The 71,615-nt window shown below is 37.5% G+C and overlaps 6 protein-coding genes across 7 annotated transcripts; 3 read left to right on the plus strand and 3 right to left on the minus strand.

Annotated features, from left to right (window-relative positions):
• Positions 1–3,096: 3,096 nt before the first annotated feature.
• LOC126603340 (uncharacterized) lies at positions 3,097–5,340 on the plus strand. Its single transcript, XM_050270149.1, has one exon. The coding sequence runs from the start codon at positions 3,690–3,692 to the stop codon at positions 4,926–4,928; it is 1,239 nt and encodes a 412-aa protein (XP_050126106.1). The 5' UTR covers positions 3,097–3,689; the 3' UTR covers positions 4,929–5,340.
• A 1,280-nt stretch (positions 5,341–6,620) lies between these two features.
• LOC126603339 (aspartyl protease AED3) lies at positions 6,621–8,171 on the minus strand. The gene has a single exon (XM_050270148.1). It carries the CDS (start codon positions 8,089–8,091, stop codon positions 6,763–6,765), a length of 1,329 nt encoding a protein of 442 aa, XP_050126105.1. The 5' UTR covers positions 8,092–8,171; the 3' UTR covers positions 6,621–6,762.
• An 11,902-nt stretch (positions 8,172–20,073) lies between these two features.
• Positions 20,074–24,260, minus strand: LOC126603341 (universal stress protein PHOS34). The gene is made up of 5 exons (XM_050270150.1): positions 23,801–24,260; positions 23,554–23,657; positions 23,304–23,422; positions 21,959–22,052; positions 20,074–20,452 (listed from the first exon to the last, which is right to left on the minus strand). The coding sequence occupies exons 1-4, from the start codon at positions 24,009–24,011 to the stop codon at positions 21,968–21,970; spliced, it is 519 nt and encodes a 172-aa protein (XP_050126107.1). The 5' UTR covers positions 24,012–24,260; the 3' UTR covers positions 20,074–20,452; positions 21,959–21,967.
• Positions 24,261–28,897: 4,637 nt separating this feature from the next.
• Positions 28,898–33,674, minus strand: LOC126603471 (eukaryotic translation initiation factor 3 subunit C-like). 2 transcript variants are annotated; one of them, XM_050270322.1, is made up of 4 exons: positions 33,517–33,674; positions 33,014–33,085; positions 31,101–32,885; positions 28,898–30,092 (listed from the first exon to the last, which is right to left on the minus strand). In XM_050270322.1, the coding sequence occupies exons 2-4, from the start codon at positions 33,035–33,037 to the stop codon at positions 29,118–29,120; spliced, it is 2,784 nt and encodes a 927-aa protein (XP_050126279.1). In that variant the 5' UTR covers positions 33,038–33,085; positions 33,517–33,674; the 3' UTR covers positions 28,898–29,117. The 2 variants fall into 2 exon arrangements, with proteins under 2 accessions (XP_050126279.1, XP_050126280.1); XM_050270323.1 differs by having other exon boundaries at positions 33,513–33,645.
• Positions 33,675–46,912: 13,238 nt separating this feature from the next.
• On the plus strand, positions 46,913–48,319 carry LOC126601770 (uncharacterized). Its single transcript, XM_050268527.1, has 2 exons — positions 46,913–47,117; positions 47,233–48,319. The coding sequence occupies exon 2, from the start codon at positions 47,602–47,604 to the stop codon at positions 48,022–48,024; it is 423 nt and encodes a 140-aa protein (XP_050124484.1). The 5' UTR covers positions 46,913–47,117; positions 47,233–47,601; the 3' UTR covers positions 48,025–48,319.
• Positions 48,320–58,080: 9,761 nt separating this feature from the next.
• LOC126601764 (ubiquitin carboxyl-terminal hydrolase 17-like) lies at positions 58,081–64,752 on the plus strand. The gene is made up of 11 exons (XM_050268522.1): positions 58,081–58,706; positions 59,557–61,039; positions 61,130–61,221; positions 61,631–61,716; positions 61,827–61,989; positions 62,102–62,222; positions 62,335–62,492; positions 63,097–63,181; positions 63,270–63,482; positions 63,875–63,936; positions 64,043–64,752. The coding sequence occupies exons 1-11, from the start codon at positions 58,417–58,419 to the stop codon at positions 64,470–64,472; spliced, it is 3,183 nt and encodes a 1,060-aa protein (XP_050124479.1). The 5' UTR covers positions 58,081–58,416; the 3' UTR covers positions 64,473–64,752.
• Positions 64,753–71,615: the final 6,863 nt, after the last annotated feature.

Raw genomic sequence — 71,615 nt, forward strand, 5'->3', positions numbered from 1 at the left:
ATTATACCATTTGGAAGCTCAATGGTTGCCAGAGAGGGTCGGAAATTAGCCTCAAAGTTGACTGGTCCGAGGAAAAACTGGAAAACTCGCCGGAAACTGGGTAAACTTTAAACGTTCATAACTTCTTCAATACTCAACAAAATCAAGTGATTCAAAAAAAAATCATACTTATCAACGAGACAAATAGAATGGTATATTTTTCAATGGCTAACTCGTCGTGGTTTGGTCAAAAAACGCCTCGAAAGTGGTTGTCTTGGTCTCGAGTTAGTAACTTTCGAGCCATTTTTCAGCGAAATAACGGCGATTTAGCCATCAAAAAAGGTACCATGATCTTCATCTCATCAAGAAGTATGATTTTCGTTTTTGAATCACTTGAGTTCGTTGAATATTGAAGAAGTTATGAACGTTTAAAGTTTACCCAGTTTCCAGCGAGTTTTCCAGTTTTCCTCGGACCAGTCAACTTTGAGGCTATTTTCCGGCTATCTCTGGCAACCATTAGGCTTCCAAATAGGTATAATCTTCTTCTACACTTTCCTATCTTCATTTTGATATATTATGGGTCGAATTTGGTTAAGAAACGATTGAGTTACGAAGCTTTGAAATTACCCAAACTTCCGGCCAAGAGCTCCAGGACACTTAACGGAGTTTTTAATGGAATGACCAAAATGATGGATGGTGGACAATCTCAGAGACCACTTCTATTGATTTGAAATCTCAGGGACCAAAGTGATGTGTTATGCAAATCTCATGGACCATTTTGGCTAAAAAGCCCGATTTTGATTTACTTTAAAACCACCAAACCAATCACTTCAACTCCTAAAATCTATTAATCAAAACGCAAAATTAAGCAAATTGTTGTAAATAGTGGGTATGTATGCCCACATGCATATAGTAAGCCTTTCACTATGTTGCTTGTGATTTGCTTCTATAAAAGCAAGTCTTATGGAACACAAAAAAAAAAAAAAGGAGATGAATGTGAGGGACTCACGGGAGAGAGAGGAAGGAAAAGAAAGAAAGAAAAGAGAGGAAGGAAGAGGAAGAGAGAAAAGAGAGGGAGAGGAGAAGAGATAAATAGAGAGAGTTATCTTTGTACTCTTATTATTTCAGATTATAATGAAAGCACCACTGCTGCCCTGAGGACGTACTCCAGTCACACTGACTATAGAGGAACCTCGTAAATTTTGTGTCTTGTTTATCTATTCCACTGCACACACCGTTGATTTGATAACACAAATCCATTTCACATTACATTGCATGCAAAAATCCTTCTTTCCAATACTAAAATGAACAGGTCCAATTAATATTAAAAACAAAACAAAACAACACATTCTTTGCTTGTTCACTAATTCAAAAATCAACCTAGAAGATCCAAGAGGATTTTCTCTATCTCTCTGACTCCGATGGCTTCCCCATTTAAATCCCACCCATCCTTTCCCTTCCTTCACCCATCATTTGTATGGGAGGGTAATTTGATAATTTTAAGTTTTAGAAAAATTTTATTTATGTCATATTGTTGTGCATGTCATGTGCATATTATGTACATATCTCAAAATTCTATTTTGATCTCAAGATTAAGAAAATTTGGTCATTTTGTCTATTTCCCAAGAAAAGATCAAGTTATTTTAAAAAATTGTAAAAGAATCTCTGATGAAATTGAATAGAAAATTTGGTCATTTTGTCTATTTCCCAAGAAAAGATCAAGTTATTTTAAAAAACTGTAAAAGAATCTCTGATGAAATTGAATACTAAATCATAACAACTAGAGATTTTATAATTAATTGGTACGACACATATAATGGGAAATCGTGTAGTTTTGTATTAAAAATAATAGTAGGGATTAAATTTTTGAACTAAATTTTGTAAACTAAATAATATGGTTGTTAATTATTTTCTATTAATGACACTTATAAAAAATCTAGTTTAAAAATTTGTTTTACCTAGCATTACCCTAAAAAATGACGACTTAGAGCATCTCCAAAGGAGATGTCAAATTCAAAACATCAAATTTCAATTTGATGGCTGACTTGACAATTTGACACACGGTTAATATTTTCCTTCCACTCAATATGCCAAAATTTATTGCTTCATTTATGTTTTTTTTTAAATAATAAAAGTTGGGTTGTTATTAGTTTAAAATTAATAAAATAATACTTAAATAATAAATATGCTAGCATTTAAGGTAAAGCAAGTGAAATGCCTTTAGAAATAGCAAAATTCATATTTGAAGGCAGCTTCAAATTTGATATACCTTTGTCCATGTCAACTTAGCCTTCTTTTCTATGTTAGCTTTGACAACTCGATTGGAGAAAATAGTATGTCATTTGTTACTGTTATATATCTATGTGGCATTTTTGACATCTCATTTGGAGATGGTCTTATAATACATTTGACATCTGAATTGTATAACAATATTGAATAAAAATTCTATAAGTTGTAGCTGTTGAGCTAACTGATATGAGTGTGAGCACCTAAATTGAAAGCTCCCTATATCTAGTGTGTATATGTATATATGGGAAAGGGATCCTCTTCGAATCCCTTCCTTCTAATCCACCAAATCAGGGGATCCGTGCCGTTGAAATTTGATCCAACACCTACAAACAGGGATCCACTTTAAAAGTTATAATAACTTCAACCGTCGGATCAAATTTCAACGGCACAAATCCCCTAATTTGGTGGATTAGGAGGAAGGGATCCGGAGAGGATCCCTTTCCATATATATGCACCTACGTAGGTAATATAGTAAATGATTAATGATCAGTTAAGATGGTTCTGGTAATTATTGGTAGACACTCCCATAGTACATTCGTTGGACGGGATTCACGACCCACACAACAAACTATTAGCAAAATGGAATATATATCTAAGATTCTAAGTGAAGCAATGCATATATGCCATCCCAAAGTCGCTGTGTATGTTACAACCAATTACGCTTAATTATAGCCGTTTGATAGGGAAAATCACACCCCATGCATATATGCAAGAAGGACGAAGCAATGGCCAAGCTAAATTCTCGTTGCACCGACCATTTCTTTCTCACAGCAAAATTTAGCTCCATCCATTTTTTAAGACCTCTCCCTTCTCTCTCTCTCCTTCAAAACCTATCTGTAAAGTATCCCATATATTCTTCCCCTCTCCCATCCCCACAGACCCCCATCTCCCAGTTGTAAATATCATTTCCCTCTAGACCAAGTTAAAAAAAAAAAAAATACAACGCCTCTCTTTCTGCAGCCTCTCTCCATGAATCTCTAATCGGTGTATGATGTGGTTTTCACGCACAATGTCCCGCTAATTTACATATGCATCATACAAATTATGATGATGATGATCACGAGCAAGTAAAAATTATTAATTGGCGGAGAATCACATTAAACACACCGATCTGGGTTGAAAAATCAAGAGAAATGGAGGTGCAGAGGATGAGGCAGTTGATGTTATTATGGTCTAGAATGCAAAGCACCCGTGTGGCCCTCGTGGGTGGGAATCACACCGCCGCCCGGTTTTGCACTCGCTAAATTCTTTTGGCTCTTCGCGCTAAATCTCCCTCTCTCTCTGTCCCAAAACAATCATTCATCTGCTCTCTTTTTTTCTCACAATTAAATCTTTTACCTGTCTTCACCAACTGGAATATTAGTCTAGAAGTTCTCAAATTTTGCTCACAGCATTAATACTCAATATTTTTTTTCGCGACTATGGCGATCAATTTGGTCCAAGGTTTCCGTACCAAACGCCACCCGAAGTATGCTGCTCCAATCGGATTGTATCCAGATGCCAAGTACTTGGTTATTCGAATTCCGGATTCTAGAGCCTTGATCCTCGTCGCTCGTTCTTTAATCTTGGCTTTGTGCATCGTCTTGCTCCCGTGGTTGAACTCACTCCTTCACACAGCAACCACTTCTTTGCCTGAAATAGTTAGCTCATCCGACGTCGTTAATCTGAAGCTCCTTCCTTTGATCTTCCGTGACTTGGCCAACGAAGGCCTATACAAGAAAGACACACATAAAGCTATTTTCGTAAGCAGCGGAGACAAAGAAGCTGTCAAAGCATCTCAGTTCCTCAATAACGAATATATTAATGAGATCGAGCTTATCAACTCCGACATGCAAAGCTCAGTCCCTAAAAACTCAATCGACTTTGCATTCGTCTCTGCCTTCCCTGCCGCCTCAAAGTTCATTGAAAGGACTCTTAAAATTGGTGGGATTGTCGTGCTTCAGCTCAGCAATGACGCTTCCAACATCTTCAAGAAGCCTGACAACTATAAGATGGTATACCTGAGGCGATTTGACAAAACCATTTTTGCAATGAGGAAGACCAGCACCCGTGCAAGCAAAACTTCGTCCTCTACCACCACCTCTCCCACAAGGAGAAGGCTCTTGGCTAGGGAGGCAAAGAAGGAAGCGCTGAAGAATCTAGAAGATGTGCTTCTAGAACCCCCGAGAGCCTCGTCTGGGAAATCGAGGCGGTACTTGAAGCGAACGAGGTACCTTCCGGACTTGATGGGTGACTCACTCGAGAGCTACCCTAGGAGGGTTTTTATTGATGTAGGGTTGCCGGAGAAGGAAGGCAGAAGTGGGACGAGCTGGTTCATGAAGAACTACCCTACCCGGAACAAGAACTTTGAGATGTACAAGATTGAGACTGTGACAGAGGAGAGTTCCGGGAAGGAGGTGGTTCAAACCGGAATGTCGGAGTGGCTGAACAAGAATGTTAAGGAGGAGGAGTACGTTGTGATGAAGGCTGAGGCCGAGGTGGTGGAGGACATGGTAAAGAGTAAAGCGATTCACTTGGTGGATGAGCTTTTCTTGGAGTGCAAGCCACAGGGACATAATGGAAAAATTAATGTTAGGAGCCGAAGGGCATATTGGCAGTGCTTGGCATTGTACGGACAGCTTCGGGACGAAGGTGTTGCGGTGCATCAATGGTGGGGTTAGACTAAAGAGAGAGCAGAGGGAGTTCGATGAGTTCAGAGAGAGAGAGAGGTAAAAATATAGCAAGCAAAAACTGTCTTTTTTTTTTTTTCTTATTTTCGATTGCGTTTGTTGTGTGGTGTGTACTTGTATGTATGGCCTTGGAGTTCATATAATTCGTCGTCATGAAGAAAAAGAAGAAGCTGTCTGCAAGATCAAGTGACGACGATGAAAAGAAGAAGAAGAAGAAGAAGCGTTTGTGACACGAGGGATGGTTTCAACGGAAAGTTGGAGGGGTGTTCTGTTATTAACAAAAAAAGAAATACAGAGAGGGAGATATATATATATATATATATATAGAGAGAGAGAGAGAGAGAGAGAGAGAGAGAGAGAGAGAGAGAGAGAGAGAGAGAGAGAGAGAGAGAGAGTGTGTGTGTGTGTGCTGTGGCCAATTCCTTCATTGATTTTTGGTACTTGTATCATACAATCATGATTCAGAGCTATAAGCTGCTGAGATGTGTATGAATTGGGATCATGGTTTTACAGGCTAGTGAGAAATTTCAAAATTTGCTCATATATGAGTCGTCTAAATTCAAGTTCTCTAATAATATCATTTATGCATCTTATTAAGTTTATTATGTTTTATCTTGTGCGGATTTGAGTTCTCTAGTTTCACCAACCCTCTTGAGTTAAATATCTTCTATCTTGCAGTTGATAAAGAAAGGTTTTTGGTAGTAAGCCACTTTGGGGTTAGCTCAGTAACGAGGGCCGGCAGAGTTATGGGTCGGTAGAAGTAGGCTAAAGATTCGGAGTTTGAAAACTCCTTAGTAACCAAAAGGTTGTCAAGAATAGCCTATGGGTCATAAGTTACTCATAAGGGACTGCATTTTTGTTGAATTACTCAACTCCTTATTCTTGAGGTTAAAAAATTTAGTTACGTTGAATTGCTTGTTTTGTATACATATTCTAATATACAAGCGGTAATGAGAAACGTCTTAATCAAATATGAAACCTCGACTGCAAAAGTAAATACTCTTAATCACTTGTTGCAAGCATTAGCTATTAAAAACCTCTTTAAATATCTGGCTGCTGCACTAGCTCTTGTGTTTTGGTATATGTGTAAATGCTTTGGCTCACCAAAAGATTGGGACGAAGTTTGTAGTTGAAATCTGGAAGAATTAAGTGTTTGACAATATAAAGGTTGTTCAGAGTGCTTAAGCGAGTGCATGAGGCGCTCAGGCGGCCATCAATGGTTTCAAAGGGTTTTCCAAGTGTTTAAGCGTGTTCACGCAGCACTTAAGCAAGCAATGAGTTTTTATTTATTATTCTTTAAGGATTTAATTTTTCGTACTTCAACTCCGATTGTAACTTAGATTATTAACATAACGGGAATTGCAAGGGAGACGCCAAGAGGATTAGAGAAGATAACAAAAGAAACACCTTGAATTTGTAAGGGAATTCTTTAGCCAAAATTGCTTCTTTTTACTTATGAAATTTCTCAAGGCGACCACGAAGACGTAAGCAAAAATTACTAAATCTCGTTAAATTCTTGTGTTTTTTAAACCTCAATGGCTACTATTATTGTTATGTGAAGTCCAATATTAGTCCATTTCAAAGCTTACCAAGTAACAATCAGAATCAAAAGCTCCAATAAGTCTCCTTCCAAAAATTACCACATACATAAAAAGTAAATATTAACAGCTTACACGCACCATCTCCAAATTCAACACCCAGCAAGCAGGCTTATCCTGCTTTTTTATTTGTCACAAATCACGACCTATATATATTTCTTTTGCGTTGCGACAATTTAAACACAGCACAAAGAGACAGAACACCAGAAACCATACACAACTACTAGTTAATTACAACTCTCACGAGCAATGCCAACGACAGAGTTGGCAACGTCAAACAAAATTCTAAGGTTCTGCTGCTGCAAGTTGGCTATCACGTTCAACACCGAGTTCACATTATTGGGAGCTGCCGCCATCGCCAAGCAAGCCAGAGAACCCGAGCTGCTGTGAATCAAGCTGTTCTCCATTGGCAGTGTCAACTTCAACCCCGTGAATTGCAACGTGATGGCTGGGGCCACAACTTCATTGGTGGCAGAAAAACAAGTGTCAAAGGCCCCTAATGACGAAAATGTTCCGTTCACTTGTTTTCTAAATTCGTCACGGAGTGCCATGTAGACGGGTTGCACAAATCGGGTTATGACCGTGCCCGAGTCTATGATGGTTCCGGCCCCGGTGTTTGGGTTGAATGCTAGAAGCTCCGGGGCAATGGGTACAAGAATCCGGCCCACACTGATTCCAGTCAGGTTGACATAGTACAGTGAGGGCCGGCGTGGGTTTCTTAGAAGTGGGGTGGTCCGGATAGACTTGGGTTGGCCAGCCGGTCCAAGCTTGAGTGACCCGGAAAAGTAGTAAGATTTGAAGCTTGGTAAACAATACGAAAACACGCTGGAGTAGAGTGACCCAGTTTGTGAGAGTAATGACATGGATCCGCGACCTAGACCCAATAGCCCTTGGGATGGGATGGACCCACCTGAGACGGAATTAATGCAACCAAAAGAGTATTTGGGAATAACATCTTTACCTAGTGTCAAAGCATCTTGTACTAGCGTGGCAGAAAATGATGAATCTCCACCATACGATTGGTTAAAGAAGCAACCGTTGGCCGCAGTAGACCCAGTGGTCGAGCATGAGAGCCCGCGAGCCTGCGCACATTCAGGCACTGAGCAATCTAGTGACCCGTATGTGCTGGATGAGTTGGGTAAGAAAGTGGTAGAGGAGCACCCTGTGCAGCCCGAACATGGGGCCCAAGCAATGTCATTGCTAGTGTCTAGGACCATGTTCATGAGCTGACCCGGGGTACCGAGCTTGAGCCGGACCACGTAGTTGGCAATGTTGAGGACCTGCTGTCCCGAAGCGATCGGAGCGGAGGTGGTCTTTTGGGCAACTAGGCTTGACAAGTAGTTAACCCTAGCTGGATCCTTGGAGGCCATTTTGAGGACTGTGGTGACCAAAGAGTCTGTTTTGGGTGGGGAGAAGGGATAGCATTTGCTGTAGGTGGGAATGATTGAGAGGTCATTTGAGCCGTCAGAGTGGGATGCACAAGAAGGATCAAGGGCTTTGGCAATGGAGATTAACAGGGCAAAGAAGAAAAATGGGGAAATGTTCTTCAAGTCCATGACTTTGGAGTCACGATATGGACCCTAAGCTGAGCAAAGAAAGAAAGCTTGTAGTGCGGGTCGAGGGTTATGAGAGCCAATATGTATATATATATAATTTGTTGGGAGTTAAATTATTGTAGCCAATGCGTCCTTAGAATTATTGGGAATTTAAAATCTATATCCTCTAAAATCATGTGAAAATTATGGGGACCATTGGTGAGAATAAGGACGGATCAAGTTGGAGGATGTGCTGCTTGTGACAACTGATCAGTTGAGGATCCCAAAACAGCCAAGCTCTCTGATTGGTCCAAAAGAAGAATGTCGTTATTTAGTAGAGTTCAAACCCTTAAATTCTGTCAAATGAAATAAGGGTGAATGTCAGATTACTGAGTGAATTTCAAGCATTGCATTGTGTGATCTAGCATGTGTTCTAGTACTGCACAAGAGAGCAATTACATTAATCAAATCAAGCAAGGAAGTTAGACTTTAGCGTTCTTGATGATTTAACCATCTATGTAGCCTAATTTTCTTTTTCGGAAATGAAGAAAACCTAGCCGAGGGTCGAGGTGTTAAGGTAAATTTTGAGTAGATACAATCACATGAAACCATACGTATTAGGTAAATATGAATGTTTTATAATCTGTGAGCATTTGAATCTAGAACGTCTGAGTTTACAGCTCGTCTCATACTTACTTTAAATCGAGTGAGATTTTTGTTAACTTTTCACTAATCAACTCTTGATCTACTTCATCTGGCAATGAAGTCATGATATTTTATGAACCCATTTTGACATCCAGCTCATTAGCGATTCAAGTCGAATGATTTGACCTTTTTAAGTGTGGGGTGGACATAAGAAGACACCATTGGAGGGTTTTGGATCATTGCAGTGAATGACAGCAGTATCTTTTGCTTATTGTCCTTACCTGGGCCCATCTCGGGATGCGGTCGGTCACGGGGTTAAGAAGACTTTTCGCCATGGCCCGGCTCCACTAAGCACAACCATAAACCAGATGGGAATTAGGACTCGAGGACACATACATACATTTTGTAGAGCTCGTTCTGTAATATATTTCAACGTTTCAATCGTTTATCTTTTATATCTTACCTTAAAGATCAGGGAGACTTTGGATGCAGTTCTTAGTTATGAACAGTCTTTGACTGAAACCTTGTTGGTTTTCAATTTTTGATCCAAGTCCCTGAAATTAATTGATAATTTATTTCTATGTACGTTACTATATTTTTTAAATTAAAAATTAAAATTTATAGTTGTTTATAGTAATGAGATTTTAAATAAAAAACCATAATTTGTGGGATTAAAAATATTAAAATATAAATATACTATTGTGTGTGTGTGTAAACATGGGTACATTCATAAAAAATAATCAAAAAAGTATTGTATCAAAACATGGGTACATTCTTCAAAATGGGTACATTTAGCAAAAATAAAAATGGGTACAAATAACTAAAAAAAACAAATAAAACTTTAAAAAATATGGGCACAAAAAGAAATTAATATACGAGTACAAATTAAAACTGAAAGGAAAATTGGTACAAATTAAAAAAGGGTTGCAAATTAAAAATGGGTACAAACTAAAAATAAAAATATATGATAAAAAATTTAGCCATAAATATAAATATACTAATTGTAACATTTTTAATATTAAATGAATATATTTAGAAATAAAAAATATTTTATTATTGAAATAATTAATGATATTATTAATACAAATGACCTTGATCAAAAATTGAAAAGTAATAAGGTTTTAATCAATAGAGTAGTAAAAATAAGGATGAAAACCTAATTACTCCTAAAGATCATGTTTATCAAAAATTATTAAATCCTGAAACCATATAATCGTTGTATTAAATTTAGTGTTTCTTTGCATAACCATATTAGTCTGTTTTCTTCACTACAATTAAATGTCTTAATGGTTTTGGATTTATCTCATTTTTTGAAAAAATGATCAGCAAATGGTGTATTAAAATATAGATGGTTCGGATCATTAAAATACATTAAAAAAGTGAGCCCTACAAAATAAGTGTCAAAATATGTATCAAAAGCGTACGTCCTGAATCCTAACCCCTAGATATATAGATAATGAATTGTGCCAGCATCAATCGCAAGTTGGCACGTGATGCTAATCATGCTATCACAATCGTTGATCAATGCTCATTTGTGGCTCACAAACATCAATAGTTATATGTTAAGGATCGTGCACTCACAATTGACATTTTTTCAATATCGAGTATGAATAAAGGAAAACAATCATAATTGTCAAAAATACACCAACAATGTTCCTATCTCACCCCTCATTAATCAGTCGCATGAAAAATGAGAAAGAAATATTGAAGACATACCCCGATTACATGGAAGTTATACTTAATTGATTGTGAATTCCATAAAGAATTTCACAATAATCACAAGGGCTACAAACGAAATAAACAAAGGCTGTTGCACAATAGCCCACCATGCTCACGAGATTACATTGTTCAGCTCAATTGCTTGCATGTCACAACGATTGTTTGCTTTAGAAGCCGAAACCAAAACAAAAACAGAAGATAAAATTGCGAACAGCCTCCAAAACCACAACATTCCACTTATATTATGGTGGTGGACCAAAATTGCAACTGAGATGCTACAAATACTATCCAAATAATAACAAATGCATTCATGTGGATATTTTTTAGAAGATGCTCGAGTCAATCATTAGTTTCGTAAGTGCTCGCTCACTTGACCCTAGTGTATTACTTATCGGATCAAGCTTGTCTACCCTCCTACTTTCCATTCTCTTCCATCCCCTCTTACTTTTCTAACAATTGATTTCATGTTAAATTAATTTAATGTTCCAGATTTTTCCATTTCACCGACTCCTCCAAAGCATCTTTAAAACCCAATTTTTCAGACTTTTTCTCCTGCCTTTTCCGTCCCACTCTCTCCACTCTCTCTCCTCCTCTGAGACCCATAAACCAAAACAATGTATGAACTTTGAAACCCCAGAAATCCACATCCCCACCCAATTCACCAAAAACACCATCTGGGTTTCCACCAAAATGCATTCCCCAAGCCAAAGGCTTTCCCTTTCCATCTTCTCCCTGTTGGTTTTGTTCCCTCTTGCAAAACCAGATCTGGCTTTTGACCGCGCCACTTTGCTAGCCCTGCACTCCTCCGTCGGTGGCCGAACTCCGCTTTGGAGCAGAAAAAATCTGGAAAATTAGGCTTTAAAGAGGAGTTGGTGAGGTGGCAAAATTTGGAGTATTAAATTAACTTAACATGAAATCAATTGTTAAAAAAGTAGGAGAAAATGGAAGGGGATGGAAAGTAAGATGGCAGACAATCTTGATCCTTACTTATCTACAAACAGCCACAGAAGGCAGCCAAGGTTGCATGCAGGCTGCCAGTGTGGCACTTTCTGCTGTACGATTGGCATTTGCCAGTGTGATGGTACATTATAATTAACACATGAAAATAAACTGCCAAAATACTTTTTGTTGTGGAATCGTTCCAATACCTTTTTCTTTCCTTTTTCTGTTATTGCTTTTCTATTTTGTATGATTGATTCTTGGTTGTTCATATTGGAGTATAAATGTATTTACTGTGGTAGTTTCATTATAACAAAGTGTAGGATCTAATGTAAACCTTTGGATCATATTCCAATTGGTATTTAGATTAGATTAGATTAGAATGAGTCATAGCTCATGACATGTGCAAGCATCTTACATGATGACTTAGAAATGAATGGTTGTGATGGATTTGTAATGTTGTGAGAGAGTAAAGTTGTTTCTTACTCCTCCAACGTTAAATCATGCTTGTTGAGCTCTTTGCTTAGTGAACAAGTTGAATACACTGAAATCTTGAAGAAAGCTCTGCTCTCTGTGTGTGTGCATTTTACTGTTCCATTGAATCTACCAGAAAATCAAACACTAATATGGCCTCAGAGCCAGGTTGGATCTCAATCTGGGCGTGAATCTGTGACAAGGGTTGCAGCTAAGGAACTCGACAGAGAATCGAGTTTGCTGCGATTGAAGAACAATCTGAAAATCACTGGGTAACTCGATAACAAGTCTAATATGGCTGGATCGAGTGGTGCTGATCTTCGAGCACCGATTTTCAATGGGGAAAACTTTGATTTCTGGCAGATAAAGATGAAGACTATTTTCAGATCTCACGATCTGTGGGATATGGTTGAAACGGGGTATAATCCTCCAGTGAAGAAAGAAGACGAAGAACTCACTGCTGTTGAGCTAAAGCAGCTGAAGGAGAACATGATCAAGGATGCTAAGGCTCTCGGGATTATTCAAGGTTCTGTGTCCGATGAAATTTTTCCACGAATCGCTATTCTGGAAACAGCAAAAGAAGCCTGGGATATACTGAAGCAAGAGTTTATTGGAGATAAACAGGTGAGATCTGTGAAACTCCAAAGCTTAAGACGTGATTTTGAATATACTCGAATGGGTGAACATGAATTATTTTATGTGTATCTTGTGCGTTTGTTTGATCTCATTACGCAAATGAAAAGTTATGGTGAGAGTATTGGAAATCAAAGAATAGTGCAGAAATTATTGATTAGTCTTCCTAGATCCTATGATAGTATTGTAGCTGTGATTGAGAATACACGGGATTTGGAGACAGTTGATGTGCAGGATGTAGTTGCCACTCTAAAAGGGTTTGAGCAAAGAATTGAGAGACACTCTGAAAATAGTACGGAAAAAGCCTTTGCTAGTTTAAGTAAGAAGAACAATTACAATGGCAATCAAAGTTTTAAACCCACAAAGAACTGGCAGACAAAGAGTAAGAAATGGGATAACAAATCTGTGCATCATCAAGGAAAATTTACTGGACCTTCTGATAATGTCAAGAATGCTTGTAAGTACTGTGATAAACTTCATTTTGGAGAGTGTTGGTTCAAGGGAAAACCAAGGTGCCATAACTATGATAAGCCAGGGCATTTTGTTAAGGATTGTAGGTCAAAGAAGGTTACTCAACAGGCCAATTATGTCAAACAAGTGGAGAACAATCCAACCATGTTCTATGTGTGTATGGCTGCAGCAGTGAAGAAGGGAGAAGATGTTTGGTATGTTGATAGTGGCTGCAGTAATCACATGACAGGAAGAGAAGATTTACTGGAGAACATTGATAGAAGTGTTACTGCCAAAGTTGAGATGGGCACAAGGGAGTTGGTTAATGTAGTTGGAAAAGGAGAGTTAATGGTTGCAACTAAGCAAGGCAAACGGTACATCAAGGAGATCATGTTAGTACCTGGTTTAAAGGAGAATCTATTGAGCGTGGGACAAATGATAGAGCATGGATATTATCTTGTGTTTGGGGGAATTGAAGTCAGAATTTATGAAGACTTTACATGCTCTAATCTGGTTGTTAAAATTCCTATGAAGGGAAATCGAAGCTTTCCTTTGAAGTTGCAACCAGGAATACAAATGGCTATGAGGGCAAGTGTTAAACAAGCAGCTGAGATATGGCATAGAAGACTCGGGCATCTAAATATGAAAGCTCTCATGCAACTTCAAGAGCAGGACATGGTGACTGGTTTACCTGAGCTCAGAATGAATTCCACAGTATGTGAGGGATGTGTTATTGGAAAGCATTCTAGAGATGCTTTTCCTAAAGAAACAAATTGGAGAGCTGCATTACCATTGGAGTTAATACATACTGATATATGTGGACCAATGCAAACACTTACCAAAGCTGGAAACAAGTATTTCATCACTTTCACAGACGATTGTACCAGAATGGGATGGGTCTATTTTCTGAGAAACAAGTCTGAAGCATTTGGCATATTTAAAAGGTTCAAGGCAACTGTTGAATTACAAAGTGGATTCAAAGTGAAGAAATTAAGGAGTGACAGGGGAGGGGAGTATACTTCTCTGGAATTCTCTCAGTATTGTGAAGATCTTGGCCTAGAAAGACAACTCACAGTGGCCTATTCTCCTCAACAGAATGGTGTTGCTGAGAGAAGAAATAGGACCATTGTAGAAATGGCTAAATGCATGATGTTGGAGAAAGGGATTCCATTTGAATTTTGGGCAGAAGCAGTTAACACTGCAGTCTACATTCTCAATAGATGTCCTACCAAGGTGTTGCATAAGAAGACTCAATTTGAAGCTTACAGTGGAAGAAAGCCTGGAGTAAAACACTTAAAAGTGTTTGGATCCTTATGTTATGCACAGGTTCCATCACAGATAAGGCAGAAACTGGATGCAACAAGTGTAATGTGCATATTCCTTGGCTATGGAACGTGTGAAAAGGGTTACAGGTTGTTCAATCCTAAAACTAACAAGGTTGTTATTTCTAGAGATGTAATCTTTGATGAGAACTCTTGTTGGGATTGGAAATCTGGTAATAAGAAGACTATGTCCATCTCAGTTCCAAGTGATGTTGATGGAAGCAAAGAGAATGAGGCTTAAGCTGTTGAAGATGATGCAGTATTTGAATGCACAGAATTACTACAGGAACAACATGAGCAAGTTATTGCTTCTTCTTCAAGACAAGAAGAGCAAATGGATCATACCAGTTCACAAATGTATGATCATACTCCATTAAGGTTCAGAAGTTTAAATGAAGTTTATGAAAGGTGCAATTTCTGTGTGATAGAACCTGAATGTTTTGAAGAAGCATCAGGAGATGAGGCTTGGAGAAAAGCTATGTCCACAGAGATTGAGATGATCGAAAAGAATGACACATGGGAGTTGGTCAAAAGGCCATTTGATAAACCTGTAATTGGTGTAAAATGGGTTTACAAAACAAAACTTAATCTGGATGGTTCAGTGCAGAAGAACAAGGCACGGCTAGTGGCTAAGGGTTATTCTCAAAAGCCCAGAGTGGACTTCAACGAGACCTTTGCACCTGTGGCAAGGCTTGACACCATTAGAACTCTAATTGCATTGGCAGCTCAAAAGGAATGGAAGTTGTTTCAATTGGATGTTAAGTCTGCATTCCTAAATGGTACACTGCATGAGGAAGTATATGTGGATCAACCACAGGGATTTGAAGTTCAAGGACAAGAAGATAAGGTCTACAAGTTGAAAAAGGCTTTATACGGTCTGAAACAAGCTCCCAGAGCTTGGTATGATGAGATAGACAATTATTTCAATCGATCTGGTTTTGAGAAAAGTCAAAGTGAAGCTACTTTGTATACAAAGTTCAGTGATGCAGGTGTGCTTATTGTATCTCTGTATGTAGATGACATTATCTACACAGGGAATTCTGATGAAATGATTCAAGAATTTAAGAAGGATATGATGAAGTAATATGAGATGTCAGATCTGGGATTGTTACATCACTTCCTTGGTCTGGGCATAATTCAAACAGATAAGAGTATATTTATTCAACAACAACAACAACAACAACAACAACAAAGCCTTTTCCCACTAAGTAGGGTCGGCTATATGAATCCTAGAACGCCATTGCGCTCGGTTTTGTGTCATGTCCTCCGTTAGATCCAAGTACTCTAAGTCTTTTCTTAGAGTCTCTTCCAAAGTTTTCCTAGGTCTTCCTCTACCCCTTCGGCCCTGAACCTCTGTCCCGTAGTCACATCTTCGAACCGGAGCGTCATTCGGCCTTCTTTGCACATGTCCAAATCACCGGAGCCGATTTTCTCTCATCTTTCCTACAATTTCGGCTACTCCTACTTTACCTCGGATATCCTCATTCCCAATCTTATCCTTTCTCGTGTGCCCACACATCCCACGAAGCATCCTCATCTCCGCTACACCCATTTTGTGTACGTGTTGATGCTTCACCGCCCAACATTCTGTGCCATACAACATCGCTGGCCTTATTGCCGTCCTATAAAATTTTCCCTTGAGCTTTAGTGGCCTACGACGGTCACACAACACGCCGGATGCATTCTTACACTTCATCCATCCAGCTCGTATTCTATGGTTGAGATCTCCATCTAATTCTCCGTTCTCTTGCAAGATAGATCCTAGGTAGCAAAAACGGTCGCTTTTTGTGATTTTCGCTAGATTGCTCCGGTCATTAGTGTGGATAAGTATATAAATGGATAGAGATAGGAAAGCAAACACAAGATGTACGTGGTTCACCCATATTGGCTACGTCCACGAAATAGAAGAGTTCTCATTAATTGTGAAGGGTTTACACAAGTACATAGGTTCAAGCTCTCCTTTAGTGAGTACAAGTGAATGATTTAGTACAAATGACATTAGGAAATATTGTGGGAGAATGATCTCGTAATCACGAAACTTCTAAGTATCGGAGTGTGGAGTCGTCTTGACTTGCCTTATCTGTCTCATAGGTAGATGTGGCATCTTCTCTGGAAGTACTCTTCCTCCATCCAGGGGTGGTATCTTTAACTGGTGGAAATGCACAAGGTAATGTATCAATTTCACTTGAAGCTTACTTGTAGTTTCAGGCTTGGTCAAGCGCGATACAAACCATGTAGTAGGAGTCCCCCAAGTCGCCGAGCTAGGGGGTCTGCTGAAAGAGGTGACAGACAAGGTAAGCAATCAGAGCTCCGACTGATTGTTCACCTTCTCCCCATCTTGCAGCAGCATGAAGGATAAAGAGAAGAAAAATGAGAAGAGATGATATGAGATACTTTTGCTTTTGAAGAAGTAACTTTCCACATGCTTATTCTTGAACTGAGCTGGAGGGTTTTCTGGTTTCCTCCAGAGTATAAGGCCGACTGAAGAATTTGAGGGTCAAAACAAGTCCATCAAATCTAGAGTATGTTCCACCCTGCTGATATGGGATACTTTTGCTTTTGACAGAGTAATGGATGTATCGGCACGTGTGCTGTTACGCTTGTCTCCATATGCTTCCTTGTATCCTTCGCACTTGCCCTATCTGTTCCTCAAGCAAATGCGGAATCTTCCCTGGAAACATAAGATGTTGAAGATGAGTACTCGAGAGCAATGCCAGGTAAGTAATCAGGTAAGGGGTTTCAGGCAGTCAGTTCCTGGCTGGAAGCTTGATTCCAAGTGCTGACTGATTGCTCTCTTTCTCCTTGTCTTGCAGGTAAAAACAAGGCCAAAGGAAAAGACAGGGATAAAGCATGATATGGGATACTCTTGCTTTTAACCCTGATGATATGAGATATTCTTGCTCTAGTATAGCTTGTTTGCAGAGGTATTATCGGGGGGAAAGAAAGCTGAATATTTCGAAAGGCTTCGTTGGGAGTGCCCTCTCAGATATGATGAAGGGTTGAGCATTTTTGCAGGTCTGCCTGTCCGTTGGGGATGGAGGTCGACATATATAGGAGTCTCCCTAACAAGTAGTAATGCTATTCCTTTACCCTGCTTGGTCATAGCACGGTAGTGGGAGCTGCCAGTTTCACATGTTTTAACTCTGTCAGAGCACTTTGAAAAAGTGGTCTGTGGTATCTGGCTCTCGAGATTCGGAGAACGATGCCTCTTCGATTTTTGAGAAAGCAATCATGCTGGGGGTCTGGCTCTCGAGATTCGGAGAGCAGTGTCTCTTCGATTTTTTAGGAAGTAATCATGTTGGGAGTCTGGCTCTCGAGATTCGGAGGGCGGTGCCTCTTCGATTTTGGAGCAAGCAATCTTGTTGGGAGTGTTGTCTCGAATGTGAGTAAAGGTTGGGCATGTTTGCTAGTCTACCTTGCCACGAAGCACAAAGGTTGACACACAGGGACTTTCCAATTATCCAGCAATGGTACTGTTCCTTTACCCTCTCTTCGATTTTGAGAAAGTAATCATGTTGGGAGTCTGGCTCTCGAGATTCGGAGGACGGTGCCTTTTCGATTTTGGAGCAAGCAATCTTGAGATAAGAGTATATTTATTCATCAGAAGAAATATGCCAAGTCACTACTTGAGAAATTTGGATTGAAAGAATGTAAAGCAGTAAAAACACCACTTGCAGTTGATGACAAGTTAGCTAAGGAAGATGGAAGTGAGGATGCTGATGAAAGTTTGTACAGGACAGTGGTTGGTAGTCTGTTATACCTGACAGCTACTAGACCTGATCTAATGTATGCATCATGTTTGTTGGCAAGGTTCATGCACAAACCTACTAGGAAACACATGGGGACAGCTAAAAGAGTCTTGAGATATGTGCAAGGCACATTGGATTTTGGAATCGAATATGTGAAAGGAAAAGCTGCTGTGTTGATAGGCTACTGTGATAGTGATTGGGCAGGAAGCTTGGATGACATGAAGAGCACCTCAGGCTATGCATTTAGTTTAGGTTCAGGAGTGTTTTCTTGGGCTTCTGTTAAACAATGCAGTGTGGCTTTATCTACTGCAGAGGCCGAGTATGTAAGTGCTGCAGAAGCTACAACACAAGCAATGTGGTTGAGGTTTGTTTTATCTGATTTTGGAGAAGAGCAAGTGGAGGCTACACCTTTGTTGTGTGACAACACTTCTGCCATAGCCATGTCTAAGAATCCAGTGTTTCATCATAAAACCAGGCATATTAATCGGAGGTATCATTTCATAAGAGATGCCATTCAAGACGGGACAATTGAACTGCATTATTGCAGCACAGAGGAGCAATTGGCAGACATCTTTACCAAGGCTCTTCCTAAGGATCGATTCGAATACTTGAGAACTGCTCTTGGTGTGAAATCAGCAAAACATTTAGAAGGGAGTATTGGAGTATAAATGTATTTGCTGTGGTAGTTTCATTATAACAAAGTGTAGGATCTAATGTAAACCTTTGGATCATATTCCAATTGGTATTTAGATTAGATTAGATTAGAATGAGTCATAGCTCATGACATGTGCAAGCATCTTACATGATGACTTAGAAATGAATGGTTGTGATGGATTTGTAATGTTGTGAGAGAGTAAAGTTGTTTCTTACTCCTCCAACGTTAAATCATGCTTGTTGAGCTCTTTGCTTAGTGAACAAGTTGAATACACTGAAATCTTGAAGAAAGCTCTGCTCTCTGTGTGTGTGCATTTTACTGTTCCATTGAATCTACCAGAAAATCAAACACTAATAGTTCAAATATGCAACTATTGTCTGTAGAAAATTGTTTCTGCATGGGTCATATAGCTTTTAATAGTTACTTGTAATGTGTTATATGTACGTGAGCTAAGAATTGACAATCTCTTCCATGATCAAATTTTCTTCCAACTTTGCCATTGTAAAGTAATAAACCACAGTTGTGCAAGGGCTTGTTTGATGTCTAAAATTGGCTAGGCACATTTCAATTGCCATCCAAATATTTCGAATATTTGGATTCACGTCACATGAACCACACTACTTCAGTTCCCACTTTGTACATCAGCCCACCACTTGGTCCACGTCACGTAATTCCATTGTTTCACTTCAATTGTTTTGACGTTACAACGATTGCTTTGAGATTCAGTCACAAAGCATACTACATGACTAAGGGTGATTTTCAATCGAATTGGATCATAAATAAGTATTCTAATGCCAATCATTATAGTTTCCGAATCAGTTCTAACTTCGAAATTTATCAAAAAATTCAGAATCAATTTTATCTCATAATTTTTGGAAAATATTTCAGATCTTCTACATTTTGCAAGACTAAAGATTTTCAAACTTTTATGTACCCACCATTCAAAATTTTAAAGGATTTTTGGAATATTTGTAGGCCATCACATGAGAGTGACATAAAATCATATTAGACTAAATAAAATTTATGATGATGCTCTTTATTTTAACATATGCATTTTGAACCTTTTTTTTTTTTTTTTTAGAGTACTAAGTTTGCATGACCAAACCATACCAAAAATTTTCCTTCCAAGTCTCTACATTTTCGATTTTGAAAATTTAAAAAAATTTGGATGGCAATTGGAATGCAATTAATCAATCCGAAATTTTGCCCCAAATTTCTCAAACTTAGTATTCTAAAAAAATATGCATGTGCGTGGCATTTTCTTCCTCATGCATGGCATCAACTATAAACTGTGATATGTATGCATCGGTGTATACCATACACTGATGCATACTAAAAAAACTCCGTTACTTAACCTTTGTGAGCAAAATATGTATGTCCAATTTTCTGACCACAATTGAAAGGATGCAGAATCTCGTAATTTTAAAGGAGAGGATTTTCCTTGGTTTTAGGCCATAATAATCAAAATGAAAGATGGTCAGGGACGGTTATGATTTCATCAATACACAATGCAGACATGAGGAAAATAACAGGCAATGAGAGATGGTCAAGGACAGTCGGTAACATAACCGTATCATTACTTCTACCTTATTACTGCTATACACTACTCATTTAACATTCTCCAGCAGAAGAAGACTACACATCTTACTGTAATTTCCCCCAAATATTCACAGGGCTTGAAAAGTGGGATCAAAACAGTCGGTCACACAGCAACGTATTGGTCGAGCATTGCAGAAACATTCCACATTTACAGTTGATCTTGATGAGCTTTCACACGAGGGCAGATGTACTCAAGTCTGAAGATAAAGCACAAGATCGATCAAAGCCATATATAATTTCGAAAATAGGGATGCAAAGTCAACAACTGAGGTATGACATCAAACAGCATAACTACGGTGCTTACTGCATAATGAATGAAAATTTTATGGAATTGCAACAGCTGGTTGCAAGCAAAGCAGCTGGGCACTTTTTCACTATCAACGCGATTTGGTCATCAAAACAAAACAAAACGAAACGAAAATATTGACAATGATACAATGGTCGCATGAAAGAAAGATTAGTATGGGAGAAATGGAGCTACACGTGAGCGAGCCACGGTTCTTCAGTATACCATGAACATATGAATAGAAAAGAAAATGAGCCAGGGTTCTTCAATATATCACCAACATATGAATATAAAAGGAAATATGAAACGAAAATATCAAATTTGGTAGGCAGCCAATACTCAAGCAAACCAACCTCACATCAAACTTCTTTGATTCTTCTACATGAACACTTTTGTTAAGCAATGAAAATCAGAGCAGCATTTAGTTTAGTTTTCCTTTTAATACCTCAGGTTATGAAATAGCATTCATGAACCAATAACTGGCCCATGAGGGATACAAGCATCATCTCATCAGAGAAAATAAACATGTCTATGCATTTAACCATCGCAGCCTCCAAATAAATATAGCTTAAACCATCCAACTTCTATCTCACCTTATTGAATGTCAACATAACCATAGACTAGCACAGAAAGATGAGCAAGAAACATCCACAACAATTTACTATCCTCATCATCATCCATAGATAACTCACTCTAAGATTCATCATTGTCTAAGATTCATTATTGATCTTTTCCAGTGCCACAACTGAGACATCATGAATGATGAAACTGCCATTTATCCTGTAATTACTACTCCAACCATTACGTCAACCTCCTATCGAGAGTAATCATCTTGAACTAAATTAGCTAGATAATCGTCAACCTCCTATCTTGATGCAAAGTGACGTTGAACGCATGATACACAAGTAGCTTAACAGAGCAAAGGTTCTAACATGACTCAGTTTTGTCCAAAATGAAATATGCAGGTAGGATCTATATGAAAATTTAGCTCACAGGTCCCAAACTAGAAAATCTGTCAACCCTTTTAAAACCATCCACTTCAAATGGATTTTCTTCTGTGTGGGATTTTCCAATTAGAATGCTCACAACAAACCTCGGCTAGGTAACTCAACCATGTCCTGAAGTTGAAATGCAAGAATATATCATTTAAATCAGATAACATGCACCATCAGGGTATGTTTGGCGAAACAAATCTAAGTCTGAGTCAGATAGAGTCATTTGATTGATACGAGGAAAGGTTGGTATTACGTTGCACAAAAGCATGGAGAGCTTTGAAGAGAAGTGAATCATAATATAGATCATAAAAATAAATAATACAAAATTGAAGAACAATAAAAGTTAGAAAGAAAATCGCAAGAAAGAAAAATGAGAATGGAAATGCTGCTGTAGATGGGTGATAGATTAATGAGATGCATACCTTTCCTTATCAGGTAACAGTCTTGGCCTTAACAATGATGACTGGGCATTGCACATGGTTCGCACAGAAGTTGCTTACACTTCCCAGAAACATCCTGTATACAGAGTGCACAATGTAAATCTTGTTATGTTTAATCATAGTTCTGGTCTAATTAGTTGAAGTTACTCTTTAAAACAAAAGAAATAACTCAAAGGTAGCCATCCTGTGTTCTATCACCTCGCCCCTACAGGCTACAGCCCTACCCTCACTCCCATCGAGAACCAAAAGATGTAAGACCAAGTACAGATATATAAAGCTAAAACGTGAAGTCAGATCCTCCTCCCACTTTGCTTTTATCAAAATACAACAGGAAACTTCAATTTCTTGCTCCTAACAAATTTTAAAACATTAAGACTAATAATTTTCACAAAGACTTGTCAGTTTTGTGTCTTCACATGGAAAAATCCTAGCATACAACTGTTGTGTACAAACTCCCTCCGATAAAACTATTCACATAACTGGCATGTGAGGCATTGAAACTTGAATGTGAGAGGGCTTTTCAATGGATTATCCCGGACCTACGCGAGGTATTGACGGTGATTCTCAAATATTGCAGAACAGAATGTGATACGATGAGATAGAATACAATAGAAACAAAGACACAGGGAACAGGCTTGCATTCACAGGTTGCATTCAAGAAACATTTACTTCTCCTGGGCTTTAAAATCTCGACAATTTTACACAACCCATTTGAGAAACAGAAACAAACAGATGTAGTAAATGACTATCCCTCAAGTCCATGCCTACTGTGACCACGTCATGCTCCTCCCACACGAAACTAGCAGCTCTAGAAGGAAAATGTGTTGGTAGCACTATAGGGCTATAAACACTAAAGAGACAGTCCATTAGACAGATGACAGAAGCATGGAAACACAAGGTTGCTGACATAGTCAAATGCCATGCATATACATAATACATCTCATAAAGAGGGCTCATCAACTTGCTTCAAGACGGTACTCACAGGCGCATTCTATGACCCTTCCTAAGCTAATCAGCTTGTACCCAATTGACTATGGTTCTCAAAGACCTCAGCGGTATTATTAGCTCGAATAAGTTAACAAACATGTTTAATTACGCAAATGTAAGAACTTCAGATAAGATATTTCCTATTTGGATGCTCAAAACTAAGTACATTCCTCCAATGAAATTAAACCGGTCGCGATGTGTGTCATTGGAGAAAATTTTTCTGTATAACTATCACACTGCCACATGGTGGTACTAATGCACGCATTGAAATCTCAAAAATTTCTCGTGTTGGTTAGTAGTTTTATCAGTCCTATCAACAAATAGAAACGAAAAAAGTCACCTTTTAATTGGGCCAAAAGCCCTGGACCCCATGACAAGCAAATCACCATGCAAATTCTCAACAGCTTCACCAATTTTCTCCTTAGGATCCCCAACAACCACTTGGGTTTTTACATTCACCTATTCCCAGCAAAACCATGAAAATATACTTTCACACAATAAAAACTACGAAAATTAAATCCTCAAATTAAACCAGGTCTTAAAAACTTATCAGTAAAGCAAGCGGCTTTAAACCCTAAATAAACCCAAACCTTCTTTTCGGAGCAAATTTTCAAAGCGTGTTCAATTATGGCCTCCGTAATCCGCCTCTGGTGCGCCTCGATCGCCGCCGTGAACGCCGGCACCTCCAAATCGTCTAAACCAATTTATCCAGATCCAATTCGTCAATATCAGGCCAGAAAATCCCAGAAATGTAACAGAATTATTAATTGGTAATTTGAAATGAATTAACGAATGAAAACGGTGGACGGCGGTGGCGGCGGAGACAAGAGACTTAACTGGGACCACCGAAGGGAATGGCCGGGGGACTGAGGCCGGCTGCGATAGAGGGCGGAGACTGGACGTGGAGGACGACGAAGTGGCCAGCGGAGGTGGTGGAGTCGGGTGCAGAGGATCGGAGCTTGAGGTTGTCGAGGGCCCAGGTCAAGGCGTTCATGCTCTCCTCGCTGCCATCAACGGCCACGATCACGCATCCGAGGTTTCCGGTCATGGTTTTTCAACTTGAATTTCGCCGGCGATTGCCCTAAAAGAAAAGCTCCACTTGCTACTGACTTTTTTGGGTCACTTGCTACCGATTTGTGATCGGACTTTCAGATTACCAAATTTAAATAAATAAAAGAAATCCTTCTCCATTGCCCAAAGAATAAAAAATATTATTTCTCAAAAAGGAAAGGTATTATTATTTATTAAACATTTATGGCTTTGGCCGAAACCGAAAGGACACAATGACTAGGGGTTTTGTTTAGTGAGTCTGGAATTTTGGCTCCTTTCTCGATGTTGGGAGGATGTGCAGCAGTGATTATATTTTTTTCCTTTTTATTTTAAAATTGTAATTTGATGGAATTTTAGTTAACAAACAGAGTTTTATTAATATGTAATTTAAATAATTTCTAAAAACAAGATAGGAGTTTGTTGATTTGATTTCTCCTTCTGCGAGAGTTTTTGTATTTTTAGTTTTTTATGTTGGTATGTTGAATCTATTTTTAGATAGGGCGGAGTTGTTTGGTAAATTGGATCTATTAAATCTATAAGCGTTGTACTCTTTTTCTTAATATAATTCAGAAATTTTTTGCTCTCACATAATTTCCGTATAACACGAGATTTAGTAATTTATTGGTCCTCGTGATTTTGCAATTCTTAGTTGAGCCTAACTTTCAACGAACATCGTAAAGCACACCTATTGCCTTGAAATTAGTCATGCAATTCTCTTAGATCTAGTTTGTAATGACAATTTTGGGGCTGACCAAAAATGAAAATACGTGTACAAACGAGATGCAATAAGCATTTGAATTTTTGAATGCTCAGAACATCTCCAGCAGTCACCCCAATTACAAAAGGCACTTTGGTTGAATTGTCTTTTGCCCAGAAAAATCAGCTCCAGCAGTGAAAATTTGAAAATATGGAAAGCAATCGCTTGGAGAAGCATCAGACATGGAGGGGGCCCACCCCACGTGAAGGACCAGAGCCAAATGGCTCCATACCTATTTTGTTTTGAACCCGGATTCTCGTCAAATCCGTTTCGTGAGAATTCCGAAAATCCATCAATCTTATCCGTTGATTGTATATTATGTGGTTAAAAATTATTTTAAATATTTTTATTTAAAATTAAACATAAATAGTACTTGACAAAAACTAATCACACGAGATACGATAAACGAACACGATTTACAGATTCTAATGATCCTCACCAAAAAGATCCTTATGTTTTTTAGTTGGACTTTCAAATGTTAATTTGATGGACAAAAGGTTAAAATATATTATGGAATTTATACATTTTATTCTTTCACCTGCATTCTCATCAACGTCCAAGATTATTTTAAAAGTAAAAAATTAAAAAAATTAAAACTAAAAAATCCAAAAAATAAAAATACCCAATCATATATTAAAAAATAAACAAAAAATTTTAAAAATGAAAAACATATTTGTGAATAGTAATCGCTCTTGTCTTTACCCTTTCTCCTTCCAAACTACAGACCCACAAAGGAATTACCGTTTGGAGTGAAAAGTATAGGTAATTTTATTGCGCCAATTGTCATTGCTCTCCACCAACTGATGAAGATGCTCTTATACATAAGGGTATAGTAGCATATTAAATGTGTTTATTTGCCAAAAAATAATTGTGAAATCGCACCATAATATAACACAATAAGTACATAAAACACTCCAAAAATGAAAACTTCATGATTATGTCTACGACTAGATACCGTGAGAAGAATGATAAGTACATATTACAATAAAAAAATGTCTTATCAAGTACTATTTTTGGGGTCGATTAAGTTACCCCAATGTTGCCAAGGTCATAATGTTGATGGGAAATGCTCTTCCAATACGGAGAGGCACAGTCCACACAGGAATTTTTTTTTACCCTTAATGTCAAATTGAGGGCTGGCTACAATATATAGAATATATGGATTTAGTATAATCGCGCATTAATGCTTCCGATATGATTGATGAGTGTCATTACAATATAGATGAGTTAATATGGTGATTCGGCCAAGTACATGAATATATTGTAACTAAGTTCATCTTAAGAGATAACACAAATCTCATTTTGTAACAAGGAGCTTGTGTTTTGAGTAGATAAGAGCATTTTGCCTAACACGTTGATAACCAGAGTCTGAACTTCAATTAAAATAAAAGAACATTATCTTATTGGCATGAGAAGATAATTTTTTTTTTTATGCATAATGTAATTATTGTGCACATCCTTACATGCGAATGCACTTTTTAAATGGATGAGTCCTGAATTTTAGTTGCTAAATTCACTAAGAAGATAAAGCATAAATATAAAAACAAATTGTTAGAAATGACAAAAACACACGTCATTTTTAACTCCTCCACTATTTTTTTTTTTTTTGAACAATACAAGGCAACTTATTAAACAAAGAACATTCGACCAAAAAAAATATATTAAACAAAGAACAAAGAAAAAGCTTTGCACGCTTCGGTAACCATAGTATCTAGCATTTAATAATAAAATGAAATTTAACGAAAAGTTTTCGGTACTGTTTGTTTTAACAAAAAATCATATTTTTACACTAAAAAGTTAATTTTTGTACTATTCACTTTTGTTTTGTCTTTATTATTAAAACTCAAAGTTTTCAAACCATTTTAATTAATTTTTCTAATAATAAATGCTATGAATTAGACAGTTGCTATTTATTAGTTTGAAGTGCGGAAGTGGAAGCTAAATAATATTTCCAATATTGATAAGAGTAATACTAGGGAACCCAAATTTTAAACTTAAATAATATTTCCAATATCAAGGGCTGGCTACAATATATGGAATATATGTATTTAGTATAATCGCGCATTAATGCTTAGATATGATTGGTGGATGTCATTACAATATAGATGAGTTAATAGGGTGATTCGGCCAAGTGCATGAATATATTGTAACTAAGTTCATCTTAAGAGATAATACAAATCTTATTTTGTAATAAGGAGCTTGTGTTTTGAGTAGATAAGAGCATTTTGCCTAACACGCTGATAACCAGAATCTGGATTCCGATTGAAATAAAAGAACATTATCTTATTGGCATGGGAAGAGAATTATTATTTTTTTATGCATAATGTAATTATTGTGCACATCCTTACATGCAAATACACTTTTTAAATGGATGAGTCCTGAATTTTAGTTGTTAAATTCACTAAGAAGATAAAGCATAAATATAAAAACAAATTGTTAGAAATGACAAAAACACACGTCATTTTTAACTCCTCCACTTTTTTTTTTTTTTTTTTGAACAATACAAGGCAACTTATTAAACAAAGAACATTCGACCAAAAAAAATATATTAAACAAAGAACAAAGAAAAAGCTTTGCACGCTTCGGTAACCATAGTATCTAGCGTTTAATAATAAAGGAAATTTAACGAAAAATTTTCGGTACTGTTTATTTTAATAAACAATTATATTTTTACACTAAAAAATTAATTTTGGTACTATTTACTTTTGTTTTGTCTTTATTATTAAAACTTAAAGTTTTCAAACCATTTTAATTAATTTTTCTAATAATAAATGCTATGAATTAGACAGTTGCTATGTATTAGTTTGAAGTGTGGAAGTGGAAGCTAAATAATATTTCCAATATTGATAAGAGTAATACTAGGGAACCCAAATTTTAAACTTAAATTGATCAATTAAATAATGTATTACTAATTAAAAAAAAACACGTTAGTCAACACTTAGTTAATAATCCAATCATCTACAACTACATCATTTGATTTGGAAATTTGGCTTTAAAAAGTTGCGTGATACTAGAGAGACTAAATTTGGAGACAAAATTTGCAAACTAAATTATATGTCACCAATAGGAAACACATTTATCAACCCTTAAGTGATAAACCAATCATCAACTTTCAAGTCTTTTAGTTTCGCAAATTTTGTCTACAAATTTAGTTTCCCTAGCATTACTCTAAAAATTTGATTTCCCTAGTATTACCCTATTGGTAATGAAAGTGTTGGTGTCGCCGCGTTTTTCTGTTGTTCGTGTTAAGGGTTTTTTTATTTTTTATTTTTTTTATTATTAAAAGTTAACAATGTTATGGAAAAGTTTTAGTGGTATTCTTCTTCACTTGTAAGTGAGAGGTTTTAGGTTCGATTCTCGTCAAATGCAAATTTGAACCACATAATTGCTAGTCTATTACGAGGAACCCATTTCCTACCCCCTTAGTGTCGATAAAAACAGTGTTACATTGAAGTTAAAGGAAGGAACGTGTTATCGAAAAAATTGGACTTGTCAGAGAATTCGCAGAGGAAAGTTGGGCATAACAGATTTGAACTCATCTTTATGATTTCCTACACCTCCAGCTAAATGCAGGCAATTGCTTTATCTCGCAACTTTTTATTTTAACAAAATAATAGAAGTCGTGTTTTTATTTTTTTTATTAAAGCACAACAATATCAAATTAGCTCTGAATCGTAAGTAACCTATGCTCTTGGAAATAGTTTTCGAACCTATCCGTTGGCAACCCTAGGCTTAAGGAAATTAGTTCCATCCACAATTCTAATTCTATCCTTCTCCATTCATGTGTTTGGCGCTTCGAAGTATAATGAGCTAGACAATTTTCTCAAAATGGTATTTTGGTTTTTATTGGTCTTTTAAGTTTTGGATTGAACAAAGTAGAATTTAATCGACATAAACAAAAGGAAAAGTGCAGAGGAGAAAACGGAAGTGAGAAAATCACTATCATCTCGAAAAGCGGCATAGGTGTGTTCTCCAGTGGTATGGAGAGTGGGTTTCAGTGTAATTTAATCCTTCTTAAAAGCAAACATCCTAAAATGTGTTTTAAGTACAAAACTTGAAGACGGGCAAGATCAAGCATAAATATAAAAAACATGCATTTGCCTTACCAGGCAACTTATGAAACAAAATACAAAGAAAAGCCTTGCATGATTTGATAACCATAGTATTTTAGCATACAAAACCCCACCTCTCAAAGTTTAAAGGTACAAATTTAAGCCTCCAAATACGTAAATCCAAACGATCAAGGACTTGGTTTATAAAGAGAGAACTTAATCGAGAACAGAAACGAAACAGTAAGCGCTCTAATCAAAATGCTGCTGAATAATTATACTTTTTTTTTCTTGATGTTTAGGCGCGAGGCCCTCTATTTAGACTGACCATGCGAGTTGAGGTATCCTGAGAACCCCTTGCGGACCTCCCTGATCCTGCATATGCACCATCTTGATAACGGGTGTTTTGCCCTGTCCCTCTGTATTGACCTGTGCGGTCCCTGTTATACCCACCCCCAGCATTTTGGTTGAATGGTCTCCCTCCAGCGTTGTACCCTGTACGCCCAGCGCCACCACCTTGCCTTTGATTGAAGGACATGTTATCTTGCCATCTACCGCCACTCCCAGCAACTGATCCAGCACCGTAGTCCTGGTTGTCTCTCCGCCTTTGAGGTAGATCTAACCCACCGCCACCACCTATCCTTGCTTCTGTTGCCCTTTCGTTACTTTCTGCAAGGATTGACAACTTCTCAGTCAACTGGAACGCTAGAGCCTGCAGCCTAGTCTGCTCAATGTCATGGAAAACAATGCAACGTGTTGGCTGGTCCCAACTGGCAAAGAGCTCTTCGTTGATCATCATCTTGCTAACAATGCTGTGTGTCTGGGCCTCTGTAAGGTCAAACAACGTGCTGAGTTGTTCCAAGCTCAGAGTCTTATAGGATGAGGAGAAGGTAAAAAGATAGGTCCTTAGAGCTTCTTCCTTGATCTTAGCCTTGAGCATCTCAAGAACATGCTCACGGTTCCTAAGGAGCTTCCAAACATCAAGAGAATTGATGACATCAAAGGCCTTCTGGCAGTCACCTTTGCCAAGGGCCCTGGAAGCTGCCATTACATGGTCCCTAACATTTTCAGGGGGACCGGTGAATGTTTGCTTCTCACTCACCTCAAGCAACCGACGGAATGTCTTACTGATCAATCTGCGTTTCGCATCATGGGTGTTTGCAGCCATATTAGGCACTTCCAGCAGCATGGCACATATCAAATGCACCGCCTCCAGGAGCTCAGGGTTGATATGCATATGGTAAGGCATTTGTCGTCTCCTCTCCAGCCTTTCCTGAAAACGGGGAAAAAAAAAAAACAATTATAGAGAATAGAGGGATGATTTCAAAGTGTACTTGGAGCAGTAATAATGTAGGGTCTGGAAAAAAGAATTAATTAACTGTTTCTTAGGCCCCATTTTCTAAAACATGATGACCAAACTATACTCTATTACTAGTTTCAGCTTTTCCAAATGTGAATCATCTGTTGTCCCTAGCTATTTCGCTCAAAGTGACCAATCTGTTGTGTCAACTTCAACAAGAATCTTAAAGATATGCCACACTTAAATTAGAGAATCAGCAGCACACGCAGCAATTTCCAAATTGTATTACGGGGCCAAAATTACCATGAATTTCATAACTCCACAGAATCAGTATATTTGGCAAAAAAATAAACATTCTAAATGAGCAAAAGAACGTTAAGTGTTTAAATACATCTTAAATATTCACAAACATCTTTCATGATCGGATAATATAACTCTAACAAGTCCCGGTTCCAACTTTTGACATCCTATTGCAAGGTGCAGATACAATTTATAGCATTTTTTTTTTAAACTAGTGTCTCCAGATCTTTGACCCGACTAAGATGGCTTATCAGATCATTTATCTAATTCATAAATAATAGTTTTTGCAGATAATGTAATTCTTAAATAATAAATCATTTCCATCACTTTAAAAAAAGAGTTCACGCAAATTTTATTTGGTTGTTGAAATCAACAGCTAGTTCTGAAAACACTAAAATTTTAAACTTGAGGATTTTCTTTTCATGAACAAAACAGTGACTTCAAATCAGATAGAAGAATGGTGCTAGATGACCTTGCTCTTCCCCAATTTTTTCCCTAATTCTTGCATAGGGTTGGTCCCACTATATTATGGGGGCTTTGCTCCCAGTGAGGGACTTTGGAAGAATAAAAATTTGGGATAAGAGTTGGGTACTAAAGCCTTTTCCTAAAGCATAATACGCACATAATGAGATAATAAAAAGAATAAGCACATGGAAAAAATTAACAGAGGCAACTGCACACCTGTTCTGGAGTTTTCTCATGATATCTACTTTGTGATACACCTTGGGCAAGCAACTCTTTTACTCTTCCACCAGAATATAGTTCAGAAAGGCAGCTATGCGCTTCAGTAATTAATCCATTACGAAATGCACACAGACCAAGTTGTGCCATGGCCCTGTTATAAAGTATCTGGGTCGAAATGTCCATCTGCTGAACATTATCTTGCAGGTGACTCATAAGCAGCAAGTCACGGGAAGTGGAAAACTCATCCAGCAGAGCATGGTGATAAATATCACAAAGCATTGCACGAGCTTTAGTCCTCTCATCTCCATACTTGTATATGAGGGAAACCAATATATCCATCATAGTCCTGCTACTCTCAGAGAAGGTGGGTTTTCGAGGAACGAGCTCGGGAACAACAATAAATGAAGATGGACCACGACTTTCCTCAGCTGCTCTAGGCTCTTCACCATTATCACTCTCTCCTGTATGCTCCGCCAATTTTCGCATGGCATCATAAACTTCTTGTGGCTTATAATAGATAAGTTCGACGCGCCTTAGGGCTACCTTAGCAGCAGCTTTGTAATTTCCAACCCGTTCTAAATACTCTTGAACATTTTGAGCTAGAACCAAAAACATAGGCTCATCCCTGAGTCTTTCAATGTACTCACGAGTGTGGGGATCAATGCATTGCAAGCTCTTGAAGAACTCAGTATCTATCCTTTCCAAGAAGGCCACCAAGTTTCCCCAAACCCTAATTGTCCCATCATAATCTGGTCCCTTCTGGGATTCATTCTCATCAGGCTCTACCATGTCATCCACCGTGATATTAGGATACTTCACAAGAATATCAAGTATAACGTGCATATTCTGCACACACTTCTTCCACACATTTATAGGCATGTGCCCATTGAGACCAGGATTCACATCAAACTGAGCAGAAACAACACTGAAAAATATCTCCAGCTTCTGTGCAGGGGTCTTTGCAACCTTTGTCAAGAAGGTAAGCTGCTCAACCTGCTCAAACCGTCCAGTTCCCTTCCTGCCCCTAGCAGCCACAACCTCTTTAAATTTCTTGTTAACAGTATCCCACGTGATTTCACTAGGGTCCTTACTGAATTGCTTATCCATGAGCTTATCTTTCTTACTCATCTTCTTCTGCCAACCAGCTTCAGTTGGTTCTTCGTCTTCTTCTTCTTCCTCTGGTTCTTCGCTACCTGACGATGGAATATCAGTAGGATCCTCAATTTCAGAATCCGATGCATCGTCATCATCCGTTTCCTCTTCTGGAGGCTTATCATCTTCACTCTGCTCAGGATTCTCCCTATATTTATTAATTAAGTCCTCGTATTGCTTATTGTTCTTCTTCAGTTTCTGTTTCATTGAGTTCAAGGCCTTGGCATTGCTACTACTCATCTTCTTCTTAGCATCCTTGTTTGCCAAAGCCTGTGCCAGAAAGTCTTCTAACAATACAAGAGCTTTTATGTAGAGAGTAGGTACCTTTACAGCCTCGGTAACACGCATGACCTTCTCAAGCTGCTTATTTATCTTGTCAAAGCTCTCTTGCAAGCTAACCCAGTCATTGATATTCATCGCATTCTTCATTTGATGTACAGTCGCAGACAATTCATCAAAGCGCTTATCTTTCGCCGATCTAACAACGCGCTTCTGGTCATCAGAATCTTCACTATCACTTGCATTAGCCTGAAGGTAAGGGTTTAGGCCTGGTTCAGTGGTAGTCTCACCACCCGTAGGTTCAACCTCCTCTTCATAGTCACTTTCCTCATCCTCAGAATCGCTACCAGGCTAATTTAACACACACACAAAAAAAAAATAATACAACAAATTAGGGTTTAGGAAACACTACGCTCAAGATTTTACCGAAACACACAAGCCAGTAATTATAAACAAAACCCTAATTATAAACAAAATACCTGAGTCCAGAATCGAGATGCCATCCTTTCTTACAAGAAAACCGCAACAAGTCAAAGAAGAATCACAAGAATCTGCATTGAAAACGTACACAAAAAGATCTTACCGCAAGAGAACTAACAGAACGGGCTAAAATTAAAATACCCAATTTCACAGCAATATAAAAAATTCGGGTCATCAAAAACAATAAGATCCATGTTCGGTTTTCGAGAAACGGTAAGAAAATTCGGCCAAGAGCTCGCCTTCCTGTTCGTCAGAAAATCATCATGAAACATATTCTCCGATTTACAAAAATTTTACACAGCTTATATGAGTCTTGCAATAAAAACCCTAAGCGAAAGCGAGAAAATTTTCAAAATTGGCTAACATATATATATGAGATTCAATTAAATTCGTGACGAAACTCTAACAGAAAACGAATTAAAACATATGCATATGACGAGAGAGAGAGAGAGAGAGAGAAAGAGAGAGAGAAAGAGAGAGACAGAGAGAGATAAGGACTTACAGTGGATGAACAAAGCTTTGCTGAAGATTTGGGGGCAGAGCTTCAATGGCAGATAAGGTGAGGGGAAATCTCAGAGAACTCCGGTTGCGGCTTGAAAGAGACTCTTGCACTGTTGGGGAGAAAATTAGAGTCAAGATTAGGGCTGACTCACTCACACTCGAACGTTCTACTTTTCTTTTTGGGCTGGGCCCAAGCTATGTATTGATGGAATTTATCAGTTCTCCAAAGCCCAGACCCAACAATTTTTTGCATATTTTAAATTCCAATTTTACCCTTGTGACAAATCTTCATTTTTGAGAAATAAAAAATAAAAATGTGTTGAAGGTTAGAGAGTGAGGATAGGAGAGGGACGGCAAGAGAGAGAGGGGCAAGAATCATATGATGACTTAGGGGATGGCAACTTTACTCGTGGTTGAGTAAGGATAGAACAAAAACAAATCCACAGTACATTTAAGATAAAGTAGCGTATCTTAAACATCTTTTCAATGTTCGCGTGTAAGCGCAGATTGTATCTTACTAAAAGATTCACAACAAAGATGTTCGGCCGATGGGCGGAGCCACCTTATAGTTAGGGTGGTCATTTGACCCCTTGTAAACTTTTAATGATTCCATTAAAATAGTATGGATTAATATTATAATTTATTAGTGATCTATATTCATATATATATATGGTAGAGTCCAATATGTGGTCTACTGAACAACTTAATCTCTATTTGTTAGATGACCGAAGAGTCCAATATGGTAGAGTTATTTCTTACCTTTTTGTCTCCTTTAATTACTTAATACATTTATAATATTTAGAAAATTAGGGAAATTTGCACAAACTGAAAAGGTAATCAATCAATTAGCACTAGACTTTAAACTTCTCTTCCATCAACAAAAAACTTTTAAACTTCTCCTATTGAGAGAATCGGGCATCTCCAACTCTAAGACAACAAGCCTTCACTAGTTCATCTTTGGAATTCTTTTCTAAATCAACAAATCAATTAAGTAATTCTTAACTCTTAGTTTACAATTTTCTTGCTCGTGACACTGGAACTAATCTTACCAGTTGTCACGGCTAGTGTTGAAAGAGTTTTTTTGCTATGAAGATATTGAAAAGTCATTTTCAAAACCAAATGGGAGATATATGGATGAATGACAGCATGATATTATATATCGAGAAAAATATCTTCGATAATATTGACAATAGTGTGATTATGAGAAGCTTTCAGAATTTAAACTCTAAAAATCATGGAGGGCAATTGTAATTTTAGTAGAATATTTCCTATTAAGACAAACTGTTATTTTTATATGAGTTTTTCTTATTATCTTTTATTCTTATTTTAAAGTTGATCCTCCTTCAAAGTTTTTTTGACTACATCACTGTCCGGCCTTGTGCACTGAGCTAAGTACAATAAAATGCCAGTTCTACTTACGTATGGAACTTTAGGTTCGAAGACCTTTTCATCATCCTCCTTAGGAAGGTATGGGCCTCATTGTGCATCAAGCGTACGAACAACCATGAATGTACTCGAAAGAAACATTTTCTCCTCATTAAAGTGGCATAACTTTGCCTTGGTGTAGTTTTCCTAGTGAACAGAATACAATCAGAACAATGCTCGATCTGAAAACCAAGACAATATCGTGCTTTCCTAGATCCTTCATCTCACATTCCAACTTAGGTGCACCAACTTCTTACAAGTAAGATATATCCAAGGTGGTGTCTTTAGGATCATCAAGTTGAGCAACATTGATAGGTAGGTGCATAAACAATGATATGTATTGTTGAAAAAAGGCATATCATGAGAAGATACTTTACTGACATTTCACATGTTAGACTAATCTAGTTTAATCTAAAGGCAAAGATTATTATTTAAAGCTGTCTCATTAAATGTTATACGCTTAAACAATAAGTCCAAGGAATATGCTATAAAGAGAATGTGATCTAAATATGTGTTTTTTAATAGAAAAGTGATCTAAAAATGTTAGATTCATGAGACCTTTCTTTTTTCAGACACATATCATAATCATTCATGATTATCTGATTGCCAATTGGGTAATAATAATCCCAAACTTAGAAATAACTAAAGAATCCCACAATAATAAAATTTTACGCCACTATTCCCCAAAATGGTTGTGGGACTGGAGATATATCTCTTAAGAACTCATACTTATGTTTATTTTAGAAAATGAAATTGAGTTAGTTCATTTTTTTTTTAACTTTTGAGATATAAATAACCAAAATAACCTTAGACGTATTTCAAACTATCCCTTAAATACTTGATGCTAATCTATCGACGTTTACCTATGACGTTAACTATATAGGATTAAAATAGAAAGAGGGTTGAAAGAAAAGATCAAGGTTATAAAAGACGTTAGGCGCTAGTCAGGCTGTGACACCCCGTCCTGGAATAAAAATTTATCGATGACGTGAGATGATTATTCTGCCCTTGAACGTTGAATTGTGTTGTGTGTGGTATGTACTTAGATTTTTATCCTATCTAGGTTTCCTAAGCTTTTGGAACCAAATAAAAAAAAATTGGAAATGTTTGGTGATTGTGTGTGTAGCTGAAATGTAGACCACACACACATATGCTGAACGTACACACCACACAAACACATAGACCTCTCTCTCCTTCCTCTCGATTTTCTTCCGTTCCCCTTAACCTTGTACGGACGAACTCCAAACCTTCCATTTCAGGCACAGATCGAGGTTTTAAAGGTAACATTCAAACTCTTTACACGCCTCAAAGTTGATTTTATACCTTTATTTGGACTTAAAACCATCAAAAACCTTAGTTTCTCACGAACTCCGGTTTAGGTACTGTTCATGCACTAATTAATGTGAGGTTTTAAGGAGTTTCTAAAGGCATAAGGAGCTTTGAATCATCCTCACGAAGCTCAAAGAAGAAAAACCAAGCAATTTGGACGTCGGGAAATCGAGTTCGACAAGTTTTAAGTTTTCATCGGATTATCGAACTTTCTCCGGCGAGTTTTCGTGGATTTCAAGCCTTGAAATTGGTAAGGATGTGTTCTTCTAGTTATAAGCTTTAAATTGAGACCAATTTCATGAGTTTTGGTTAAGAAATGACTGAGATACAAGGTTTTAAACTTTTTCCAGTTTCTGGTGACGACGACGGTCGCCGAAGTTCGAAGGTAGGGGATGACGGAATATTCTTAACAGCGTTGGTTAGTTTTAACGGTTTCTGTTACTTTTTAACGGAATATTCCATGGAATATTAGGGGATTCCGTTAGGGTCCCTGCTAGTGGCCGCACGTAGGGCCGTGCCCTTGCTAGCGCATGAGGGCTCCAAAAATTATTTTAAAATTTGGGCGTATTCGTGGAGTTGTGTAGGTCACTATGGTATATTTATATACCTCATTTGAGCAATGTATGAGAAGTTATTAGCTAATATTGGTTATGTGCTTTAAATTAACGTTTTTATAGTTATTTCGCATATAGGTGAGACCTATCCCGAGGACGAGCGCAGTCAAGGGTGACTCGGGGGCTACGACCCTTCGACATACTAGTGAGTGGGCTTTTGGTTTTCAGTATATACTTATATACTTGATATTTTCCCAAAAAATTCATTTAACAAAGTTATGACTTAAATTGCCATGCCAAACGTTTTACATTTAGAATATGCAAATGATGTTTGCATATATATATATATATATAATTGTGGTGCTGTGGACGCTCAGGTAAGTCTCAGGTGAGTTTATAAATTGTGAATGTGAATAATGGTTGTGATTAATTGAGAAACATTGAGCTCATGAACCTGCACCCCGGTGTTAGTGATTTAGTCAGAGATATGGCACATGTCTGTATATAATGTCACCTTTCGCACCATATGCTCACATTGGATCCAATTTAGGTGCACAGTCTTGTTGTATAGGTGATTCCGATTCGTAAGTGACTAGCAATTTATCGTACATCTATCATGAAAACGTAGCATTGAGCATAACTATATTACACCCAGTCTTGTCGTATAGACCCTTCCAGTGGTTCCGACTCGTGTGCAGTGTAGTGCCGTATAGGTCACCTGTAGTGACTCCGGCTAGATTGACAATGAGCTATGAATTCAGCTGTACATACTTCTGGATGGGTTTCGGCTAATATGTTATTTTCCATGAATTCATTTTCACCTGAGTTACTTATTTTGTTTTATATTTTGGCATGACATACTTATAAATATGGATATGTGAAGCATGGTTTGAATATATATATATATATATATATATATATATTTTTTTTTTTTTTTTTTTTAATTTCTGGAAAAATTATATATGTTTTTCGGCGAGGGGTTAGAGCATTTGATAAATGAAATGATTTTGAAAAGCTTTATTTTTGCGCATTCACACTTTCTGTTTTGCGCCCCTCCATGTTTTAGGTAAACTGGCTGTTGGTGGTATTTGAGGATCTCGGCGGTTTTGACAAATTATAATATCTGTTGGATATCTTCTGGTACTGTATAACTAGTACTTGTCCTATTGGACTGCACCTAGACTTTCTACGCTCTGATTAGGTGTATTTACACTTGTATCTCATTGCTAGCACTTTCTGCTTATTAGTGCACATTAGTTAGCTTTCGGTTTTTATTTGTTCGTATATTTCTTATCCTTATCGCTTCCGCACTGTGCACATGGCTACGTCACCCTCACGTGACGGCTAGCGTGCTTTGATTTTTGGTCGGGGTGTGTCACGGGCAGCGGGTTAGAACCTAGTGCCTAGGCGGGGCCTAGGTAGATTTAATAAATATATTATTTATTTTATAATGAAGGTTATTTACACTTTAAGAAATAATAATATTAGAAATTTAAAACAAAATTAATAATAATATAAAATAAAAGATACAAATTGGTTTGTAATAGTTGCTATTCTACAAATCTGTAAAAAAAAACTCATAAATTGATTACAAAACCCAAAAAGTACATAGATCTGACTGCCCAAAAGCCCTACGAATTGGACAAAAAATCCTTAGAAATAAAAAAGGGAAAACTAATGAAAGAGGCTTGAAAACTTTGAGTGTTAATCATAAGGACAAAAAGGTGTTGTAAGTGAATAGTACCAAGGGTGACTTTTTCGAGTAAAAATGTCATTTTTCGTTAAAGTGAACAGTATCGGGAGTGTTTCGTTAAAACTCCCAATAAAAATTTGGTTTTACATCAAATTGGATTAGCAAAGAAACCAAATGGCTTCCTATTTAGTTTATCCATGCCATCCCACACGAGGTCCTACGAGCAATGGAAAAATAATAAAGAAATATAAAAACTAGTAAATGAGTAGATGGTGGGGGTAATCTTATTCCTCTCAACGCTAGCTTTTCAAAAAATATTTCCAGATTTTGGCATTCTCCACAAGCGCCCGCCTAGCCCTTGCCCAGATCTGTCCAGCCCCCTAGCCCCCCTTAACTCTATCCAGGTATCTGCCTAATATTCTTTCCGATTTTGTGAGCCATTAGGAGCTAATCACGGCGGTAGGCCGACCATTCAAAGCCTAGGTGGCCACATAGGCCGATTTTTAGAACAATGAAAAAGATGCAATCAAATAATTATTTGGTCATGCATTTCATTAAATAATTTATTTGGTCATACAAATGCATGTGAATGATTCAAATTTTTTGTTGCAGAGTTTCTTTAAGCGTAGCCATTTGTATTTCCGAGTTAATGACTCTTATTTCTAACAAATAATCATAACCAAAACCTGAGGAAAATATCAAAGTTTATTTTAGTATTATTTGAGTCATCTACAACTATTCACAAATGAGTATATGGCTGGGTAAAGTTCTATTTAAAATCTCAATCGTTTCACCTTCACCCTAGTAAGCCGAGGGTCATTATTTTATGAAGGCTTTTGTACTCACTATTTACTAAGTCATCTACGGAAAAGATCGACAATTGAATGATAAACCTTCTGATGTTTTATGTAAAAGTATACACATATAAAATACAAACTTACACATACTAAGGTACTCAAGAAAATATGAAACAAAGATGTTAAGATAAGGAAAAGGGAGTAAACAATCCATCATCGGTTTGTTTCTACAACTATCGCTTTCAAGCTTCAAGTCCTCTTCCTCAGTACTCCTCTATCACTACAAGTAAGTGCAATAAATCTATCTCATACTTCCTTACTTAAAAGATTAAATCATATTGATTGAACTAAGTCAACAACAATGAAAATTCGTCACTTCTACATTTTCAAAAAATTGTACCAATGCAATGGTTTTAGTTAAAATGAAGTGTATAATCTTAATTCACACAAAAATAAAATAAAAATTCAAGTTAGTATTTTGAACCGATTAAGAAAGTTAAGGAATGAGGAAATTACGGCCAAATTAAGTTTGTATTAACTTTTTATCTACACAACTGGCGCAATCTTTACATGTTACTTTTTAGTTTTAATTCTTTACTCTTTAGTAAAATATTTTTACACCATCTTATTCTGTAAAAAACATTCTTCAATTTTGGATTTTGAATCATAAAAAAATGTTTGAAACAAAAACATTTTGATTTAATTAAAATCATTCAAAACCATGAAAGATTTCTAGCAAGCTGTTTCGTTTTAAAGAGTTTTTCAATCACCAAAATGATTATTGCTTTAATATCTCAAAGGGTGTAGAATCTTTTTCGTTCCTATCGGAAATAATCTTTTGTGTGTCCTCACCTTAACTATTGCTTTTAAAAATAAAAGTGCTCCAATACTAAGGATTGGAAATCCACTCTTTCAAAGTATCCTTGGTAAGCCTCACCATAAAACTCTTATTGACAACCAAAATTAAAAAACTCATATTACACTTGTGTTTTATTCATTTCGTTGATTGGTGATTTAGTGTTCAATTATGACATTTCTTTAACGCTTAGTTGTATATGTTGATTTTGTTATACTAATTCGTTTTTTTTAACGTTTCCTTCTTTGTTTCTTTTTTCTTTTATGTTAATTCAGTTTTTCAATCTATCATATATTTGAAGATTGATGCAATATGAAAGTACTACGCAGAAAGGCCCAATCAAAAGGAATGATGAAGATTGGCTATCAGTTTTAACTCCATGAACTTATGCATTCTATATGGTATTAGTTTAATTCAATAAAACTTGTGTTGTTTTCATGAAGAAAGTTTCAATTAAGTGATGTGTAATTTATTCGGGCTAGTGAAATATTTTATTTTATTACATGTCATTAGAAAGAAGTTTTCATTCTCACAGATCACATACTTATTTTTTACACAGTATTTAATCATTAATTCTTTATTCATACGTGTGTTGTGCCTTCATATGATATTCCCTAAACAATAATTTCAAATTTCCATGTTTTTTTAGCAAATGTCCATCATTTTCATTGAAGGCAACCAATATCGATATTGATATTGGATATAGCCATTGGTATTTCTACAATTTTTATATCCATATTTTCATCGATACCAACATTTTAAACACTAGGTAGGATATTTTGACTTAGTTGTAAGTAAGAAACAAAGGAAACTAGTTTGATTTGATAAAGTTCCCATTTATGATAATTGTATGTTATTTGTGCATCACTATTGACGACAATCCAAATATTCGGGTGTCTTGCATAGAGTCACTAGGTGTGTGGATTCTCTCATATCCATCACTATTCCTTTAGAATTTATATTTGGACTATCTGGGATGTGCATTAGATCTTCTCTTTATCGTTCCCATTTTATCAGATGTCCCCGAAGGGACTGGGATGTGCATTAGATGACAAAGTAAGTTTGATTCTACCCTAGTTTGGCTGTTGGATGTGTCTTACAACTATTTTCCTTTATACTCGTGCTAGACTTCCTCTTTTTCTTCTTATAATATTGCTCATGTAAGAAAAACTTTTGTCGAAGCATTGCTAAATTTGTACGAGGATGATTATGTGCCAACTCTTACTACATTTACTCAAACGAGTTTCAGTCGCATGATAGAACTTACTCACGATATTAGCATTGGTGTAGCTTTATATACAATTAACCTTGTTAAACAAATCCTAAGGTGACTGCTGTTTTTGGAACTCCTTAAAATTACCACCCAAATACTCCATAAAGGGCTAGCCACTCATCACCCTAAGGCTTGGTCACTTTCTTATAAATACATATCTCGTCCCATTAAAATGCTAAGCCATTTGTTACCCACAAACTCCCAAATACATTCTTTTCAGAATTCTAACTTTGGCATCAGAGATTCTTCAGTCAAAGCCCTTCCATTCATCATGGCTGCGTGAGGCTTTTGCCTTAAGATTAGGTATTATTATTTTGTAGGTACATCTTTTTCAAAGGAAGAGACGGCGGAAATTTGCATCAACAAGTCCCCATAAATCAAGCTTGCTATAAGGGTATTAATGCATGAACATTTGATTTGTCATAAGTAAAATAGTGCAAAAGGTTTCATTATTTTTTTAACTCCATTGCATGTGGATATGGTTTCTCAAGGGAGTGCAACGAACTCAAGAAGGCTATTAATCTACTATCTCGCTCAATCCATTTGAATGATGTGGTGGCGGAGAACATTGTCATGAAAGGTACAACAATAGTATATAGTAGTCATGCTAATATATTATTTGATACTGGGAAATTCGACTCCTTCGTATCTTCAGATTATACTAAAGCTTAAGGACTAACACTTGCAACTTTAGGAATTGTTGTCAATTTGTATCATTTCCAAGATTTGGCCATCCTAATTGAAGTATGAAAGTCATGTCTTATAATTTGGCTTTCAATTTTTTGCCTGCAAACCTTATTATCTTTACCCCAAAAACAATTCTACATAACACTAAGAATGGATTTGGCTAACAAAATATCATGCTCTTTTTATTGTCATCATAAAATCATTTCCTTTTTAATTCCTAACCAACTGATTTAAGAAATTCATTATACCTCGTTAAAAGAATCATTTTCTAACAATTTTCTTGCCCATTTCGAAATAAAATTTTTTGTACCTCCAATAGCCCAAATCCCTATTGTTAATTCATTCAAAGATGTTAATCGAGAAATCATTTGCTTACCTCTTGTGATATCCCATCTTGAATTTTAGTTTTTTATTTTATTTTAGAAGTATTTCAAAGATTTAATTGAAATTAGTTCATTAAATTTTCCCGTTTCAAGAAAGTGAAGGGTATTTTTGGTCATTTTGAATTTCCTCGACCCTTTCGGTCAAGTCTTGAGTTGTTTAGGTAGAGCTTGATTCCATGATCACATAGGCGCAAACGAAACTCAATTTCGAGTTAGAATAAAGAAGTTACGAGCCTCAGAAGTAGTGAGACATTTTAGACATTTGGACTTACTATTAGTTGGAAGTTTCCAGAACCAAATTTACTATATTAGAGGTTTCTATTTCAGGAAACCTGACTGACACAGAGACTGCGATGCCACAAAGATTGTATTTAATACGCGATATGAACAATACGAGTGGTCGATAATGTCCTTTAGATTAACTAATGCACCATCAATATTCATGGATTTGAAACTGAGTTTTGAATCCAATTCTAGATCAATTTGTTATCTTCTTCATTGTTGATATTTTGATCTATTCTAAAACAAAAGTGGAGCATGCATAATTGTAAACACAAAAATCCTTTAGCAAATGAAATAAGAGCATGTGTACAAAGAATATTTTGTATTAATGAATTCTTTAGGGTTACAATCTCTATTTACAAGTTTCCTCTAATTCAATCTCTGAAAGATGTGTGGATGTGTAGATTGTTGATAAAATCGTCGCGATGACTTGATCTTGGACGAATGGTTGCCACAAGGTTTTGGCTCTTGGTGATTTGAAGGATCGGCACGGGTAGTAGTGCTTGATGATTCTTCGAAGGTTTGGTGAAGAACAAATAGAACTTTCTGAATTCTTCTAAGTATTTTGAGGATTTAGGTGCTTGAGTTTGACAACATCTAGGTGCTCGAGTGATTTTTGAATCCTTTTCTTTTGCCCAGAGACCTTGTATTTATAGACTTTTCAAGCCTTGCGTATGGATGAATTTGGACTTGATTTGTGGCTTGGTTCGTGATTTATTTTCATCAATCAATCAATAAATCAATTATTTTATTTGAATACAATCAAATAATCAATCTTGCCTAATTTGGCATTTCTACTTGCTTTAATTTAAAATAATATTAAATTAAGGGAATTGTTATTTGCACTCCAAAAATCTCATTCTACATTCCTCACAGGTGTATTTTTCTTTCTAATAATAGAAAGTTCGGAGTGTCAAATGAGATTTTTGAAGTGCTAATAACTATTTCCTAAATTAATATCAAATATTAATTCCCGGCCTTGATGAGTCATATGCCACATAAGCCCATTGCATGCCATGTAAGCCCTCACATGCAAAATTTAATGTGTTTGGTGATCATTTATTTTCACCGAAATTTGCATGTCTACAATAACATTCAGAGACAACATTGAAAGTACTGTATACCAAAATTGAGAAGTGTGATTTTTGGCAACACAAAGTGAAATTTTTTGATCACATTGTCTCTCAAAATGAAATAGTGATAGACCCACCAAATATCGAGTAAGTCTTGGAAAGGGAAGTTCCCACCACTCCGATGAAAGTATGAAGCTTTCTTATCACTTGGAAGAACACCCCGTCAATTTGGGGTGATAGTTAAACATTGAACATCACCAAAAAAGGCTGATGAAATAACCTCTTTTGGTGAAAGAATCAAAGATTCTTTGTTGTTCAAGACTTAAGATCAATAGCTTGCCACAAAATAAAAAAGACTCCTCGTCTATCTAGTTAGTCGAGACTCTTAATGTAAACCGTCTTTACAATTTCAACCTCATTTGTTCAGCTGATCACCTTCATTGGTAGCTTTTAGAAAATCTCATCTATCCAATTAGTCATCGTCCATTAGCTACCAACTCTATCTCATCTATCTAGTCAAACATTGTGTTGATGGTTAGTAACTCAATTTTCACAAAATAGTGGAAGGTTCATGTAGAGCATTTCTGTGAAGAGTTGAAGGTGTTTTTCCAATTGTTGAATATTCATAATAGATAAAGTTCATCAATACTTAACTGCTTTATTTTACAGCTGATTATTATTATAGCACATTAAACACAGTTTTTTTCCTTAAAAACGCAACAATCCTGAACGGCTCTTAGTACTATGGTCTAATAAGATTTCTTTATACTTTGTAAGTGTGAGAGCTTAGGTTTTACTCATGTGGATGACACCAATTATTATGGTTGGCTCATTGTGTGGCTTAGTCCAATCTCTTCCCCTTCCCTTGGTGTAAATTAACGTTGCATTAAAAAAAGAAAATCTTAGTGCACCTTATTTTCTTATCCAAATTACTCACACCCACACCGTTCACATAAATTGTAACAAGTATTTGCTGAAGTTATAAAAAGTTCAGCAAACACCTATATAGTTTTAGTGGGCTCTTACTTAAAAGTACTTAAAATGAAATGATGCCAATTTTCAGTGCGTATTTGCCGATATATCTTCACGTTTCAGTAGTGACCTACTAAAATATCTTTACCCTTTTTGTAGAGATCCACCGACAAATTGTATTGGTGTTTAGGGTTCCACAAACAATAAGACGTAGTTCAAATTGATTTCAAATGAAAAATATTAAGTCATACCTCATGTGGTGCCACTAAGTAGTCGAGTCCATGTTACACTGGTTACAAAACAGTTTTTTCATCAATGTGTTTTTGCATTTAGTTATTTAGATTTTGCTCCACAATGAAGAGTGTGAGTAGGTTTGAGAGTTTGAAGAAAAAGAATAAGATATTTTCAACAAAATATAGTGTGTTAATAAAAGAACAGTTATCTAATATCTATTTTATGAAATTGTATTCTTGTAAAAAAAAAAAAAAGTTACTTCATGAGAAAGAGAATTCAAATTTGGGACTCATATCATTAAAAAAAAAAAAAAGAACCATGCAACTAGACCAAGAGCTAGTTAATTTTAAAATTGGTTTCATATCTTAACAATGAGGAGGTTTTGTATACACTATTTATATGGTAGATTAACAAGTGAAGATTCTAATGTATTGAAAATTTTGTCTACTTTTTGAATTGTTTTATAACAATATAGAATTATAACAAGTATTGAAAATTTGGTTTAGATCAGTAAATAATCATTGTTATGAGTCATATCAACTAAGGTTATAGAGACAATTTGCCCACAAGTAATAGACCATATCACCTTCTAAAAAACTTGTAATTCTTGACAAAAAAGCACTGCTACGAGTCACTTTCAACAAATGCCGAGTTTTTCTCTTCGTAATCATTTGTCAAGTGCACAAACCATAAGAACCATGAAAACCATAATCTCATATATGAACTGTGGTCATCTCAAGGTTTGGCAGTAGGCCATAATTACTACAAAATGATATTTTATTTACAAAGCAAAAGAGTGCCATAATCATAGAAATTCACATTGAAAGTAAAAAAGCAACCACAAACAGAAGCTAGCAATGGTCAAAAGACAAGAGAAACAAAGGGGTGGGGTGAGAGGGAAAAAACTAGTGGGGTTTTCCATTGACCCAAAGGCCAAAAGTAGAGGTCAACAATGAAAGTTTAGTTATACATTTTTTCCCTCTTGTAACTAGAGCTTTTTCTCATTAGTTATACAAGCTACAAGGTGCAAATTAGAATTGGTTTTGATAACGGACTCAGTAGAACTAATGTTATGTAAGCTTACACTCAACTATTATACAGTAAAAAAAAAACTCAAAACTGAGTATACATTGTGAGGAAAAACTCAAGATAACTTATGGGTGATGATTTTCACGCATCTCTTTTACCTCCAATACACTTTGCAATTTTTTTTTAATATTTGTTTGCTTTTTTTTTCAGGCCCCCTTTGGGTTAAAGACTTAGGAATAGAAAAACACACAAATATTAAAAATAAAAATAAAAGAGTGAAAATCACCAACCATAACTTATGTGTCTATGTATGTGAAATTTCTATTGTGCGTGACTTATTAGCATAATATTTTGGAAACAAAGAAAAGATATATATGTACACTTGTTATATATGACATAAATGTTATTTCAATTAGGGCTGGGCAAACGGGTCCTGGACCCGCGGGTAGGGGCGGGTAATACGGGTACGGGGCGGGTACGGGCCGGTTCTTAGTTTTGTAAAAGTAGATCGGGGCGGGGCGGGCCGGGTAATTGAAGTTTTAAGGGCGGGCCGGTTCCAAAATTATAGGATCCGCGGGTACCCGGACCGGCCCGTTTGTGTTAGATTGGACGGACGAGATTTAATATCATCTCTCCATCCAATCTCAACCGTCAGTTCAAGTTTTCAACTTTCAACCCTAGCCAACCTTCCCCGAGTCCCGAGTTCCAGAAGCATCCTCAGCCTCAGCAGCCTCAGACCTCAGTCTCTCGGATTCTCAGACTCTCCCTCGACTCCATCTCCCTGAGTCCCTATCCCTATCCCTATCCCTCTCCCTCTCCCTATCCCTCTCCCTCGAATCCCTCTCCCTATCCCTCTCCGTTGATTTTTCTTTTTAAAATTTTGCTAATTTTTGTGTTTTGATTTGATTCAGGGAGGAAAGCGAGCTTCTTTGTTGTCAGATCTGACGCCGGGGTTAGCTCGGGTTCGAATTCGAAGGCTCGCCGGGCTGATCAGCTGATTACCAATGTTGTTGCAGTTAATCATCTCCTTTTCCTTTCTCTCTTTAACTTTTGAAATTGATTTCGGATTTTGTTGTTATTTGTAATGCCTGGAGTTCTGAATTTAGTTGTTGGGTGTTTAATTTTTTTAGACCAAAGCTGATGGCGCTGCAGCTTCGACCGCATCGAAACCTGGGTATGTGAGTTATGCATGTAATTCAATGTTGAGGAATGTTAGGATAGGATTCGACCTCGGGTGACTGTTGTTTCCGATTCATCATCTGAAAATTTTCGAGTATATTTGGATGAATTGTGTCATTAATTTGTGTTTTGTATGCGATCAATTTTTTTTTTGGAGTAAAATAGAAACTATTGTGGAAACACGGTCTGTAGATTTAAGATGTGAATCGCATTTATACTGCAGGCAATCGTGAAAATTTAAATTTTTTACATCAAGGCTTTGCATGCCATGTAGTGAACTGTAATTGCAAGATTCATAATGAAACCATGGCAGGGGAGAGATGATGAGAGGTGCGGGAGGTCATCTTCTATGCATAGGCGATCTGCTGAGCGACGTGGGGGAATCAGATGCTTCGCCGCCACCGCAACAACCTGAGACCTCTTCGTCTTCTTTTGTTTCCAGCTCCGATCAGAGCTTAGACCTCACCAAGTTGTTCCAGGAGAACTATGAGCAGCTGAATGAGGCGCTTGACGGTACAGATCATTCATGGGCAGCTCTTACTTTGAAGTTATGCAGTGCTTTGGAAACTGCAAACAAGTTAGTTCAGTCAACAAACTCAAATGTCATGTCAATGTCGGAGAAGGTTGGAGAGCTTGAGGGAGTTATCAAGAGGGCAGATTCTGCCATAACAACAGCAAGGGTGGTTCATGGTTCACTAAACAAAAAGGAAGGACCACTTATTGGCAATCAAAATGCCAAATGATCCATGTCTTGTCGAGAGCCAGGTTAGTTAATTCGATCAAGGGAAAAAATGTGAAAATACTAAGCCTTAGAAACTGCGGTGTTTGCTGTTAAAAAAGTCTTTTCCTTTGCTTTTCTTCATTTTCCCAACAAAATGTATCATACAATAGGAGTAAGAAAGCGAACCTGTCTGATGCAAAAGGGAGATGTAACTATCAATTATCCATCTTGTATGGATAGAACAAATCTATCTCTTGCTTATTTAAAAAAAAAAAAAAAAAAAAAAAGAATGAAACCATGAATTTGTAAATTTAGAATTCACGATATTGTTTAGTTTGTTCAGCTTTTAATTTCCTTAATTAGATGAAAAAGACGGGTAGATACACATCATACTGGATGTTTCTTGTCCGTTGATATCCTTTGAATTGGAATGTATTGAATATTTTTTTTTTTTTAAAAAGGACCCGTGTACCCGGACCGAACCGGCCCGTTTCAACCGGGCCGGGTAAGGTCCGGTTCCTATTTTCAGAATTATAATGCCCGGCCCGGCCCGGCCCGTTTCGGGTAATGTCAGGTTCCTACAAACTTAGGTTCGGCCCGGCTCGGCCCGGCCCGTGCCCAGCCCTAATTTCAATGTGATGTCTAATTTAGAGGTATTATTTTTGTTTCATTGAACAATAGCTATCCTTTAAGAAATTTGAACTCAAGACCTTTGATAAAATAAAAATTAAATATCACTTGACCAAATAATCACTTGCCATTAGAAGTATCATTGAGTGAGCTTAGGACAACATATACAACATCAACAGCCAAGCCTTATCCACTAAGTGGGGTTGAAATCGGTTACTAGATGGAATATCCTACAAATAAAAATTTACTTTACACAGTAAACTAGTCACATGAGCTAGTCAACTAGTTACCAGTTAGTCATTGATATAAAGTGCAGTTGCAAAGACAAAACCTAACTAACCAATATGTTCAACTAATCAGAGTTTGCCCAAATTAGTTTCACAACAATAATTCCTAAGCTTGAACACATTTACATATCAGTTCATTATGCAAACAGCAATGACAAAGCAATTATGAATTAAAGTATGTTGGATTGACTAGTCAAGCTTACCGGTCAACTAAGTACAGATTCGTTGGTTAATCAAACGCAAATATATGAATCAAACTTAGTTCACTAGTTATCATAGTCAATAACAATTCAATTCAATTCTGTTGATGCACAAAACCGGAGGTCTTGGAACAACATAAATCCGACCGTGAATCTGCAATAAACGTAAATGACACAAGATGTATCGTGGTTCACCCCAAGGTTTGGGCTACATCCACACTGATTGTATTGTATTTCTCTGAGATGATATAGAGGGAGAGGGTGAGAGCTTCTGAGGGTGAGAGAGGGGATCTCAGGCCTAGGATTGGCCTTCCCTAATTGTGAGGGCGAGGGGTCCTTTTATAGAATAAGGACTCCTCACTTATTACATATTTGCCCCTTCCTTTATCATATAATTACATTTAAGTCCCCCAAGTATTTGTACGAGATCTAAATACGAGGCCCTAAATATGGTATAAACAGTAGTCCCCTAAGTCTTCAGTCAAGATAGTCTTTTGGCTGGAGACTTGAAATTCAGTCAATGTGTAGGCCGAAGTAACTAGATGCTGTCTTGAACTGACGCTCGATGTGAGGCAGTGCTCAATTTTGAAATGATGCTCAACTAGAAGTAGCACACGCTGCGAGGCTGCTCGGCTCGTGGCTTATATTGCCTTGGTTGGCTTGGCTTGTGGCGTTTGAAGGTGAGGGAGTCCCTTTTATAGTATAAGGGCTCGCTCCTCAATACATAAATATAGGCTAGAGTTGATGCTTGCGGTGAGGCGGTTGCTCAGTAGGCGGCGATGCTCTCTAATGATGGTGAGGGAGTCCCTTTTATAAAATAAGGGCTCGCTCCTCAGTACATGAATAATATGTGCTCTCTAATGAAAGTGAGGGAGTCCCTTTTATAGAATAAGGGTTCGCTCCTTAATACATAAGTAATGGGCTAAGTCCCCCAAGTATTTTTCATGAGGCCTAGTTAAGGCCCAATATATGGTACATAATGTAGTCCCCCAAGTCTTCGGTCAATAGAGTCTGTTGGTTGGAGACTTCAAATTAAATCCATGTATGGGCCGAAGTGGTGGTTGTTCGGAGGCAGTATTTGTATACCCTGCACTGAAGCTTTGTAGGTGAAGCTTTGCCAAGCTAGAGCTCCGTAAATGAAGCTTTTGAAGCTAGAGCTTTTGTAAATGAAGCTTTTGAAGCTGTAGCTCTGTAAATGAAGCTTTTGAAGCTAGAGCTTTTGTAAATGAATCTTTTGAAGCTGATTGACATGAGGGATGCTCATGGATGTTTGATTGACATGAGTGATGCTCATGGATGTTGACATGAGTGATGCTCATGAATGTTGACATGGGTGATGCTCATGAATGTTTATGTCACAGCCCGTCCCTGATTTTAAGAGTTTTTAAAGTTTAATAAAGGATTTTACAAAAATGCCATTTTATCCTCATAGTACTCGTCACTACGGACGCGTGGGCGCAGACAGTTCACTATTTAGAGTTATAACGAAAAAGATTTTAACATTTAAAGTTTGGGACATTTTAGTAATTCAATTATTTGTGGTAGAATTTCAGTTTTAAGAAGGGGAATTAAAGGTTGGGCGCTGACCAGTTAGAGAGGGGAGAGAGGTGGACTGCCCTATCAGAAATAAAAGAAAGAAGAAGAGGGATTGGCTGCCCAACCAAGGAAGGAGGAGATGGATCAATCGGAACAATGAGAGAAGGGAAGGACCAATTAGAATCAGGGAAATGAGGAAAGAAGGGAGAAGGAAAATGAGGGGATCGGCCGGACCCATTTCGACCCGCACACGACCCGTCGGGTTTTCTACACATTGCCGTCGAAATTCCACCATTTTTCCAGCGAATTGCTTCAAGAAATCACTTGGAAACTTCTCCATGACCTCCCCTCTATCTATTTCATCTCAAATTTGGAGAGATTTGGCTTTGAAAATGGAGAAAACCGCAAGGAGGGGTGCGGCGGCTTTTGCTTCGAATCACCCAATCCCGAAGCAATTTCTTCCAATTGCCACCACCCATAGCTTCCTCTTGAGGCCTAGAACATAGCCCAAGCATTAGTTGGAGCATTGGAGTTGATTTGAGGACGAATTGGAACTCACTCAATTCTAGGGTTCCGCACGGATTTGGGTGAAATTGGAGCTCTTCCAGGCTAAATTGGCCTTGGCCTCAGGTATAAAGTTTACTCTACTCATTCAGATCTTCAATTCTGTATTTTTTTTAGAATTTTTGGAAATAGTTGGATTTTCCAGCGAGCCGGGGCGGCCACCCGCGGAGGCCCGTGCGGCGGCCTGTGGCCAATGGCCTTCCAATGTCATTCTTAGCATGTGTTTAAGGTTCTAGGTTCAGTTTTGATAATTGATGGACATAAATTGAGTAATTGAACCTAAGTTCGTTTCGAGTCGTGGTTAGATGAAAATGTGAATTGACGATCCGACCGTTGGATCGTCACCAAACTTTGATACGTTGTGATACGTAATATTTGAGGATTATGGGAACTTACGGATCAGGAATCCGATTTACGAATCTTTCGGAATTGGAGTTGTAAGTTCATAAAATAGAATGTTAACCGTCACTTGGTTTTGGAAATTGACGGAGATCCGACCGTTGGATGGTAATGAAATTTTAGGATGTTGTCCTAGAGGTATATTGTGTACCTTTGGAATTTATGGATTTGAAATCTGAGTTGCAGATTTTCCGGATCGAACTGCGTAGTGATGTGTTTTATATAAGTTATATTCTATCGATACGATTTCTGAGGTTGGATTTGATTATTGTTCTAGGCGCCGATCGTCATGACGTCTTGATGTGTTGTGCTAGGGAGTTGTTGGGTGAACTCCAGGTGAGTGGGTAGTATTTTCTGTATTTACCTATATACTATCGATTTTCCCAGAAATTGAGTTAAAATGAAAGTATGTTTTAAAATGCCATGCATGCATATTGTGAATTTTATGAATTGATAATTGATGCATATATATATATATATATGTGTGTGAATTGGTGCTGTGGACGCACATGTGAGTATCAAGTGAGTTTATGTTATTCATGTGCATTGATGATGTATATTATGTTGATAGCTCTTAGTGCTTATATTATTCACCTCGCACCACACGCTCACCTTGGATCCAAGTAGGTGCATGTCGTACATACCATGAGAGGGTTCCGACATACTAGTCGAACAGACCACCGAGGTGGTTCCGACTAGTAGGTGACTTTAGATTATGTGCACAGATGATTGATGAGAGAAGCACTAGAGCGTATTATTACACCATTCATGTTGTACAGACTACTTCAGGTAGTTCCGACTTATATGCAGTGTAGTGCCGTACAGGTCACCGAGGTGACTCCGGTTAGATTGGATATTGAGCTATAGAATTAACCGTACAGGACCAACTGTAGGGTCTCCGGTTGATTCATTATTTCACCTGTTATTTTGATGCATCATTCATTTTGTTTTTGACAGTTATAACATGGCATACTTTCTAGTTTTAAGAAAAAATGATGATTTGAGATATAAGAAAAGTTATATGCTATTATGCTATTTTCTGGGAAAGTATACAGGTTTTACAGCGAGGGGTTAGAAATGTTTTAAATGAAATGTTTTCGAAAAACTTTGTTTTACTGACCCACTCAATTTTGTTTTGCGCCCCTCCAGGTTCTAGATAGCAGAGCTTTGGTGGCCACGAGGAATCCAACGGTGTTCTGACAGAATTCACAAAAGTAGGACTCACCCTCGGGTGTTTCATCTTAGTAATTGTATTTTTTTAAAGCTTTCGAACTGTGTAAATGGTTACGTCACTCTCACGTGACGGCCAACATGCCCTCCTTCGAGACAGGGTGTGTCAGTTTATGTATGATTGACATGAGTAATGCTCATGTATAATTTGAAGTACTGGGCGTTCTTTTTATCACCTGGTTGGTGGCATGAAGGAGAGTACAGGTTGTACATTTCATCACCTGATTGGTGGCATGAATGGCTAGTTGCCAAATGATATTAGAGTACGGGTTGTACATTTCATCACCTGGTTGTTGGTAATAGCGGCAGGTTACTGAATAATTTTTGGAGTACTGGGCGTACTTTTGATCACCTAGTTGGTGGTAATAGCGACGGGTTGCCGAATAATTATGAAGTACTGGGTGTACTTTTGATGACCTGGTTGGTGCTATTTTGGGCTTATGGGCCTTCGCCTTACATAACATTCCAGCCCATTTATTTTGGGCTTTGACTTTTTTTTTTTTTACCCTCTGATGGGGTTTATACAGATGTCTTCGAAAGATCAGAAAAATAAATTACATCACTTTAAAGTAAGGAAAATAAATCACATCATTCTGGTGGGGTGTTTATTCCTTGCTTTTGCGTTATGCTTTCCGTCACACTCTCTCTGTATCTTCACCTGGTAGACAAAAAGAATCGTAATAATAGGAGCCTTATCATTTTGCCCTTTTTCTTCTTTTCTCTTTTCCTTTTCTGCTTTACTTTCGCTTTTGTTTTCCACTCTATTCCCTGCATGTTCTCCTGTAAAAAGTGACCCCTCTATACCCTCAGAAAGTGGGCATCTTCTTTTCTTACTCATGAGTGTTTCTCGTGCAATGTAAGTGAATACCGCCTGTATCTTGAATCCATGGGCGAGATAATCCGTCCATTTGATTGGATATGAGTTTGGTTGTAATTCGAAACACCTAAGGGAGGAAGGATAAGCTTTGAAATGTTTCTTAAATCAAGCTCCGACGAAGCACCTCTCTAAGCAACTCCTGAGATATCTGAGCCTAGCAGATTTGATTCAACGGAGTCGAGGCTAGCATGGTTGATAATCTCAAACTCGGACATTTTAACGGTCTGAGGCATCCAAGGGCAGCGTGGGCAGTCGATGTTGGTGAGCTGACCTTCTACCAACCTTGGATTGGAGGGCTTCGGTTTCCTTAACAACGAACTGAAGCAAAGAACCAAAAAACAATGGAAGCGTTTTCTCGTCGTACTGCAGCTGAGCCGCCGTGGACCCGTAGGCTCCAGCGCTCCAGATTCTCTTCGCCACATATCCTGAAGCAACATTGACAACCAAAAGAACCTTTCCCTTGAACTTGCTAAGAGTAACGCGACTTGGCGGAAGGGAAGAGGGTCACAATTTCACAGATAGGTGGTAGCAGAGAGATAGGTAGCAACAGAGAGAGAGCACCGCCAATCCTTGCCCAACAAAACGCAAAACCAAATCTACCATCGAGGAGCTTCTGAATCTGCTATACTTTGGGTCTTTGTTCGACGTGAAGTCACATAGTGACTTCGCCGGGATTATTCTGACCAGGACCCACGAGAGAGGATGCTGCTTTATTTATGATACCATCACTAACGACGACATTGAGATGCTCGCCCTGAGGGACTTGGATTTGATTTTGTCGCTCGGTGAGTTGTTGATCTCGCGGCCCGGCGATTCGAGCTTGTCGCAAGAATGCGTTGTAGCACTGCCTCGAACAGAAATTGCAGAAAATCAATTTCTGCTCTGTTCACAAACAAAATCGGAAAACAAGAACTGAAAGGAAGAAATGGCGAATGCTTTCAGGCAATCAGGCGCCGCTGCGAACATTGTGTTGGGGGTCTGTGTGGGTAAGACCAGGAGAGGGCGTCGTCTAGATTAGATCTGAGACTCTGTTAACAAGCTTATTCGTTGCAGGTATGTAGATGAGAGAGAAAGTAGAGAGAGAGAGGGAGAGATGGAACTGAAGTAGGATCTGTTTATTGGGTTTTTGTGTTTGTGGGGATTTTTTGGAAAAGCCCAAAGAGGTTTCTGGGTTTCTACAGATTTTGCAGTGTTAATTTTGCAGATTTTGCAGATTCACGGTGGAGGTAAAAAAATGAAAGAGAATCGACACAACTTTTCGTATCGATTCCCACAGACGGCGCCAAATGTTGATGCACAAAATCGGAGGTCTTGGAACAACGTAAATCCGACCGTGAATCTGCAATAAACGTAAATGACACAAGATGTATCATGGTTCACCCTAATGTTTGGGCTACATCTACACTGATTGTATTGTATTTCTCTTAGATGATAGAGAGGGAAAGGGTGAGAGCTTCTGAGAGCTTCTGAGGGTGAGAGAGGGGATCTCAGGCCTAGGATTGGCCTTCCCTAATTGTGAGGGCGAGGGGTCTTTTTATAGAATAAAGACTCCTCACTTATTACATATTTGCCCCTTCCTTTATCATATAATTACATTTAAGTCCCCCAAGTATTTGTACGAGATCTAAATACGAGGCCCTAAATATGGTATAAACAAATTCATTGCTCATAATATGCAGTGTAAGCTTAGTCTCTAACACATATCAAATAACAATTCATAGGATGTATGAAACATATGCAAGTAAATAAGATATGTGGACAAGTTTAAGAGACAAAGAACGCAAGAAAGTTTTAGCTAGAAAAAACCCACTTTTGGGTTAAAAAACTGGGGACTCAACCACTGAGTCCAATCCACTAGTGTAAACAAGATTCTTATAAAGTATCATGCAAAACTCAATTCCTAAACCTAGTTTACGAAGCAGCTTTACCTTTGTGCAACCTTGCCTTACATGAGAGGGATTCCTTTGGTCTTCACGAAGTGGCAGCTCCTCCTGAGTTTTTCACCTTGTGGCACCGAGACCAATACAAAAATTATGCATTTGATGATATGAAAATGATATGTAGGTTTAGATTAAAATCTCCAGTCAGCTTCACCAGTTAAACACTTGAAAGATGAAACTGACGTGAATCCAAAAAAGATGTTAGTTTGAAGATTTGAAAATTAAAAAACTTGACCACAAACTTAAAACAAAATCACGATAACAATGATTTTGTTTTGCGCAAATCTTCCGTTAGCTCTAAGTACTCCATATCTTTTCTTAGAAGTCTCTTTTCAAGTCTTTCTAGGTCTTCCTCTATCTTTTTTGACTTGAGTCTCCGTCTCATAGTCGCATCTTCTAACCGTAGCATCTGTAGATCTTCGGTTCAAATGTCCAAATCACCTTAACCAATTTTCTCTTATCTTATCTTCAATTACGGTCACACCTACTTTACCTTAGATATCTTCGTTCTTAATCCTATCATTTTTCATGTGCCCATGCATTTATCGAAACATTCTCATATCCGTTACACTCATTTTTTGCACGTGTTGTTTTTTAACTGCCTAACATTCTGTGCCATAAAGCATTGCTGGCACCCAATTCATTTCATATATCTTTTGTATCAAAATTTAACATCCTTAAAAGCACATTGCATTTCACACCTTTTACCATTTGCTTAAACTTTGAAACTACAACAATTCCTTGCTTGTAATATTGGACTAGGATTTTCTTTGTCATGTGCCCTTGTCTTTTCAACAAACATTTTGCTCCAAAGAAAAGACATCCCTTTACAAGAAAATATTACCATACTAAATGAAAAATGGGGACATCCTACTCATTGGTCAATATATGAGTTAGTTTATCGTCATCTTTCTACTTTTGCCATTTCTTGAAGCTTTGAATATAATTGTAGTTCAAATACCAAACAAATTCATGCTTCCATCTTTGACTTATTAATAATAAGCACACACGCCCATCCATTTTTCTATATTTCCGATGGGCCATATGCTTATAAATTTCAATCCTACACATCTTTGAAGGAAAAATAAAAAATTGGTTACACCGTATTCATACTAACCAACCAATAAGAACTAAAATATGGAAAACTCATATGTATTTTATATAAGTTAATATTTTAATTATTATGATGGATTGTTACATTAAAGTTGAAATGGCTTTAAGATCTAAAATGGAAATGGCTTCTCAAATCTCAATGCCATCAAAGGCTTTAAAAAGTGTAGCCAGTGCATCAATTTTTGACCATGAATAGTCAACATCAGTTTAGTTCTGCGTTTTCTTATTAACATTGATATAATAAACGTTTTAAGTGTTTTTTACGTTATATGTCAGTTGCAGATCATACGTATATGTCAGTTGCGGATCAAACGTTTTAAGGGATTTTAGTGATGAAGAAAATCTCACAATTTAATTTTTACGTTATATATCAGTTGTAGATCATACGTATCATATCAAACTAAGCATTTTAAACATGTGGAAGTTCCAATCGTGCTAAAGTAGTGTTTGATTCAACCAATTTATAGGAAAGGCAATTACTTTTGAATTGCCTCATCCCTTAGGGCTGGTTTGGTATTGCTGTGCTTTGAAAAAAAACTGCTGTGAGAATAAGCGGCTGTGCTGTGAGAATAAGCGGCTGTGAAATAAATCAGCAGAGTGTTTGGTAAACTTTTTTGTAAAAGTGCTTTTGAAAAAAAAAGCAGTCTAATAGTGGGTCTTTTCATTAAAGAAGCACTGTAGCTCCATGTGCTTTGAAAAAAAGCCAGTTTTCCAAAGCTGCAAATAGCAGCTTCAGCTTTTTCCTTTGATTTCAGCTTATTCTCACAGCAGCTTCCAAAATAAACTCTTTTTTTTCAGTTTACCAAACACCTAAAATCCTCACAGCTTTTTTTCATGAGTGTTTTTTTTTTAAGCACCTCACTCCCAAACTAGGTGTTAGTGGATTCCCATTCACTATGTACAGCAAACACCCAAAATGGTGAGTGAACCATCGTTCTCCACCACCAACCAATCACCACCGTTGGATGTCCTCCTCAACCCTTTTGCCCCACGCTCACGCGTACCTTTTGACTCACCACGAGCGACACCGTGCAACCGTCCAATTCCGTATTAGTTAAATCGAACCAAACCGGCACAAGAACCGGCCGGCCGGTCGAACCGAATATTTGAAAGCGAAGAATTCACGCTTCTCGATGCCCTGGTGCGAAATTCCTTGCCCCCGACCGACAATTTTCCGAAATCAATATTCTCTCAACGTCCAAAACAAAAAATAAATTAAATAAAAATCGATATTAATAACTTAATATTCATTGAAATTGGAATTTAATATAATTTTATTTTCCCCGAATATTTCTCACAAGCCCAAAAATAGTAAAATCCGAATAGATTTTTCCCAGTTTATTGTCCGAATAAAAAAACAAGCGTCGCTAAAAATCTGAAAAATCCACACTCTCTCCAAGCAACCAACCACATTCTTCTTTCCCACCTGAATTCTCATTTCCTGGCACTTTTCCTTTCGTCTCTTCGATTTCCACCACCATCATCGCCGTACGTTGCGACCATCGCCCAATTCGGACGGCTGTGCTCGTCCGTCTCTTCAATCACCACCAAACCGCCGCCGCGGGCGTCGCCGTTGGTAATTACTACGTCTATGTTTTTGGGTCTGTTTGGATGCGTGAATTATTGGGTGGAGGATAAATGCATGTGGCTGGGGATTTAGGGTTTCGGAGCCTCGTGCTGGTGGTTTCTTTTCTGGCGTCGGTGATCGGATTCTTCGTGGTTCGGAGAAAATGGCGCCTCGCTAACGCCAGGAGGGAGGAGATCAGGAGACTTTTGGTCTTGGCCAAGGAGGAAGATGCTAGAGCTGAGTTCGAGGTCACGGCTGGGTACGGCGCTGTTCCGGTAGCTGAGATTAAAGGTTCGTATTGCGTTGTTTGTTACTGCCCCACCACCACGCGCTGCGCCCGCTGCAAAGCGGTTCGTTACTGGTAAGTTTTCTGATAAATTAATTAATTTTTCATTTTTCTTCTAATTTTTGTGATTTGGGTGCCAATTTGTTATTCTTTATTTACATTGCATGTTGAGCATATGATGTATTTTTTGAAATTTCTGTGTGCATCCCAGTTGTTTATTTATTTATTTTCCCTTTTGCTGAACATTAATTCAGGGGATGGCTTTTTTTTTTTGGTGGTTAATCTGATTTTACTTCTGAATCTGTTGAAGAAGCGAAAACTCGAAAAACCGGTTTTTGACTCAGATAGGAAGAAGGAATTTGATGATTTTTATGTTGTTTTTGATTTACTGAACCTCCCATGAGTATTTATAAGTGTTCCTAAACTGTCTGTTATGGAAACGAAAGGTGAAGGGAAGGGGATTTTAGTTACTAAGATGTTGCGACAATTGCGAAGTAACAATGATTAACAACCATTTGTAGATTGTTTTTTTGTTTGTTTTAGTTTTAGTATGCTTATTCTCTGATTCAAGAAGTCCACATGGCATAGCCGAGCTTGTGCTGCTTGTCAAAAAAAGGAAAAATGGTAAAAGATAATTTGATGAAATTTCAAACAGCCAAACAAAGTAACAGAGAGAAGGTTGTCTTGGAACTTAGTGACATCTTATGATCATGGAATTCCCATAGAGAATTTAAGGCTTCAATAAACAATTATACCTTTGATAATGATGAAATAAAAATCCTTGTAGGCTGTAGCCAACCCCTATAAACTTTGACTAAAAAGTAAAAAACTTTGTGGAATTATAGTTTTGTTCATTTAAACGCGGGCATCTGTAATTGGTATGGTATTATATTTCATGGACATGACATCCAATTAAATGTTTCAGTTCTGCAAAGTGTCAAATTGTTCATTGGCGACAAGGTCACAAGGAAGAGTGCCGTCCTCCTAGCATAATTCACCAGAACGTTGTAGTGGCAAGTGATTTTGAACTAAAGGTAACCAAAGAAGACCTTGAAATTAATACCAACAAGTTTGAAAGCAGGGAGTCTGTTGAAAAATCTTCTGAGGAACCTGCATTGCCTAAACCTGGTTGCCCTCCCGATGTTGAATGTATAAGGGATGATGATAGTGAAGATGAATTTCTTGCCGAGAGGAAAGGAACAAATTCTACATCTGACTCACCAGCTACCTCTTTTTCTGGATTTTCTACTTCTGCCAGCGGTACTGAATCTTCGGACGATGTTTCTGTCAGTGGGAGTGTTAGTTCATTTGAACCTGACAGATCAGATGGGCAACCATCTGCTGATGATGCCTTTGAGATCCAGCAGACCCCTTTTTTTATGAAAGCCCAGCAGACTCCCCTTAATGGTAACAACATCGATCAATCTAAGCCATCATCTCCAAAGTTTGCTAGCTTGGTTGATTCTGTTGGTGGTTTTGCTAAGTTGAATAAGTTGAATCAGGTTAAACTTAGTGTTAAGGATGAAGAAAATGAGCGGGGATCAAATTCTTCTTCAGGTTTGAACAACAGTGGCATGAGTGAGGGTCCAGTTGCTGAGTCTTGTACGCCATCCTCTGATTTCTGGGGGAACACTCTTGATCCCGTAGGGTCCAGGAGTGATGCCCAAGTGTCCAATTCCAGTGTAGCTAGTAATAGAAAGATATCTGATTCTGGATCTTCCTTACATCTTTCATTCAACTTGTCTGGAAGTACTTCACCTCCCCTTCATAGGCTAGGCTCCAGGTCAAGTGGCACTAGGTTAGGTGATGATCTTCTGGATTCTTCGAAGCTCAGTAAGTCCACTTGTGGAGCAGATTTATCAGAGAAGATTAGTGGAGATGCTGTGAAGGTCAAGAATTCTCCATCCCAGAAAAGTAAATGGTCGAAAAATGGGGATAATGATTCTAGCAGCAATTCACATGCCTTCAAGTTCAGAGAAATTAAGTCTTCCTCCTCGCCTTCTGTTCATAAATCTGTTGGCACTGAAAGAATTTCAAAATGCACACATGCTTTGAAACCTAGTAGAGTGCTATCCACAAGTTCAGAAAGGTCAGATCATGCTGTTAAGAACTGCAACAGAACTTCAGATGTTTTGAAGTCTAGGGAAGCTGGAACTCCATCACCCAGTGTTTCTGATTCTCGCCATGCATCTGCTGTTGGAGGCTCACTTCCATGTGTAAAATCTGGAAAAGTTGACATTGTTGAGGCTAGTAATGCTGTCTCATCTCAAGCTACAAATCTTTCAAATGACAGGAATGGCTTGAAAACCTCTGTATTTAAGGTTTTCGATCAGTTTAGAGGATCCAAAATACCAAAGCACTATCCTGTCGGAGTTGGGAGTGAGGTTGCAGGAAAATACAGCGAGAAGGTTTGACCTTCTATTCTTTTTTAGTGCATATTCCTTAACATTTTAACCGGCTAGCAATAATTGTGAATTGATTATGTGTCTTTGTTTCAGCAGGAACTCTTTCGGTATGAATTATTTGTCAAGCTTTACAATTGGAACAAGGTGGAATTGCGCCCTTCTGGCCTTATAAATTGCGGTAACAGGTAACATCATATGGTACCTGTTCATGTGGTCATGTTTGGTAAAAAAAAAAAGTGCATGGAACCAAGTAGTGAAGTGAATCGGATTAGATCTTCATAAAGTCTTGTAGCTGTAACCAAGGTGAACGTGCATGTTGCTACTTGTTTTATATAGTCAGTATTACCCAGTTCCATATGTATGGTGTACTACCATCTTTCAGTCTTCTAAACCAGAAATGGGAAATTTTCCCGATGTTGGGACATGATTATTACACTGTTTAACTATATTTGCTACAATTATTATGTGCATAAAACTTTATTATATGTTTTTGCTGGTTTCATTTTCAAACAGATTTGATAGATCAAACTTTTGAGTTTTGATCAGAAGTGTGGTTATTCTGTTTTTCATGTATTCTTTATTTTTATTCTGCAGCTGCTATGCCAATGCAGTGCTACAGTGCTTGTCATTTACTCCACCTCTGACTGCTTATTTGCTTCAAGGATTCCATTCTAAGGCTTGTAAGCTTTCGAACATGTTCTCCTCCTTGGATTCCTAGCAAGTACTTGTTTAGTACAGTCAGTAGATCCTGTATTCTGCACAGTTTATTGATGAGATTTTAATTTGTCAGGTGTAAAGAAGGAATGGTGTTTCATGTGTGAGTTTGAAAGTCTAGTTTCGAAGGCAAAGGAAGGGAGCTCTCCTCTGTCTCCTATGGGAATACTTTCCCAGTTGAGAAAAATTGGAAGTCAACTTGGTAATGGGAGAGAAGAAGATGCCCATGAATTTCTAAGGTGTGCTAAACTTGTACATCTCTGGAGCCTACATATTGTTCTATGCATTAGTAACACTTACTGTTTCATCTTCTTGAAAACCTTTTATTGACTTGATAAGTTAAATTGACAGGTATGCTATTGACATGATGCAATCAGTTTGCCTTACGGAAGCTGGGGTTAATTCGTCGCGCTTCTTGAAAGAAGAAACAACTTTAATAGGCCTTACATTTGGAGGCTACCTTCGATCAAAGGTATGTATTACTGTTATTATAAGTTTTATACAACCAAGGTTGTGTTGTCTCGTCTGAGCTTACATAATAATTTTCCTTATAGAATGTATAAATTTGATTTTATATGGTGCAGATAAAATGCACAAAGTGCCAAGGTAAGTCTGAGCGGCAGGAAAGAATGATGGATCTTACTGTTGAGATTGAGGGTGATATAGGAACCCTGGAAGAGGCTCTTCGTCGATTTACTGGTACTGAGACCTTGGATGGGGAGAACAAATACCAATGTGTCAGGTTAGTTGTCCTTTTTTTTTTTCCTTTTCTTCTAGAAATATGTTTGAACATCTATTAATTCTTGTTAGACCATACAGTATGTTTCCTTAATCAACCTTTATTTGGCAATGAATTATAACTTGGTGAACCATTTTGGCAATGCAATGAATACTATATTAAGTCCACATTCTGATTAGATATTATGGGCTATAAGAATTCAAACTCTCTGTGCTATTTACAAAAATTGAACCCTGCTACTCTCTCTTTTTTTTTTTTTTTTTTTTTTTCTCTCTCTCTCTTTGGCATGATTATTTGCTAAGGTTTGGTTTATAGTGAAATGTACAGGAAAAAACGGAGTTCTTATTACAATTTTAGCTCCGCAACGCACCAAAGTTAATTTTTTGTCTGATTGTTATCAAATAATATTGGATGTAGGTTTTGCTGGAGTTGGTATCGTATTTCCCCTCTTTTCCCCTTTTGTAATCTGCCTATGGATGATTACTCATTGATCTCCCGTCAGAGTTTGAACAACTATAATAACTACATTGAAGTTTTTCTAATTTTATGGAATTGTTGGCTAAGATGCACTAACTTTGTTGGTGTTTTTCAATATCATGTCAATCAGATGCAAATCTTATGAGAAGGCCAAAAAGAAGTTGACGATACTGGAAGCTCCAAATATCCTTACAATTGCACTAAAGCGTTTTCAGGTAATTGAGTTATTCAAGGACGTGTTTTCAGTCTCTGCTTTTTGTAAATTCTTTTCCTTTTATCTGATGTGTGTTCTCCTGTAAACAGTCTGGAAAATTTGGGAAGATCAATAAGCCTATCCGGTTTCCTGAGATCCTGGACTTGGCACCTTTTATGAGTAGTACAAGTGATAAATCGCCTATATACAGACTTTACGGGGTGGTTGTTCACTTAGATATCATGAATTCCGCATTTTCTGGTCACTACGTGTGCTATGTCAGGAATTCCCAGAACAAGTGGTTCATGGTTGATGACAGCACGGTATGTTTAATACAAAGTTATGTCTTTAATATGGGTTGCAACTTTACTCTTCCTTTTTTGTTACTTAGTTTTTCCTTTTACCTAAATAGTATCTACTACAAGTCAAGGGGTTACCTGAAAGAAATTACAATACAAAGAACAAGGTTTTCCCTTTAAACATCATTTAGTCTACATGTAAAACAAGAAACCAAAGCCCACAAGGATGACCAAGATCGAACTGGCCCACAAATGGTCCACACCTCCTCCCTTACACCTACGATTATTACTTTCCACGCTATACATGTGTCAATCTCCTATGCCTTGCTTATTTGTTTTCATGCATAACCAGAATGTTGTTGTAATTGCATATTTGAGCGCTTTTAACTTATAATGTGTTGGCTTTGGTTGGGCAGGTAACACCTGTGGAACTTGAAAAGGTCTTGATGAAAGGCGCTTACATGCTTCTTTATTCAAGGTGATGGATCTCTTCTGTTTTGTTTGCTCCTCTCCCTCCTCTGTCTCTCTCTTATCTAGTCTCTTTAATCATTGTTTTTTGGGCTTTTGACTGAACTACCTTGCAGATGCTTGCCAAGGGCCCCGCGATTGATAAGGAACAGGATAATCTCTCCTGATCCCAAACATCGAGCCATTCCTTCCTGGATCGGTGGAAAGACTGCCAATTTGAAACCAAAATCTGTCTCCACACATTCTGCTGTTCCCCCTTCCGTACCCAGTGCATATTCACCAGAGGAGCTGCAAAGGATTATGGAAGAGGACTCATCAAGTGACAATTCTTCCCTTATCAGCAACAACTCCGACGAAGGTTCTTACAGTACTGATAGTACTTGTTGCTCTACCAGCACCGATGACTTGTCCGATTACATATTTGGTCATTCAGTGCATGGTTGGAGTAGCTCGTTTAGAAAATTTTCAGATTCTGACACTTCTTCGTCTTCCTCACCCTCAAGTACTAAGCATTCGCCCCTCTCTGATTCGTGCCGGTATGCTTAAGTTTCCCCTGAAACTGTTGGGAGTAGCAGGCCAGTAGATTCAGATGGCGCGGTGACGGTTTCTTTTTTGCACTCTTGACACCACTAGACAATGTAAAAAAGCAAGTAGTAGTAGAAATAGGAAAACTGACTCGGAGAGATTAGGACCCGACTCTTTAGGGGATGTAAAATTTAGAAAATCAAGTAGAGAAAGAACGGCAAACATTTGTTTAACATATATATATTTACGTTCGAAAGTGGTAAATAAAAGAGATGGAGAGGGGATGTATGCAATGTTCTCATTTATCTTGTTTTATTTAAAAAAAAAAAAATGGGCCGTGGCCTTTTTGCCAGTTAGCCTGCTTAAGTCTTTATATGTAGATGTGGTGGGTGAGTCAGTAAATTTTAGCCGTCGATGCATATGAGTTTCACAATGTTTCCTTGTGCGTAAGCGATTACATGTAGCATTTCTCTAATGTTTGTCTATGTGCTCGCCCTCTGCCTTGCAAATTCAAGAACTTCGTTCATATCGTAATTGTTGCAGTTAGTTTATTCTACGAATGTGAGAAATAGGAATTCTACAAGATCTAGAAAGATCATTTTTCTTAATATGATTTGTATTACTTGAAAAGCAAGTAAAGTTCATATGGATTAGTATAAATAAAAAGGCACAAGGCTAAGGGAAAAACACAGTCAACGCCAAGAGGAAAACACAATCAAGTTAGGCAGTTGAGCCCCTCGTTCTCTCTCTCCTTTCTATTTTCTCTCTAAATATTATTTACTATAACAGTAATTTTTTATTTTATAGGATCAGATTTTTGAGCAAGTAAACAAAAATCGTACATTCATTGAGCGTTTGAGTAAAACCCTTTCTCTCTTCAAATGCAAATAGGGCACTGGATGAAAACAGATTTTTTGCATGTCACTAATACTACGGTCCATAAGTATATTATTTGTAATTTGTAAATAGAAAATATCAAGTTCGGCTTTCATGTATAGAGAGTTTGATACCTAAATGTTACTAACCCATCATGTACCACGACACAAGATAACAATATAACATACGTAATGTGTTATATAGTATGTGAATGTTCCCAAACAAACATTTAGAATGCAAATGTTATCCCGAAAAAAGATGTATCTGCAACTGAGTCAAGAGTGAAGGCCAACTAAAAACAGAAAAGAAAGTGGAGGTTGCCGGGGTTTTAATTAAAGTGAGGGGTTGAGTCGTATAAAATTTGCTGCTCAGAAAGTCAACGATCGACTCGCGGCATGTTATTGTTGGCGGGGAATTTGAACGTTGAAGGACGACGGACGGAGTCCAATCAATCCAAATAAACGGCCCACACGCGACAAAACTTGCCCATACGTGCATTCATCCCTCCCTGTGATCCACTTCATCTTCGTCCTCTTCAAGTTTCAACTTCAAGGGTCACACCAAATGCAGTCACCATCACCGTACACGTGTACTTTTGTCAATGATGCCTGCCCTTGACCCTCATGCCAGGTTGCACCGAACCCATCCCCTTGTTTGGCCTACACCGAACCACTTGGATTTGATGGTGTTTGGTTGGGGATATATATGGGGGGCAATGAATGTAGATGAGGGTGGAATCAATCAATTCTTTTGCCCAAGTTGATGAACAAGCTTACGAAATTGAACATGAATAGGTGTGTTTTGATCTTGTTTAGCTTATGAAATATTTCATCAGACATTTTACACTCACATTACTACGTTTAACTATTTGTGTGACGAACTAAAGTTGGTCACTCAAAGTGTATTTTCGTCACACAAACATTTGCGTGACGGCCGCGAAGAATCTGTTGCTCAAAGATCGTAAAGAAAGACTTTGCATGATGAAAAATAACATTGGTCGCAAGAACACGATGCAACGGTTTAGCCTTCGTTGCACAAATTTTTTAGGAATGAATGTGTTCGTTGCACAAAATACCAGGATACAAATGTGGGACGACTAATATTTGTCTCTCGAAACTTTGCGCAATTGCGCGACAATAATTTATTCTTGCACGACGAAACCTTGTTAGTTACAAGAATTTTGCGAGACGAAGGTATTCGTTGCGCAAAAAGATATTTTTTTTTTAAAATTTAATTTTTTTGTTATGTTTTTTAATTTTGTAATAAAATAATAAAATTAAATTGCAATTAAAAATGTAATGAAGAGAAAAATAATTTATTTAAATAAATATAAAATATATGTACAAGGAGAATGTTTAAAAAGTAAGGGAGTAAAAAACTAAGAAAATAATGCGGCGTAATCTACGAGGTCAACATTCGAAGGTGGTTGGAAATCTTGGGGTACGAAGGTCTCGGGGTTGGGGATGGGCTCAAAGGTTGAAGGGGCAGAGTTCTGGGCATGCTTGGGTTGGAGGGGCTCAGATGTCGATGGGGGACGAATGCCGGACTGACTGAGGGCCTGTAAAATCAGTGAGATTTGGCTCTTATACGAGGCGAGCTCAGTTCTAAGGTCGCCACCTTTGCTGTCAAAGTTGTCACCTCACTCTTTGACTGTGATGATGAATAGGCTCTAGGTTCCCACAGCCGGGCATTCCCCATCCCCCATACAATACGTCTTTGGCCTCCGCCCTAGAGTGTGATCCAAGGTCTTTGTAAAGATCTGATACCCCACATCCTCTGGGGGATCCATAGACTCGAACGGAGTCTCGGGAGGAAGTTGGGAGGCGGACTCCTGAAGAACCAAATGCCTCTTCGCCATCATCGTCGCATGTGTAATATAACATGAAATATCAATAATAACATTCAAATAATAACCATGATACTTGAATGCGTAAGATAGTAATTACAATTGAGGAATACTTACATGAAGGGACTCAGCCAACTCATCCCCAGGTCGAACATAAACGTCTCTAAAGACAGATCTCCGGAAATTTTGGACCCCCCTGAATAGAACAAGAGAAGAAAAATGTTAGTACGAAAAAGAAAAAAAATATTACTGACATATTAAAAATTGAATATGTAAAACTTTATTATTACATGCCCCTGCACCTTCATCATATATGAGAAGGGTCTCGAATCGAAATGGTGGAGAAGAGTCTTCTTCTCCCGATTGCTCTTGTTAACCTTCGCCTTCTTCTATTATACAAAAAATAAATGTATTAGTTCTAGTTTAAATGAAATATAAAAAAATCAATAAACATTAGTAAGAAACGTATAATACTTTTAAACCTAATATAAAAAACATACCACATAGCTGAGCTCCTGAAAATGACTGCAGAGCCACACCCAATTATCTTCTTGGTCCTCAAACTCCTTCGGGCAATCCTCCTCAAGAACGATTTGAGGAGCATCAAATGTCTCAAAATATTGGTGCATGTCGCTCTTCAACTACTTGTACCATTCAATGAAGAGCCTGTTGATGTACGTTAACATATCGTCATTGATGTCGTCGAAATTGTAGTTTGTCTGCAATGTAACAAATTAATTACATGCATTAAGTAAAATAAATATACAAAATTTAAAGGAAAAACAATTAAAAGGTAGGATACTTACCGACAATTGTGCGCACACCTTCATCATCACCTCGTCTGGCATCGCCTTCAAGACTTCCATTGCATAGGGCAATAAGTCCGAACGACGCAACCATTATCGTGGGCCAATTCGCTATATTGCTCCTTTGTTGGTGTAGCCCAATGCCGGTCGTCGTATCCGATCGTGTTACATCCATTGGTCACTCAGGTGACCTTCGCCGTCTTCAACTGGCAACAAGGTCCCTGAGTATTTTTCTTTGCTAAAAAAAAAAAACAGTCAAATAAACACAACAAATTAAACCAAAATTTCGGCAGAACCTCCCCTAAAGTTATAAAAATTCCTGAAGCCTGGACTTTGTAATGAATAATATATGATATCCAACAACAATCACAACAGTTGAATGCTTCAGTAGTACATGCCAAGTGAAATATTACATAGTGTATATCTAGTTTGTAAGCTATCCAGAATTAAAAGCCAACTAAAATTTTTAATCGCATGAGGAACATTTAACTTCCACATTCTATTTAGCAACTCATTTTTTAAGTTATTTGTTGTTACATTATTTTGAATTCAAGTCACAAGTTTGACAATATAGGCAAATTTAATTAGCAATATAAATATTGACAAAATTTAGCATAAGAGATTTATTCGAACAATTATTGGAAATAAAATGACAAACTTTCAGGTTCTAATGCTTAATTGATCTTCCTGTATGAGATGGAACATTTTGTATGGAGAAAGCACCAAGGCACTATAGAAAAAAAAATCAGTTAATAGCGTTTATCACATGTTTACCTTGTTGGGACCTCGAGGCATCAGTAGTGGATGCCGATGTCGTGTCGGGCGTGCGGGGGCGGCGGTGACCACGACTGGCGCTAATAGGTATCGTAACTGAAGGGGCTGATGATGCCGGCACTTGGGAGACCTGGGGAGCAATTGCATCAGCCACATCAATCAGATTAACCGGTATGGGCTCCATTTCTGCTAGAGCAGTGGCGGTTGAAGTAGGAGGCGGGGGAATCGAACGAGGTGCAATCGTAATTGCCTTACGACTTCTAATAAGCTACGACATCTGGACAATTAGAAAAAAAAAATCAATGCCTATTCATTGAAGTCAACGTGCCAAATCCAGTGCCTATTCTCTATATTACATTTATATATAAATTGCAAACCATAGTTGGTAGCACAAACATATTTCTCATCTTACTTGACCCTGACAAAGCATAAACTCCTTAACTCATAACAAAACACAGGTGTAAAACATGAGCACTGACAATCGTTTTCCAAGTATTTGAAATTCAAGAAAAATAAAACAAAGCACATTTAGAATCAAAACAGTACTCAAATTTGATAGCAGATCATCACCCTAGAGTTGAATTGTGATGAAATTCTAGTACAACTGACATATTATAAGGTAAATAAAAAATTGGCATCCATTGTTTCCTAGTTGTAGATGTTGAAGGATATAATTGATGGAACAAGGTACAATAATTGGTGAGTCTTTTTTGAAGGAAAAAAAAAATTCTACAGAGCAGAATCAGTACACCAAATACCAGCAAGCAAATCAAAATAATACCATGTGCCAACATAGAAACTACAACAAAACAAGGACATAATATGGAAAATTTCCAGGCATATCCGAATAAAAGGATGCAGCTTCAAAACCCACCCAGAAAAGACGACATAAATCTTTTATCCCCAATTTGACCAAATGAAAACTTAACACAGGGATCCCCAATAAAAATTCAACAAACCAACTCTATGAAGATAAAAACTTTCAAGAATCCCAATTAGCAGAAAACCATAACTTTAAAAACCCATCAATCAAAGCATAATTATACGTGAACCCCAAAAAAAGATTGAAAATTTGCAATGGACCTGGCACTTGGAGCTGAATTCAAATAGTTTATACATTTCCCCTCCTTTCCCCTCCTTTCCCATCCTTTTTCTTTTATCTCTAATCGCACACAAACATGTAACCAGTTCACCCATTTTGGTTTATTTCTAAGTATAAAGCAGATTTTTTGAACTTGTTTCCTACAAGGAACACTTGCAAGTTGCAACACGTATGAATAGGAAAAGGAATCATCACTGCATGCATATGCCATTACTACAAAAAATTTTTTTGGCTTATATGACATGTGAATAATTTTTGTTCTTTTAGACATGATATTGTTCGCATATCCTTCTGATTAAAAAAAAAAATAGCATGTCATGCCAATAACTTGGCATCAAAGTGAAGCACACAAAATATCAATTAACTCAGGCAAAGTTATAACACATGGTGTTATCAAAGTCCATAAAATATCAATTATGTTGTTAACTCAGGCAAAGTTGAACCACTGATCCATGTTTTGAGCATTGGAAATCATGAACCCTAAAACTAGGGGTGGGCGCGGTTCGGTTTGGTGCGATTTTGAGGGAAACCAAAACCAAAACCACAAGTTTTTGCGGTTTGGTTCAGTGCAGTTTTGAGGCTAAAACCGAAATGAAACCAAACCATTTGGTTCGGTTTGGTTTGGTTTTAAATGGTTTTGGTTTGGTTTCATTGTTTGAAAAAACTATTATGGTTATCTAGTAGTATCTCATTTCATTTTCCTTTGATATACACTTCTATTACTGCATTGTTCAAACATGCATACAATATTAAAATTCAATCAAGCATGGCTTCAATACAACATTCATCCAATTCAATAAAACAGTTTTGGTGTTTCAACTTTCTTGAATCAGAGACAAGTAACCATTGTCTTTGATCGGTATTCACTCAAAGACTCGCAGGCAGTCTTAGTCATCTCTCTTTCCCTCACTTCATTTGGATCTTTGCTTTCCCTTTCACTTTTGTCTTTCCCTGTCTTTGTTCTGCACTGTAATTTCCCTTTTTCTTCCATTTCCCATTTTCCATTTACAATTGGGAATGGGAATGGCATCGGAATCGCATCCTTGATTGATTGTTTCATCCTTCACTTTGAGACTTCATATTTTCCTTATATTTATCCAATTTTAAAGAGACAAGAAATTGGTCACTTGAGAGTGAGAGTGAGAGTGAAACAAACAGAAGTGGTGTTGGTGGGCGGTGGGTGGTTCTTGGTGGTAGTTAGCGGCGTTTGTTGCTCCTGATTTGCTGGCATAAGGAATGCTGGAGTAGCGTAAGAGTAATGAACATGTAGTTGAAAGAGCTCAACACACACTACTTTAATGGGGTCCGAGCAGCACAGATTCCCTCAGCAGGAGCTCAACACATACTATATGTATGGACTCATTGAAATAATCAATTAGAATTTAAAATTTAATAAAGGTATGCGGTTTCGGTTTTGGTTCGATTTCAGAAGGCCGGAACCGTAACCAAACCGTTTTTACTTCATTTGGTTCGGTTTCAAGCCGAAACCGTTTTGAAACCGCAAAACCAAACCATTCGGTGAGGTTCGATTTGGTACGTGTTTCGGTTTCAGTTTTCGAGTTCAAGTGCCCACCCCTACCTAAAACACTCTTGGGTGTTTTAATAATTATAAACATGACAAGTTCCAGAATCCCAACCATTTTGATATACTATTATGCCACAAATATAGGTTTTGAGATTGGAACTATTTTTCTTATAAAGCTTGAGATCATAAAAATCAGTCAAATAAGGCTTTGTGTTCTCCACTTCTAATATCATTT

The sequence above is a fragment of the Malus sylvestris genome, chromosome 15 (assembly GCF_916048215.2).
Source record: "Malus sylvestris chromosome 15, drMalSylv7.2, whole genome shotgun sequence".
Lineage (NCBI taxonomy): Eukaryota > Viridiplantae > Streptophyta > Magnoliopsida > Rosales > Rosaceae > Malus > Malus sylvestris.

What these genes read in the sequence shown, in the direction of transcription:
- LOC126603339 (XM_050270148.1), bottom strand. Translation starts at nt 8,091, where the DNA reads ATGGACTTGAAGAACATTTCCCCATTTTTCTTCTTTGCCCTGTTAATC.
- LOC126601764 (XM_050268522.1), top strand. Translation starts at nt 58,417, where the DNA reads ATGCATGTGGCTGGGGATTTAGGGTTTCGGAGCCTCGTGCTGGTGGTT. An exon ending in TGCAAAGCGGTTCGTTACTG is followed by an intron (nt 58,707 to 59,556) that starts GTAAGTTTTCTG and finishes TAAATGTTTCAG; the next exon opens with TTCTGCAAAGTGTCAAATTG. An exon ending in CTTATAAATTGCGGTAACAG is followed by an intron (nt 61,222 to 61,630) that starts GTAACATCATAT and finishes TTTATTCTGCAG; the next exon opens with CTGCTATGCCAATGCAGTGC.
- LOC126603471 (XM_050270322.1), bottom strand. Translation starts at nt 33,037, where the DNA reads ATGGCATCTCGATTCTGGACTCAG. An exon ending in CATCTCGATTCTGGACTCAG is followed by an intron (nt 32,886 to 33,013) that starts GTATTTTGTTTA and finishes GTGTTAAATTAG; the next exon opens with CCTGGTAGCGATTCTGAGGA. An exon ending in ATGAGAAAACTCCAGAACAG is followed by an intron (nt 30,093 to 31,100) that starts GTGTGCAGTTGC and finishes CCCCGTTTTCAG; the next exon opens with GAAAGGCTGGAGAGGAGACG.
- LOC126601770 (XM_050268527.1), top strand. Translation starts at nt 47,602, where the DNA reads ATGATGAGAGGTGCGGGAGGTCATCTTCTATGCATAGGCGATCTGCTG.
- LOC126603341 (XM_050270150.1), bottom strand. Translation starts at nt 24,011, where the DNA reads ATGACCGGAAACCTCGGATGCGTGATCGTGGCCGTTGATGGCAGCGAG. An exon ending in CATTCCCTTCGGTGGTCCCA is followed by an intron (nt 23,658 to 23,800) that starts GTTAAGTCTCTT and finishes AAATTGGTTTAG; the next exon opens with ACGATTTGGAGGTGCCGGCG. An exon ending in AAATTTGCTCCGAAAAGAAG is followed by an intron (nt 23,423 to 23,553) that starts GTTTGGGTTTAT and finishes TGCTGGGAATAG; the next exon opens with GTGAATGTAAAAACCCAAGT.
- LOC126603340 (XM_050270149.1), top strand. Translation starts at nt 3,690, where the DNA reads ATGGCGATCAATTTGGTCCAAGGTTTCCGTACCAAACGCCACCCGAAG.